Below are 72,089 nucleotides of genomic sequence, written 5' to 3' on the forward strand. Positions count from 1 at the left end.
AATTTGCCGTGATACCATTTTGGACTAATGCACCGAGTTTTTATGGATTTAATGCACCGAGTTTTTAAACCTTATTTAGATCAATTTGTGGTAGTGTTCATTGATGATACACTAGTGTACTCTAAGACTTTGGAAGATCATGAGAAACATTTGAAGATTGTTTTGCAAGCCTTGAGAGAACATCAACTGTATGCTAAATTCAACAAATGCGAATTCTCGTTGAAGGAAGTAACTTTTCTAGGTCACATAATCTCCAAAGAAGGAATTGAGGTGGATCCATCCAAAGTAGAAGCAGTTTCTAAGTGGAAGCAACCGAAAAACTCTACTGAAGTTCGAAATTTCTTAGAGTTAGCAGGGTATTACCGCAGGTTTATCAGGAATTTTTCTAAGATTATGGAACCCTTAATCGAGTTGACTAAGTGATACGAACGTCGCCAACCTTGTGACGAAACCCATAAGAGATTAGATTCAGAATCAACAAAAGGATACCAAGTTTGGAACTGATGACCTCAATCCGTTAATCACGTGGTTAACAAACTTTGGTATAAAGGTAGTAGACGCCACAATCTAGTGCGATTCTAGATTGATAAGTCACGAACACTTAGAAAAATTCTAAGTTGTTCAAGAAGCCTTGGAGAAACCAAGAAAACTCTAAAATTTGATTGTATTACCAAATGACTAAAACATGATCCTAGGTAGGCTATTTATAGCCATACAAATAGAAGACCTAAAGTGAACTGGAAAGGGCTAGACCTAAAGTACAATGAAAAGGCTAAACATGACAAGGTTCCTACATTTTAGGAACCTAGAGTCAGCTTCTCTAGTTAGCAAGCTGGCCGAATTATTCCTTGATTTAAAATGACTAAACAAGACTCAAAAAATGACTAAATAAACAGCTAAACAGATACTCGCACTAGGAAGAGGTCAATCGTGGTCCTCATGCTCAAGTCCCTCAATGATCTTGGGGATAATTTCTTGGTTTTGCACCTCACGAACAAGTCCTTGGTGTTCCTCTCGCATCTTCTGATACGTTCCTTGGTCAACTTGTTCCGATACCCGTAGCACGATTCGCCCAAGGATCTAGATGGATTATCAATCGTTGTATTGGTGGAACCAAGAATCAAGAAGGATGACTCAACTTGATAAAAGGTAGTAGAACAGCGACTCTAATTGAGGTAGTTACTCAAGTAGATAGGCTGGTTTGAACAATCAAGCACAATAAGCGATATTGATCAAGGAACCCTTGCCATGCAAGTAAGAAGAATTGCCCACGGCTTGGAGACAACGAAAGTAACTTTATTCTCAAAAATTCGTAACCCTTTACTCGTACATGAGGTGCCTTTTTATAGGTTAGAAAACTAAGGGCAAATCCGTTTGGAGTCAGGATTGACGGACTACTAACTCTACCTAATCTAAGACATGTATTCGGGCCACACTTGTGGGTTGACTTGCGAACATAAATGACTAAGAAATAACTACCAAACCAAATGACTAGAATAACTAATAATAAACGGCTAAATGACTAAGAACTTGTGTGGCCATAACATGAAGCTTCATTGGCTTGAATCAACGTGTAGACAACTTGATTAACACCTTCCAAACCATCAATGTTTCTATAGACCCCTTGTTGATCTTGAACACTTCGAACAAGTGTTTGAAATGACTCCTTGAGTCATTTTGCCCTTGCACGTGTAATCGGGCCAAGTGGAACTCTCACTGGATCATCCGTGCACACATCAGTCTCCTCCACTTGAGAAGGATTTGTCTTCAAATCTAGATCATCTTTGCCAAAAAAGGGACTCAAAGCAGAGACATTAAACATTGCACTTACATTATACTCTCCAGGCAGCTCCAATTTGTATGCGTTGTCATTGACATGTTGAACCACTTGAAAAGGTCCATTGCCCCGTGGAGACAATTTGCTTTGGTGTTGTTTAGGGAACCGCTCTTTCCTTAAGTGTAATCAAACCCAATCTCTAGGTTTAAAAACCATCTTGTGACGATGCTTGTTAATTTGCTGGAGATATTGCATGGTATCTTTTTTAATATTGGCTCACACAGCTTCATGTAACCTACGGACAAAATCAGCTTTCCTTTTCCCATCTAAATTTTTGTGCTCAAAAGAAAGTAAGGGTGCCAAATCTAGAGGGGTCAAAGGATTAAACCCATAAAGAACCTCAAATGGTAAGTGGTGTGTTATACTATGAATAGTTCTATTATAAACAAATTCAACATGCGGCAAATACTCTTCCCAAGACTTAAGGTTTTTCTTACTTAAGGCCCTTAACAAAGTCCCAAGAGTTCGATTGACAACCTCGATTTGTCCATCACTTTAGGGATGACTAGCGGTCGAAAATAACAATTTAGTACCAAGTTTAGACCACAAAGTCTTCCAAAAGTAACTCAAGAACTTAACATCTCTATCACTAACAATGGTTTGAGGCATACCATGCAAACACACAATTTCTTTGAAAAACAAGTTAGCAATATAAGATGCATCATCAGTTTTATGGCAAGGAACAAAATGAGCTATCTTTGAAAATCGATCAACTGCAACATAGATGGAATCATTATCCCTTTGAAATCTAGTGATGTGTGCACGATGGGTGATGGTGATGAACAAGTGCTAGTGCCATTGGGCCCAGTTACATGTGCACGGCCAAGCGTTTCAAAGTTTCTCTTCAAACCCTTGTTTGAAATGTTCAAGACCAACAAGGGGTCCATAGGAACATAGAAGGTTTGGATGTTGCTACACGAGTTGTCGACACATTGATCCAAACCAATGAAGTTTCGGCCATGCATGCCCTTAATGCGTCTTGGACCGAATGTTAGCTGATGAGTTGTTAGTTTGGTTTTTGAGTCTTTGTTAGCCATGGGTTAAGTAGTATGTTAGCTTATTACTTATTGAAGTCAAGGGCTCGGCCCATTTAAGTCTGAGGGTGGCCGAATTCCCCTTCCTAACTTAGGTAAGTTGTGATCCTCTTCCTTATAGAATTTCATTAGCCATTAGCCTATAAAAAGGCACAAGTTGTACGGTTGAAGGGTTACAAACGTTGACAATAAAATTTGCATTGTTTCTCTTGCACTTTCGAGAGTTGCTTCCATACTTGCTTGGCAAGAATTTTTTGAGCAATCTCGCATGACCTCCTTGATTGTTCATCTGACCTATCTACTTGAGTAATCACCTCAATTGGAGTCGCCGTTCTACCACCTTCCACCAAGTTGCATCATCCCTCTTGGTTCTAGGTTTCATAAATCCAAACGGTTGGTCGTACTTCTAGATCCTTGGGCAAACGTGCTACGTGTCTTGGAACAAGTTGACCGAGGAGCGTATCAGTTAGCTGCAGAGCTGGTTGAGGTATCAATTCATTATATCCGTTTTTCTTGTCCATCTAGTCATTCTAGGGTTTGTTATTTCCGCTGCATTGTTTAAAAAAAATATATGCTGTCTGCACTTTTGTTCGTTTGTACGTCTTGAATTTCTGTCCATAGTGTCAAATCTGGCCGCCATGTGTTTGCTCGTTGCTTTATCATTCAGTCGTGTGTTTGGTCAAAATTTCTAGCCGTAGTTGCTTACTTGTTCCGTCTTATAACCTGTCCGAAATTTTGTGTTTCTCGTGTCACAAATCTGTCCGGAGTTTGGTCCTTCATTGGCATCAATTTCTGTCCGTGTTTGCATTTTATTGTGAGCACTAAAATCTGACCGTACGTGTGTTTTGTAGCTTTGAATTCTGTCCATGCTTGTTTCTTGTCGTACGTCTTCAATTCTGCCGTAGTTGCCTTTGCAAACCTGTCCAAATTTCAGTCCCTAGGGTTCCATCATGTTTTGGTTTCCTTTGTGACGCCCCACATCTCCCTAAGGCGGACCAAAGGGTATCCGCGGACGCCTGCCCAGCTCACGCCAGGACTCAAGCAATTCCATTCAATTTCAAACCGAACTAATCTCTTCGATGAGAACAATATGAATACAATAATGCGGAAGCGTTCAAGCTTAAGAAGTCACTTAATGTATAACCAGTACATCGGTAAATCATGAAACGACCTAAATTCAAAGTACACATCAGGGCCCAAATCTTTCAAGTTTACAATTTCCAAAAGTACAACCCAAACCAGGGCCTAGTCAAAATATATAACAGGAGTCTTAACAAAATTACAACGGATGGTTTCTCCATATTTCTCCAAGAGTCGGTCCTGTTAAGGAAAACAAAACTATAGGGTGAGCTAACGCTCGTGAGGCCAAGAACACACATGCAAGCACGTAATCAAATAACAATCCCAACTTTAATAAATAAAATCACGTCTTTTCAATAATCAATTATTCAAACAGGAAAAGTAATCAGAAACAATTCAAGGATATAGTAGCTCTCAGGAGCTAAGTTCCACTTGTTCTGCCGTTGTCATTCGTATACCTTCCCGCATTGACCCTCCTGTCAACCGGGTCGGTATTTCCATTTCCGTAGATCACCACTTACTTCCCTCCGTCCACCGTACACCTCAAGGGCCCACAAGTCTATTATTGGGCGATACTCTACAAGTATGCCAAGCAAGACCTCTTATTAGGTCGAGCTTATAATCTCATGGCTCGCCCAAGTTCCCGACCAAGCCCATTGCCGGCTCGAGTTCAAGGTCGGCCTATGAGTTTGGGCGTCCCCCATATTTTTTGAAAGTCGAGGAGGTTCACTCCAACGACACAAGCATTCATGACATAACATTGCATTTCATTCATTCATTCAAGACATTCCATTCATTCATTTGAAATTAGAACGAGTGCGATAAAGTACACACCCGCCCTTATTTTTAAAACTTTCAACAAATACCACAATTAAACAAGTATCAAAATTCACACACTTGACACTCACCGAGCAATTCAACAAGAATTATTTTCCGGAAGTTCAAGTGTCCACGGTGAGATCCTCTTGAAGGTCTCCTTGTGTGCCTGGCAATTTAATAGTGGATAATCACACAATTAACCCACTTATCAAGAAAGATTGTACACTAGTACAATCTAAGAATTATTTTGCAAAAAGGAACCTCAATTACACGTAAATCGAGGTTCAACTTGCCTTTTATTAGGTATAATATTATTTGAGTTTTTATCATGAAAATCGTAAGCAAAACGTTTAAGAATATAAAAAGAATAAAGAGTTTTTTGAAAAACTCTATTTTCTTGGAATTGGAAAATTTTCCAGTTTTATGATAAATCTTTGAAAAATCGTAACTCGCTCGGTATAAGTCGAAAATTGGAAAACTTTATACCGTTAGAAACCTCTTAGAGAGTACTATAAGTTCCTAGAAGACACTTTTCCATGAATCGAGGCGGAAAGTGATCAAAAATGGGTTTGAAGACGCAGCTTCAGTTTACAAGGCAGAATTGAGTTGGATTTCGGCCAACTTTGAAAATTCGGCACGATTCGCACGTTGCAAACCGGCCTCTGAAATTTTCAGCTCAATTAGTGTTGCAAGTGAAGTGTATGAAAAAAACAAGCGGATCAAGAATCGGAGTTTCGAGCACCGAGATACGGTAGCCCGAAGTTGAGCAAATTCAAGACTGGAGAAGAATTTCCAGATTTGAACCCCCAACTTTAGAATTTTAATTAGGTATCGAAACGAACTTGAATTGGCACCAAAATTGGCAGTGTTTCAATACTATATGGAAGGTATCTCTCTATCGAATTTCGGGGAAAAATACCTTCGGCAAGGTAGTTAATTAGCCCACCAAAGTTCAAGAAAAATCCTAAGGCAAACTGCCTTTGACTTGCATTTCCCAATTTGCAATCGTCTAACCAAGAAAGTTATCCAACCATGGTTCATTTGTGAAATAAGGGTCTAAGATACACCCATAATATCTTTGGTAAGTGTTTAATATCAAAACATCAACTAACAAGTTCATTCCAAGATTTGGTTCCAAACCAGTCCCAACATTAGGGTTTTCCAAAACAGAGCAGTTCACTTGATTCAGTCACAACTCAGTCATTATAGCTCGAAATCGAGCATGGCTTACGCCGTTGGAAAATACATTCATAGAGTTAAAATATCACAGAAGAAATCGTTTCCAAATTCGGCACCCATCTGGTTCAAATTCGGGCATCAAGTTGCTGCCTGCACACTTCATTCCAGACGAACAGAGCAACAGGACAGCGAACTTAAAACATTTGGTTCGGCTTGGTCACAAGGAATCAGAACGTGCATCATATACCAAATTAAAGCTAGGAATGTCTAGTTTCAAACGCCACCGACGGCACATGATTTCGACCTCCGAGGACAGAGTTATAGCCAAAATACTACTGCTGCTCAGAGACATACGCGAGTCAGTTTCCAGGTTTGCTGGTTTCGAAAAAAAATTCATTTGCTCCATCAAACCCCAATATTTTCCAATGAAATTTTTCACACATCAAATACATCCTATAAACATCCAATCCAAGCCATTAAACCATTAAAATTTGGCCTGGAAATGGCCGAACATAGCAGGGGCAAAATCGGAAGTTTTAGTCTCTTACACCCAAAGGAGTTTCCACTAATTACCCATCACTAATGCATCATTATAATCACTAAACCAACAATATAATCACCATTAATCATCACATCAGCAACAACAACCCAAGTGTGGGAATTCCAAGAGCCCACAATCACATTTTTATACCATAATCAAGTAACTAAGTGCATGCATGAGCTTAATCTTGCTATATAACCTCCAAAAGACAAGAATTCATGGGTTGATCATTACCTCTTCCTTGGGTGTGCAAGACCAGAAAATTTTGGCCCTCTTGAAGCTCCAAGAAACCGTGAAGATGCAGCCTTTTGTTAGCTAAAACCAACCTCCAAAAGGTTTGCTAAGTGGTCTCCAAGTTTGGTGTGATTTGGAGGTGATTTGGGGTGGTTTTGAGTGAGGTTAGTGTGCAGAATTTTTTGTTGCAAATGAGTTAGAGAGAGGGAGGAGCTTGGCCGGCTGTGAGGAGAGAGAAGAGAGAGGGTAATTCTGATCTAAGTTAGCTTCTCCAAGAAGATAAAATGTGTGGTGAAAAATTGCTCCAAAGTCAACTCTTGTGAGGCTCGTTTGGCACGTTTTTAGGCTCGATTTTCTCGCGCGTTTGGTTCACTAGTGCACTAAACCTCTAATGCACTCATGTTAATATAAATATTATTCACTCTTAATTGTCTCGAAACAAGGGTCTAAAGTTCCTCAAATAAAGTCGCGCGTGTGAAAACGCGTACCGCCAATTTTACCGCTATAACGCGAAACTTTCGAAAAATTCTTAGAACGATTGCACTACTAACTATCACTTGAATATTTATACCTAAGATTACCTATTTTAGGTCCATAGTACAAGTCTCCAATATTCCAAGTTTATTGTGCTACTACGCGGATAAAATCTCCAAGTACTATTCACTATTTTTACGAAACGCGCTCTAGGAAATTAATTTTCGAAACGAATCATTTTAAAAATATAACGAAGTTATATTACCATGTATTTAGGTCTAATAAGACTAGAAAATATTCCTTGGAAATAAAATCCAATTAAATAATTTATTAAGCCATAAATTAGGCATAAAATAATAGTTTTTACGAGTCCTCACATCCTCTCCCCCTTAAGTAAATTTCGTCCTCGAAATTTACCTTGGTCGATGAATAAGTCTGGATACTTCTCCTTGATTGTCTCTTCAACTTCCCATGTTGCTTCCTCGACTCCATGGTTCTTCCATAGAACTTTCACTAGTGGTATCTGCTTGTTCCTCAATTCCTTCACCTTTCGATCCAGAAGTTTTACCGGTCTCTCCTCATAGGTCAGGGTTTCATCAATTTCAATATTCTCCGGTTGTAAAACGTGAGAGGGGTCTGGATGATACTTCTTAAGCATGGACACATGAAACACGTTATGAATACGAGATAAACTCGGTGGTAATTCCAGCTTATAGGCTACATTCCCAACTCGCTGAATAATCTTATAAGGCCCTACAAACCTTGGTTGTAGTTTCTTCCCTTTTCCGGACATCAAACTTGCTTTTAAAGGCGTAATCTTGAGAAATACCATATCTCCAACAGTGAACTCCAAATCCTTCCTCCGATTATCGGCATAACTCTTTTGTCTACTCTGAGCGGTTTGAATCCTTTGCCGTATCAATTTCACCTTCTCATTAGCCTCCTCAATCCAAGATACAATAGTCGTGTCTAAGATTTTCCGTTCACCTACTTCATCCCAACAAATTGGGGATCTACACTTCCGACCATAAAGTGCTTCGTATGGAGCCATTTGAATAGAAGAGTGGAAACTATTGTTATAGGCAAATTCCACTAAAGTTAAAAACTTACTCCAACTCTCTCCAAAGTCCAGTACACAAGTCCTCAACATGTCCTCAAGAGTTTGAATTGTTCTTTCAGATTGTCCATCAGTCTGGGGATGATAGGTGGTACTAAAGTTCAACTTAGTCCCCAACACTTCTTGCATCTTTTGCCAAAACCTCGAAGCAAATCTTGGATCCCTATCTGACACAATACTCACAGGTATACCATGTAGTCTGATGATCTCATCCAAGTACAATCTGGCCAACTTCTCCAATGGATATTTCATATTAATCGGCAGAAAATGAGCCGATTTAGTCAATCTATCTACTATCACCCAAATGGCATCATGGCCTCTCTGTGTCCTTGGTAAGCCTGATACAAAATCCATGGTAATATTTTCCCATTTCCACTCAGGTATTTCTAGAGGTTGCAAAAGCCCAGATGGTTTCTGATGTTCGGCTTTAACCTGTTGACAAACCAAGCATGTCTGGACAAATTGGGCAATTTCCTTCTTCATATTTTTCCACCAATATAGACCTTTCAAGTCTTGGTACATTTTGTTCCCTCCTGGATGTACTGTAAACTTTGATCGGTGCGCCTCTTCCAAAACTTCTTTTCTAAGTCCTTCATCCTTTGGCATAACCACCCGATTTCGAAATCTCAATATTCCATCTGATCCCAAAGTGAAATCGGTCTGGTCTCCCATCTTGACTTTCTCCACCAGCTTTTGCATTTCAGGGTCCTTTTCCTGAGATTCCTTAATACGTCCCAATAAAGTGGAGGTTATCACAATATTCCCCAAAATCACTTTCCTTGGTTCCAATCGAGGATTCCAATAACTAACTTCCTCCAACAATTGAAATTCCTTAACCATCAATCCAGCCATTTGTACCTGACGGCTCAAAGCATCGGCCACTACATTGGCCTTCCCAGGATGGTACTTAATAATGCAGTCATAATCTTCCAGAAATTCCATCCATCTACGTTGCCTCAAATTCAGTTCCTTCTGAGAAAATAAGTACTTAAGGCTTTTGTGATCTGTAAAAACCTCAAATGTCACTCCGTATAAATAGTGTCTCCATTTCTTCAAAGCAAAGACCACCGCCGCTAACTCCAAATCATGGGTCGGATAGTTCCCTTCATGCGGCTTCAATTTTCTAGAGGCATAAGCTATCACTTTATCATTTTGCATCAAAACACATCCCAAACCTTCCTTAGATGCATCTGTGTAAACCACAAAACTATCATGTCCATTTGGTAGAGCTAGAACAGGCGCTCTAGTCAACCGCCTTTTCAACTCCTGAAAACTTCCTTCACACTTAGAACTCCAAATAAACTTTCCATTTTTCTTGGTCAACTCAGTCATAGGTCCAGCAATTTTCGAAAAATCCTGGATGAATCTCCGGTAATATCCTGCCAATCCTATAAAACTCCGAACTTCCGTTGGGTTTTCCGGTCGTTTCCATTTCGAAACAGCTTCCACTTTAGCTGGATCCACTTTAATCCCATCCTTAGAAATTATATGCCCTAGGAAAGTCACTTCCTTCAGCCAGAATTCACACTTGCTAAACTTAGCATATAACTGATGTTCCCTCAAGATTTGTAAAACAATTCTCAAATGTTTCTCATGATCTTTCACATTCTTAGAATACACCAAAATGTCATCAATGAAGATCACCACGAATTGATCCAAGTAAGGCTTAAAAACCCTATGCATTAAATCCATGAAAGCGGCAGGTGCATTGGTTAACCCAAAAGGCATCACTGCAAACTCGAAGTGCCCATACCTCGAGTTGAAAGCAGTCTTAGGTATGTCCTTCTCCAAAATCCTCAATTGATAGTAACCTTGCCTTAGATCCAACTTTGAAAACACTACCGCCCCTTGCAGTTGGTCAAACAGTTCATCAATGTGGGGTAGTGGGTATTTATTCTTAATCGTAACATCATTTAAACCTCGATAATCTATACATAACCTCAAACTCCCATCTTTCTTCTTTACAAACAAAACTGGGGCTCCCCACGGAGAATCACTCTCTCGTATAAAACCTCGTTCCAACAAATCCTGTAATTGTAACTTCAACTCCTTCAACTCCGCTGGAGCCATCCTGTATGGTGTCCTTGATATAGGTGCTGTTCCCGGAGTTAAATCAATTTTAAAAGCTATTTCCCGTTCCGGAGGTAGAGACTCCAATTCTTCAGGAAAAACATCAGAAAATTCTTTTACTACCGGTGTGTCCTCCAGATTCACCTTATCGCTAGGAGTATTAATAAGAAAAGCCAAATACCCTTGAGCTCCTTTACTTAACAACTTTCTAGCCCGAATTCCCGAAATAAGTGCAGACGAGGCTAACTTACCCCTCACATCCAATTTCAAGGTTGTTTCCCCTGGAATACACAATTCTACCATTTTCGTCCTACAATTCAGTTGAGCATTATAACGGGCTAACCAATCCATCCCTAGGATCACATCATATCCTTTAATCGCTAAGCCTATCAAATCGGCCAGCAATTTTCTTTCCCTCACGCAAATTTCACTATTCTTATACACCATATTAGCAATTAGACTTTTGTCCCCAGTGGGTGTTTTAACCTCCAAGTCATATGGTAACTTAATTGGCTTCAAGTCTATTCCACTCATGAAATCAGGGTTTACAAAAGAGTGCGTTGCACCCGGATCAATTAAAACCCTAACTAGGCGGTGAAAGATTGGAATTGTACCTTCGACCACTTCGGTCGCATCTGGAGCTTGTGGATAGTCCAATGCGTAGACCCTAGCCGGTACTTTCGGTCGACTCCCTCCGGCACTGGTCTGCTTAGAGGTTGATTTTTCAGGTCTCTGCAGGCTTCCCCCTGTCTTTGACGATTTCGGACAACTTGCAATCTGATGCTCAGTGCTCCCACACAGTAAGCATTTTCCCAGCTTTCTCCAGCAGTCATTCTCAGAGTGGTTGGGTTTACCACAATACCCACAAGTAACTTGAGGGGTCACAGTCGATCCAACAGATGGTGCTCCCCTAGCTTGAGTCGTCCCGCTACGACCTCCCCTAGATAGAGCTCCCCTAGAAGCTCCAGCCGTTCTCGTTCCTCCTTCCCCTCGTCCCTTTTTAGAAGGGTGTACAAACTTACTGGTCTGCCCAGTAGTGCGGCTAGGGAAATTCCTTTTCCTATTGTGGAAATCCCTCACTTGAGACCTTGCATTCTCAACCCTTTGCGCTTTCTCTAAAGCCTCAGTAAAAGTAGAGATTTGGGCTGCAGCCAGGCCCTCCTGAAGTTCCACATTAAGTCCCTGTATGAACCTTCTAATCCTTCTCCGTTCATCGGCTACTAGCTCAGGAGCATATTTGGAAAGCTTAGTGAACTTCCCTTCATATTCTGCGACAGTAAGGGTTCCTTGTTTCAACTTAATAAATTCGTCCTCCCTTTTCTCTTGGATCAAGGGCGGAAGAAACTTTTCATTAAACTCCCTTGTGAAATTCTCCCAAGTCCAAGGGGTTTGAGCTCTTTCCCATTTTCCTTTTATCAAATCCCACCAAGCACGGGCTACTCCCTCAAATTGAAAGGCAGCAAAGTTCACTCGCCTATCCTCAGTATAGTCTAGAGCGGCGAATATGTTGGTCATCCTTTCTAACCAATTCTCCGCTACTTCGGGGTCAGGTTCACCTATAAACTTAGGCGGATTAAACTTTAGGAATCTTTCCAGGGCTCTATCCTCTCCTCTATCCTGGCCCCCAGGTTGGTTAAATGGTCCAGGACCCTGTCTCTCCGCTAGACGTTCTAGGATATCAGTCATCCTATTGATGGCAGTAGCCACTTGGTTACCCTCAACGTTTTCCTGTCCCTGGGTCGGTCCAGTTGCCGATCCCTGGTCATCCCCCTGAGGTTGGGCCTGTCTAGACGCTCGTCCACGGCCTCGACCACTCCTTAATCCTTCCATTAGTCTAAACGTGCCTAGTGCAAGAAATAAATTAATTTAAGCAGAAAACAAGAATTTTATCAAATTTAGAACTAACCAAGAAAGCATTGAAATCAACAATAATTTACATTTATAAGCAAGTCAAGTTCGTACAATTAGCAAGTTAGGGACAATTCACAAAATATAGCACACAGGTGCTCAAGAGTATACTTTTAGTCACAGAAGACTAAAGTAAGAACAAGTGCCCAAAAGTAGGCCACACAAGCATGCAAAATACAATGGCCTCGGCACTCGCGTCACCCTAACCAGTCCTAACTGTACCCATCAAAAGTCAAAAGAGGTCAACGACCAAGATCCTAGTCCATAGCAGGGCTATCAGGAGGAACCTCCTCCTCGGGATCCTCCTCCGGATCCTCCTCCTCATCCTCAGGAATCACTGCAGTAGCGTCCTCAACCAGACTAGTAGCATCAACCAGCATCTCGGAAGCCCGAGTACGGACATCTCGTGCTAACCTAGTGAGTCGAGCCCTAGTATCCCGAAGCTCCTGGTTAACCACTGCAGACGTGGCTACCTCACCCTCTAGCACCTCCTCAAGCTCAGCAATCCGCTCACCCTGAGCGCCAACCATCTGCCTAAGCTCATCTACCTCGGCCTGTAAATCACGGTTGGCATCCACCAACTGACGACGCTCGTCGTCCAAAGCAAGCACCACATAGTCCGGGTAGGCAAAAGTCAACCTACACGAACATCGAGGGTATCTATCATGCGGTGAGTAGCGTACACGAGCTCCTCCTGCTATAGGTCGGTAGTAGATAGTCCTAAGGGGCACGTAATGACCATTCGCATGGCCATTCCCATTAGCTGCCGGGGCTCCGTTTCCATCAGCCATCCCTGCAAAATAACAACAATAATAATACCTTTCGGGTTAGAAACTTAAATCACTACCTAATTCCAATATCCTGCAATGCATGCCTAACTTAATCGTTGGTTCATCCCAATCGTCACTTGAGGTAGGACTAACTTAGTTGCTAGCTCGCCTCAAGTATCACTTAGGGTAGGATTAAGTCATCCCATATCGAGTCTTAAAGGTAGAGTATCCAATATGTCTCCCATATAGACCTCTAACCTAGTGCTCTGATACCAACTGTGACGCCCCACATCTCCCTAAGGCGGACCAAAGGGTATCCGCGGACGCCTGCCCAGCTCACGCCAGGACTCAAGCAATTCCATTCAATTTCAAACCGAACTAATCTCTTCGATGAGAACAATATGAATACAATAATGCGGAAGCGTTCAAGCTTAAGAAGTCACTTAATGTATAACCAGTACATCGGTAAATCACGAAACGACCTAAATTCAAAGTACACATCAGGGCCCAAATCTTTCAAGTTTACAATTTCCAAAAGTACAACCCAAACCAGGGCCTAGTCAAAATATATAACAGGAGTCTTAACAAAATTACAACGGATGGTTTCTCCATATTTCTCCAAGAGTCGGTCCTGTTAAGGAAAACAAAACTATAGGGTGAGCTAACGCTCGTGAGGCCAAGAACACACATGCAAGCACGTAATCAAATAACAATCCCAACTTTAATAAATAAAATCACGTCTTTTCAATAATCAATTATTCAAACAGGAAAAGTAATCAGAAACAATTCAAGGATATAGTAGCTCTCAGGAGCTAAGTTCCACTTGTTCTGCCGTTGTCATTCGTATACCTTCCCGCATTGACCCTCCTGTCAACCGGGTCGGTATTTCCATTTCCGTAGATCACCACTTACTTCCCTCCGTCCACCGTACACCTCAAGGGCCCACAAGTCTATTATTGGGCGATACTCTACAAGTATGCCAAGCAAGACCTCTTATTAGGTCGAGCTTATAATCTCATGGCTCGCCCAAGTTCCCGACCAAGCCCATTGCCGGCTCGAGTTCAAGGTCGGCCTATGAGTTTGGGCGTCCCCCATATTTTTTGAAAGTCGAGGAGGTTCACTCCAACGACACAAGCATTCATGACATAACATTGCATTTCATTCATTCATTCAAGACATTCCATTCATTCATTTGAAATTAGAACGAGTGCGATAAAGTACACACCCGCCCTTATTTTTAAAACTTTCAACAAATACCACAATTAAACAAGTATCAAAATTCACACACTTGACACTCACCGAGCAATTCAACAAGAATTATTTTCCGGAAGTTCAAGTGTCCACGGTGAGATCCTCTTGAAGGTCTCCTTGTGTGCCTGGCAATTTAATAGTGGATAATCACACAATTAACCCACTTATCAAGAAAGATTGTACACTAGTACAATCTAAGAATTATTTTGCAAAAAGGAACCTCAATTACACGTAAATCGAGGTTCAACTTGCCTTTTATTAGGTATAATATTATTTGAGTTTTTATCATGAAAATCGTAAGCAAAACGTTTAAGAATATAAAAAGAATAAAGAGTTTTTTTGAAAAACTCTATTTTCTTGGAATTGGAAAATTTTCCAGTTTTATGATAAATCTTTGAAAAATCGTAACTCGCTCGGTATAAGTCGAAAATTGGAAAACTTTATACCGTTAGAAACCTCTTAGAGAGTACTATAAGTTCCTAGAAGACACTTTTCCATGAATCGAGGCGGAAAGTGATCAAAAATGGGTTTGAAGACGCAGCTTCAGTTTACAAGGCAGAATTGAGTTGGATTTCGGCCAACTTTGAAAATTCGGCACGATTCGCACGTTGCAAACCGGCCTCTGAAATTTTCAGCTCAATTAGTGTTGCAAGTGAAGTGTATGAAAAAAACAAGCGGATCAAGAATCGGAGTTTCGAGCACCGAGATACGGTAGCCCGAAGTTGAGCAAATTCAAGACTGGAGAAGAATTTCCAGATTTGAACCCCCAACTTTAGAATTTTAATTAGGTATCGAAACGAACTTGAATTGGCACCAAAATTGGCAGTGTTTCAATACTATATGGAAGGTATCTCTCTATCGAATTTCGGGGAAAAATACCTTCGGCAAGGTAGTTAATTAGCCCACCAAAGTTCAAGAAAAATCCTAAGGCAAACTGCCTTTGACTTGCATTTCCCAATTTGCAATCGTCTAACCAAGAAAGTTATCCAACCATGGTTCATTTGTGAAATAAGGGTCTAAGATACACCCATAATATCTTTGGTAAGTGTTTAATATCAAAACATCAACTAACAAGTTCATTCCAAGATTTGGTTCCAAACCAGTCCCAACATTAGGGTTTTCCAAAACAGAGCAGTTCACTTGATTCAGTCACAACTCAGTCATTATAGCTCGAAATCGAGCATGGCTTACGCCGTTGGAAAATACATTCATAGAGTTAAAATATCACAGAAGAAATCGTTTCCAAATTCGGCACCCATCTGGTTCAAATTCGGGCATCAAGTTGCTGCCTGCACACTTCATTCCAGACGAACAGAGCAACAGGACAGCGAACTTAAAACATTTGGTTCGGCTTGGTCACAAGGAATCAGAACGTGCATCATATACCAAATTAAAGCTAGGAATGTCTAGTTTCAAACGCCACCGACGGAACATGATTTCGACCTCCGAGGACAGAGTTATAGCCAAAATACTACTGCTGCTCAGAGACATACGCGAGTCAGTTTCCAGGTTTGCTGGTTTCGAAAAAAAATTCATTTGCTCCATCAAACCCCAATATTTTCCAATGAAATTTTTCACACATCAAATACATCCTATAAACATCCAATCCAAGCCATTAAACCATTAAAATTTGGCCTGGAAATGGCCGAACATAGCAGGGGCAAAATCGGAAGTTTTAGTCTCTTACACCCAAAGGAGTTTCCACTAATTACCCATCACTAATGCATCATTATAATCACTAAACCAACAATATAATCACCATTAATCATCACATCAGCAACAACAACCCAAGTGTGGGAATTCCAAGAGCCCACAATCACATTTTTATACCATAATCAAGTAACTAAGTGCATGCATGAGCTTAATCTTGCTATATAACCTCCAAAAGACAAGAATTCATGGGTTGATCATTACCTCTTCCTTGGGTGTGCAAGACCAGAAAATTTTGGCCCTCTTGAAGCTCCAAGAAACCGTGAAGATGCAGCCTTTTGTTAGCTAAAACCAACCTCCAAAAGGTTTGCTAAGTGGTCTCCAAGTTTGGTGTGATTTGGAGGTGATTTGGGGTGGTTTTGAGTGAGGTTAGTGTGCAGAATTTTTTGTTGCAAATGAGTTAGAGAGAGGGAGGAGCTTGGCCGGCTGTGAGGAGAGAGAAGAGAGAGGGTAATTCTGATCTAAGTTAGCTTCTCCAAGAAGATAAAATGTGTGGTGAAAAATTGCTCCAAAGTCAACTCTTGTGAGGCTCGTTTGGCACGTTTTTAGGCTCGATTTTCTCGCGCGTTTGGTTCACTAGTGCACTAAACCTCTAATGCACTCATGTTAATATAAATATTATTCACTCTTAATTGTCTCGAAACAAGGGTCTAAAGTTCCTCAAATAAAGTCGCGCGTGTGAAAACGCGTACCGCCAATTTTACCGCTATAACGCGAAACTTTCGAAAAATTCTTAGAACGATTGCACTACTAACTATCACTTGAATATTTATACCTAAGATTACCTATTTTAGGTCCATAGTACAAGTCTCCAATATTCCAAGTTTATTGTGCTACTACGCGGATAAAATCTCCAAGTACTATTCACTATTTTTACGAAACGCGCTCTAGGAAATTAATTTTCGAAACGAATCATTTTAAAAATATAACGAAGTTATATTACCATGTATTTAGGTCTAATAAGACTAGAAAATATTCCTTGGAAATAAAATCCAATTAAATAATTTATTAAGCCATAAATTAGGCATAAAATAATAGTTTTTACGAGTCCTCACATCCTTGCTATCCGAAGTTCCTTTGTTGTCATGGATTGCTGTCCAAGTCTGTCCAACCTTGTTCGTGAGTTGTCCGACTTGTTTACTTGGTTTTCAAATCTGAATTTTGGTAAAAACTTGTTGGTATTTGTGAATCTTGAAGGGAACCTACAAGAATCTTGCGTTTCTTGAATTTTTTGGCCACAATCTTGAAATTCTTGAAGTTCTTGATGACCTCCTTGGAAGTCTTGAAGGATCTTGGAGTTCTTGATAGTTGTTGTTTGTGAGACTTAACCGAATCCAAAAATTTGGAAAAAGAAAGAAAATCCCATTCGGCCAACCCTTGAGTTGTGTTGTGTTTGTCCGATTTAAGTCAAAAAAAAAGGGAAAGAAACGAAAGAAAACAAGAGGGAAACTTCGAAGTTTATTGCTTAAATCAGTCATGGATTACATCTTGTATCCAAGACTACAACAAAAGAAAAACACAGAAAAAAACAACAAAAACAATTCAAAAGTTTTGGTCCATTACTTCTTGAAGTTCTTGAACCTCTTGATTCTTGGAAATTTGTTTCATCCGCCTAGTGAACAACTTCTTGTACTCTTGAGCGTTGGTGAAAGGTGTTCTTGGAGTCCTTGCTTCTTTCTTGGGAATGTCTTGGGTAACCCATTGGGGGGGAGCCCGAGGAGGGTTGTTTGCGTCACTTTGTTGAGATTCCATCTAGTGATATTGTCTTGAGCAAAATCCGAAACTGCCTTGGGTCTTGAACAGAAAAGTCTAAGCTTGATCTTGTGGTTTCAAGTTAAGGCTTGCGTGGGAGGGGGTTTTAATAGCCTACTCTCCAACCGACTTGAGTGATTTGTTTGTTGGGACAAAATCTGGTTTGTGAAATCTTCCTTGGAGTAGAATTTGGAAGCTTCTAAAAGTTGTTTCAAGAAGAAAAGGTTTTCTAAAAGATTTCCAAAAACTAACTTGTTTCCAAATTCAATTAGGAAACTAAGTGGGCAGCTTGGATAACTCTCCTAACTCCACTTGCATAAGTCCATTTAATTTAGGAAACTAGAGTTTCGTTCACTTTCCAATTCTGTCCGCCCTTAGAAACACCAAAACCGTAACCCATTGGTGCATCCGAAGTGTGTCTTGACTGGGTTACTCTTGTGTGTGCAGACTCCAAATTTTTTATTTTAAACTTTACTTATTTAATTAATTTAATTTTAGCTTTATTCATTTCAATTTTAGGTTTTATTTTATTTTATTTAAGGTTAAAAGCACTTTTTTTTATCTACTAATTTTCAGAAAAAGAAAAAAAAGAAAAGGGAAAAAATGACAAGTGGGAGGCATGCAATGGGGACAAGTGTCCCTTTTTGTTTTTTAACAACACATCACCTAGGTGGCAAGGTGTCTAGACACTTGTAGGATAGGGATTTTGAAAAAAAAAAAGAAAAAAGAAAAAAGAAAAAGATGGAATGGTTTTGGGGGGGGCTAGGTTTTTTGGAAAAGGTAGAAAGAACTGAGAGGAGAGGCAAAGAGGGGGAGAGGCAAAAAAGAAGAGAGAAAAAGAAGACTCCAATGGCGGCTAGGGTTGAGGGAATCGACGGAAAAAGCTGAGATCAAGCGGAAAAAACAGAGGGAAGACATCGGTAGGAGGAACGAAGGAGAAGACTAAGAGCTTTGTGAAGCTGGAAAAAGCAAAAACTTTCAAAAGGGGAGGCTTCGGCCAAAAGAACAGAGCAGAAAAAAAATAGAGGAAAAGGCCGCGGGTGCAAACGGAAACAGAGGAAGAAAGTTTCGACAAAGTGAAGGATGAATTCGGAAAGCTGGAACCGTCGTCGCAGGAAGCCGCCACCACCTCACCGTCAATCCTCCACCACCATCAACAGATCTTCACCGAGGAAATGCGGTAAGCCAGCCTTCTACGTTCAATTTTTTTCCTTTAAGACCGATTCTTTAAGACTTTCAAAGCAGAGAGCTATTGTTGCAATTTTCTTGTTGATTATCTGCAATTTCGGGCATAAATGCTCTTTGGGTTCATTGGATTGTATTTCTTGAGTTGCTAATGAAATTTTGGGGTGGGTTCTAGAGTCAATTGAGCGAAATTTGCTGAAGTTTTTTCATGCCCATTCATTGTTTGTTAAAATGTCCGAGTAGAAGTTCTAATTGAAAGATGATTGGCCGGCATTTTTGCGTATGAAGAAGGCGGATAAGTCCGTGAGCTCATTCCTTGCACTTGAGAAGTTCTGATGAATTGGTGGTTTGCATTTTTTTGTTTTTCGTTTCACTCCGAATTAATGTTAGGAGATGAAGTCTTTGTTTGGGGGGAAATTTTGTTGTCTGTTGGGAATGATTGCAATTGAAACTAAAAATCTGGTATTGCCGATTGAAAAGAACGGAAATGGTAATGGATGTTAACTCGGTGAAGAAGATGATGACTTCTCCAAAATTACTAAATCAGACCCTTTGTTTTCTCCTTCTTCGTAATTTAGCCCCAAGGTTTTAAGACTTTACAATTTGACCCTAAATCTTTTATAACTCTTTCGATCAAGTCCCTGTTTTTATTGCATTGGAACCCCTCAAGTCCCCCCTTGTTCTGATATGACCCGAAAAATTGGAAAAAATAAACTTGTTTCTCCTTTTTACATTTTAATCATCTTTTAATGTGCATAAGTAGTCTTTTAGCTAGATTAATTCTTGTTTTTAGGACATAATTGTGGCTTAATAATTTTTGTTGATTTCATCATGTTGGGTGCTTGTGAAAAAGGTGATTTGGGTTGAGAGGTTATTTTACTTGGGTTTAAGGGTGTGGGTTTGAGCTTCTTATTTTGGGTTTTTGGTTTGGATTAAAGGATGGAAGCCCACTGGGTTTGTTGGATCATAAATAATAGGATGGCCCATTCCATTTGCCTTGGATTTTCAAATGGGCTTGGAAAGTTTCAGCCCAAGAAATAAATAAAAATGGCCCAGCGGCCTGATCCGTCAAGAAGCCTGATGATGAAATTCCATTCTAGTCCCCTAACTTTTGAGTGTTTTCACTATGGCCCTAACAACTTTTAACTTCTTTCAATTGGGTTCCAGGTTTAATTGCAAATAGGTCCCTAAACTTTATTTTCTTTAATTTTGACCCAGAACTTTGTTAATGTTTGCAATCAAGTCTTTTATTCTTTTGACTTCTTGAATGTGGGTTGTTTATATGGTTTAATTGATTCAATTTCACAATTCATTTTATCTTTTATGATTATTTGTTAATTAAAGTGATGCCTTGACCTTTTCTTTGTATTTTGAAGGGTAAATAAATGATTTCACTTCATTAAGGCTCCAACTTCAAGGGCGGTATACTCTATCTCTTACTTCTTACTTTATCTGACCCTATGTGTCATATGTGACTTTACGTGTTTGATTGCATGCCTCTTGAATATTTTTTTATTTTATTTATATTACTTATTTATTTGCTTTATTGGCTTTAATTTTGTATATTTATTTTAGTTCAATTTTGATCATTTGAAAGGCAATTTTGATCATTTTGATCATAGGTTATTATTTTATTTATTTATTTCTTTTCCTCTTAGATTGTAGTAGTGCCTCCCCTTTTGTAATAGATAGGGCTTATGTGCTATGTGTTTGTGTGTGCCTATATGCCTATGTGTTTAATTGCTTTCCCTAGGTTTTTGGTGTGAGAACCCGTATTTTTCATTTTCTAGGTTATATATTTTTCATGGCTTGTTTTCTGCATTTTCGTGATTAGAAAAATTTCTAGATGAATTTAAGGAGCAGATATAATTTTTAGATGTTTTTTTCTAGTATCGAATGGATTTTGAGAAATTAAGAGCATATACCGGACGTGGGACCCACTAGTGCGAAAAGTTCGGAAAAATTCGACCAATTAGGTTAAGTTTTGGATACTGGATATAATTTACCGGGTGTTAAGAGATAAGTAGAGGTTGCAATTTGGATTGGTGTGAGAGGAAACAATGTGATAGACTTGCATTAAATGAAGTGACACATGTCACCATTTGAGTGGTTGAACCTTAAGACCACTATTCATGGTCTTACCATTTGACTTAAATAAACCAAAAATGACCCAAAAATCATCAAAAAAATCCTCCATGGTAGCCGGCCCTCTCTTTCTCTCTTTCTCTCTCTCTTACTCTAAGCACAAGGAAGAAAACTCTTCAAGCTTGCTCCAAATCATCAAAACCAACCATCCAACCTTGATTTTGCTCCATAAAACCACTTAAGGAGGTGTTGGTGAGTTGTTGTGTGAAGTTATTTGGAAAGTTAAGGTGTCCAATAGCTCTCTCTCTCTTGTTTTAAGGTAAGTTATGAAGAACCACCCTCCTCCCTTAATTGATGCTTAAATCATGCTTAGTGGTAGTATGAGATGCAAGTTTATGGGTTATTTCTTGATTTGTGGTTGAAGTGATGAAGTTTTATTATTTTTGGGGATTTTTTCTATTTTAATATAAGCATGATTGTGTGGCTATCTATGATGATTAGAAATGGTATATAATGACTCTAGGAGGTGGAAAAAGTGATTAATTGCAACTAATTTCTGGTTTGGAAGAAATTTCAGAAAATTAGGGTTCTTGAGGGAGCATTCGGCCCGAATTTTTAGCTCCTAGTTAGAGGCCGAATTGGCCTTGGATTAAAACATGAAAGTTGTAGGGAATGACATTTTAGAGGTACCTACAAAGTTTCAGGTCAATCAGAGTAGTGTAGAATGAGAAAAGTCAAAATTACTATTGCTGTTCTGGTTTTACCCGAATGTAAGAATTGCGCCTCTAATTGGTTGTTTTGGCTGGAATTGCTTCCGAATTGGTTGTTGAGGCCTTCTGATGAAATTTAGCCCTATTTCTTAGCTTTCAGCTGGTTTTGGAATTTCTGGATTTGGACTTGGAGAGCCTGAGTTATGAGGTTTCCGCTAGAATGCGTTTTGGTGAATCTGTTTTACGTTTTTGATGTAGTATCTTGCATTTTTGACCTGTTTTCACTCAAAACTGGTTGAGTGACCTTCTGTGATGTTGTAGCCCTGTCTTTTAGCTTCGAAATGGTGGGTCTTTTACCCTCATCCGATAATCGTAGTGAAATTGGTGCCATTACCGCAAAATGAGGACTAAAACTGTTTTTTTTTTCAGGGCCAAAGCTAGTTACATTTCCGAAATTTCTGGTTTCCTTTAATGTTTGTATATGCTTATGGAACCCTATTGGGGTCATGTTTGGCCTTGGTTTATGACTCGTTATCGAGTCTCATTGTATTTGTTTGCATGTTTTAGGACGTGACCGTGGTGCACACGTTTTTTTGATGGAAGTGCATGAAACCACATTTGCGAACTTGGTGAGTGTACTACTCACTTGTGTGTTATTATATGACTTTGATACTCGAACTTGAGATGTTGAATGTTAATTGATTGAAGTGAGAGTGTACTTTATCACTCTCACTTATTGTTTCGCATGTTATTGGAAAGTTATTGGAATGTTATATGAAATGTTATATGAAATGAAATACATGACTTGGTGTCGTTTGGACGAGTCTCCAACGACTACAATTGTTATCTTTGAGCTGGTAATTGATTGAATCGAGTCGGCGAGGGCTTGGTCGTGCCAATTAATGTGCCTTGGGGCAATGTTATATGGAATCTTGTAGTATGAGAGACTCTCGATTCCGGTTTACTCGAGTAATACCACAATGCAAGTGTTTGGATTTCGAGCCCGATTGGGGAATGTTAGGTGGAAAGAATGGAAGTAAAGTGGAGTCTACAGTTGGTTATTGTTGAACATTGACGGAGAGTCAATGACGTTCGATCAAGAAATGCAAACGAGGAAAAGGGCTCTTGAGAGCCATCTGTATCCTTTTATCACCATATTTGACGTGTGCCTTTGCTTATTTTACTATATTGAGTGAAAACTTGATGCTTATATGCACTTGGTTGCGTAAGTGATAGTATCTCACTGGGCAATTAGCTCACACCGTTCCTTTTGTTTTCCTTACAGCCATATGACTACTTTTGGAATGATTCTTGCTAGTTGGTTGCTGAATGAACTAGATGAATATCTCTTTTGTATTGTATATGAAGTGGGACCCTAAATGTATCTTTAGGGCTGTTTTCACTTTAATTTGGCAAACCAAACATGTAGTAACTTTTGGATTACTTTTGTATGCCATTGTGGCTTGTAATTGCAAGATGTCAAGTGTATATGTGTTTTAATATTTGGTTGGGTTCTGACGAGTCGGTTACTATTCATGGCCGACTCCGGATTTCTTTTTTTTTATTTTGAGTTATTTTACCATTTTGACTGGTTTACGCGCGTTATAAGTTCCGGAACGCAATAGATCGTTCTAAACTGCACCGTTAGTCCTGGCGAGAGCTGGGCAGGCAGTCCGCTAACCTCTTTGGTTCGCCTTAGGGGAAGGTGGGGCTGTCACATTTGGCATCTAGATGAGCATGCTTATGTGTTACGTGCTAGGTGAAACTATGTGTTTTGCATGCCTATTTGCTTTTTAGTATTATATCTGATTATGTGGATGGAATGCACGTTACCGTGGCTAGTCCAATGCTAGTCATGGTCTTCCCCTTGAGCTCACAAGTCCAATGTGTACGCGACAAATTTTCAAGTCTGCAAAACGACAAGAAAAATACACGACAAATATATACTATATAAATTTAGAAAATATGTGAGTACAATCTCTGGGGTTTTCTCGACCTTGTGGAGAGTTTCCCTCCATTCTTCTCCTCGAACACCAATCCAAGGGCTTCGCAGCTTGTTCTTGGATCAACCACCGACTCCTTCAAATCTTGATATGGAAGATTGGAAGGATTTGAAAATACTTGAAGGCTCAAGCCTTGATATGCGGAAGACTTGAGGAGCTTTGAGACCCAGACCTTCGTAGCTTGAAGCTTCAATACTTGAGTGTATGAGATGCTTTCTTGATATCTCTCTGTGTCTGTGTGTCCTTTATTTGGTTAAGAGACCTCTATTTATAGTTGTAGCAAGAGGTAGAGGTTGAGAACCTGTGTACCACTCCACTTGTCTTGCAAGACGTGCAGTCATATTAGGACTGTACCAGTCAAATATTATCTCTTCATTTTATATTTATTAATAAAGAGATAAGAAATTTATCGATTGGCTGAACTCATGGGGACACGTGACATGGCGCCGTTTGACTGGCCAAGCTATTGCAGTATATAAGAGATATACTTGGATTAAATAACTCTAAATATTATCTCTTTAATAAGAAATAAATATTTAGATATTTATCCATGTGACATGATATGATCTGGTTGGTGGAGATATCCCAGCAATTTGAATTGATCTGGAACACCTCATCTTGACACGTGGCAAAATATAATTGGTCATTTAACAACCAACTTTTCCAAGTGTACGTGCCATATGGCAATATCCGATTGAACGAAAATATTTAATAGACCAATGGTAATTTTTAGAATTTAATAAAAATTCCATTGTCTACAAATGCCCCCTCGAAACTTGTTTGCGAAGGGTGCAACTCGAACGGACAAGTTTTGACTTTCTTTAATTCCCCTAAGTTCCTTTCTTGCCAAATTGTAATTCGAAACTTTGTGAATCAAGTCACCTAAGTAGGAAGCCAGCCGCACAAGTGATTAATCAATGACCAAATAGGCACAAAGACTTCAATGACCAAATAGGCACATAAGTGATTAATCAAACTTCATAGAATTCAATCTCGTGAGTGATTGATCAAGTACTAGTGCTCTCACTTTCCCGAGGCCGGATCACTTCATTTGGCATGCTAATTCAAGAGGTGCTCACAAACGTAATTTACTTGGAGCTTTGCAACGTTTGTGGCTTTGGATTGAATTCACTCCATTAGTGTTGTCTTGTCCTAGGAGCAAGACAATCATTAATCTCCAATTCAAATCCATAGGCGTATGGAGCTACTAGCCATGGCCCTTAACATAAAATGATGGTCGCATGCACTTAGTGCTTTCCATTTCCCGAAGCCGAACCATCTTATTTGTAAGCTTTAAATCCATAGCTCTCCTTTTGCCAGCCTGCCACACGCACAAGAAACATTGTCCTTTTGTGAATTCAATCTCTTAGGAACTTGGGAAATATTTCGGTGCCGACTGCTATGGATAAGAGATCGACTCTCAAAAAGAAAGCTATGTCCGGACAAACCAATCCCAAGCTTAGTAATTGAACTGTCGTTAGAAGCAAAAACCCATTCGAATTCAAACTAGAACTTTCTTCAACCTGAATTCTCCTTGAACGTGGTACAATTTGGATATAATTTGTGACAAACTCGTGTCTTGCAAGCCCATAATTGGACCGAACTCAAGGCTCTTATCATACAAGACAGCCATGCAAAATGCCACGATAGTCACCAGGTGCATGTAAAGCTTGGTGAATTAGTGATTTCGATTTCCAAAACCAAATCCTGCAATTTCCTCAAGCCCACGGCTTCGGCTACTTTCAGGAGTTCAAACACCATGTGTATAAGAATTCTTTCAAGTGCCAATTATATCCGAATTGTACGCAAAGAGAAATCCTTTATAATCTCCCAATTTGTTTAAGCGAAATATGTTGATTTTCTCCCTTCACTTGCCATTTAAGAAAACCGGTCCCTAAAATAAAAAATAAAATCGATGGCCATCAACTTCAATTATGACCATTTGTCCACTAAGAAGCCCAACACATGCATTTGTGGAATATTACATATTGCATGCTCAATCATTCACGTGGTGCAAGGTACTTTAAAATGCAATCATATGAATCCAATTGATCTCATATGCCTCTTGTTGATCAATTACACTGGGAACTCCGCCAATTCATGCTTCCGAGCCTAATCAACAGATGGAATAGCTTTATGTCTCCTACTTCAGACTACCTCCATTCCTTGTAGTATTCAATCTTTTGAAATTAGGATTTGCATCATTGATGAGCTAGACAATTAATTTCTTCACTTATCATATCCGGCACTTCAAGGAGTATTCTGACACATATGTTAGGAACCCAACTCGTAAAGGAAGCCAATCGCAAGAACAATTCTTTTCCAAAACCACCTTGAGTCAGAGCTCAGCATTTCTTTCTGCCTCTTCCCCCATTATACAAAGCAAGAAGAACCCGCTTCCTTTTGCAAGTAAACTTCCTCGGCTCGACAAATTAGCCTGCTACACCGCGAGTACTCCGAACAATGAATTCTTCGGTGTTTCAAATTGAACCACTTACGACTAGAATCCTTCTTGAACATAGGATGCATATTTTTTCTTATAAATACCCGATGGTTGAGGCATCAGTTTACCCACAAACCAAAGGCAAACCCTCCCTCGTTTCTTTTTCGCTCGTGCTATCGGATTGCTGCTACGCCTTTATTTGCCGTTTGCCGTCGCTACTTGCTATCTACTAATTTGCCCCAATTCGCTGTCTTCTCGTGGCAACTAGTCACCATTGTTGACTTGGAGGTACGCACTCTATGCTTTGTATGCTCCCCTTTTTTTTTTGTCTCTTTTTTTTTCTTTCTTCCGTTTTCGTACAAGACACTAAGCATCACATATACCTCTTTTTACTGGTTTCACATGAAGCTCCTTACCGTGATGAGGAATTGTCGGCAATAGACTTTGTTTATTTCGATTCATCCTTGGCACTTACGCATGTTGCATCTTGAACCCGTAGGATAACATGGTCCTCTAGTCATCTTGCGCACGGTTTCCACTTATTTTAAATCCGACGCTTAGCATAATATTTGATCTATTCCCATCGCATTCAAGAATTTGATCTCCGCGACTCGTAAATAGCCTCTCCTGCATTGACCAGAAGTTGCTGTGCCTAGTTTCACCAATTGCCGCATCATCAAATTGGTCGAAGTACAAATATTGCCGATTGACTTTGTCCTCTGCCAATTGCCTAGCTCCAATATCACTTTGCAAGATTTCCTCCAGCCGTATCATCAAATTGCCGCTGCGCCAGAGCTAGCCGTCAACAGGTACTCGCGGCTTCCCTTTTTTCCTTTCTTCTTTACTTGCAACATTTAATTATTACAAGAAGCTGGAGACACTTAGAGCCCTACGATTTTACTAAAAAATTTCTCAAAATATCATTTGAGAATGAAGCTCAAGTCAAAATATTTTTTTTTTGAGCTATTCCTCAGAGCTGAAAATTTAATTTTCGTACCATTTTTTTTGTTTCTTTTTTTTTTGTTTTTTTTTTTGCTCTTTTTGTTTTTTTTTTTGTTTTTTTGTTTTTTTTTGTTTTTTTTTTCATCTATTAAGAAAGTACCAAACATGATACTTGGGCAAAAATTTTCCCCTTCTTTTTGCTAAAACTTTGACCCTAATAAAAAATTTTTTGTTTTGTTTTGTTTTTTTTTTTGTTTTGTTTTGTTTTGTTTTGTTTTTTTTTGTGCTTGAGCAAATATAACACCAAATATAATACTTGAGCAAGCCCCTTCCCCTGTCAATATCTCAATTTTACTAACTTGTTCTCCTGTAGAGAGCCCACCTCGTGCCGGAAAAAGAGGTTGAAACAATTTCGGGGATTTGAAGAAAGCCGCTGATTAGGTAATTTAATTACCAAAATTTTGGAAGAAATTCCCTTCATCGTCTAATACTTTCCTTTTCAAAATTCCTGCAATCATGCAAATTAAGGACTACGCCGTGCCACTGCCGCATATTTCACTGATGGATGAACGGGGAGGAACTCAATCAAAGAGCTTGTCACTCCATGTTTACAAACCAGCAATCGGGCCGCTTGCTGAATCTTTCATACCCCTCGAAGGATGCTTTCATCTCGAAGATTGGACTAGCAAGTGGACTAAGGAAGTGGTGGCACCGTCGACTTTCTCCACTACGTCAAGGGAAGAAGAAGTGGTCGTGCTAAACTCGTCTCTTCACAATGGAGATCCAGAAATAGCCAAATTCACTCTTCCGTTCGTGGGATTCAATGTTGACAAAGCTACATGAAAAACCCCTTCGTCATTCTTCGGTGAGGCGTGCTTCACCTCCCATTATTGGGAGTGGGTTGAGGACATGCTTGGAAGGCATAAAGACATACTCACACGCGCTAGTATATTTGAAGCCGTCTACGCGTCGAGATACTCCTACGACCGCTGTGAAAATATCTTGCGTGCCTTCTTCAAATATTGGTGTCCCTCGACGAACACACTCCATACGCCCGTTGGGGAGTTGTCCATCACACTTTGGGACCTTTATCGACTTGGTGGCCTTTCGATCGATGGCACGTTTTTTGATGAAGTTGTTCCTTCGGCGCGGGAGCTCCTCACTCGTGACAAAGAAGGGAAGCCACTTCTCCCCGAGAGTTGCAAGCACCTCTTTTCTGCCTACTACCACCTTTGGACGAACGACCAAGGGGTATGGATGAAGGACTGGATTCGCTTCTAGTTCAAAGGAGAGACTAGGTATAGGGCTCCTCCGAGTAGAGCGAATAGAAGGAAGACCACGTCTAAACCAAAAATGACTTACAACCCTTCTGGAAGCGTGGAGCCTTACGACCTTGCTGATACGAAGGACTTCAACGTCCCTTTCGACACACTGGACATTCCAGGGTATTTAAGAAAGGAAACCTACATTGCGGCATTTATAGCGTGCTGGATTTGCAAGTTTCTTTTGCCAAGCAAAAAAGGTCGATCGTATTCGCCCAAGTGTCTTTAAGGTTGCATGCTTAATGGCTACAGGGAAAAGATTTTGTCTTGCAATTCCCGTCCTTGCGAGCATATATCATGGGTTGAGGGAGATCGTCCACGCCCCTAACCTTGGAGAATGCGGGGTAGCTTTTCCAATCCATTACGTCTATACTTGGATTGGCCAATACTTTGACGTATATCACGAGAATAATCAAGTGAGTAGCCACCACGCGCGCATGACAAGATTTAGCGGTGAGAAAATGGCAATATTTTATGGCCAATTGGAAGCTGAGGAAATTTTCAAAGAAGTGAATCCTTTGATGCTCCCTAAATTGTGCTGGACTGAGAATGAAGAAAAGGCGTTGATCGATGATGGATCCTTATCATCAAGACTCATGAGCTATTTCATTAGTCAACGCTCTTGCCATTTAACTCTACGTAAGGACAATACTTTCATTATTGAAAAATATAATTCTTGCAGGTTTAGCAGACAATTCGGCTTTTGTCAAAACATCCCCAACAACTTGAAAGAAATCACTCACACTTACACTTTGGGCGAGGCTATTCAACTATGGGATTCTTCAGTTCGCACGCAGACGCGATCTCGGATGACTATACCCACGCACAGGAAGCATCCATTGATCACAAAAGACTATGACGCCTGGTGGTCGACTCGGTCAAATAGTGTCTCTTCAACTTCCTTTAAATTCACCGTTAAGATCCCTCAACAATCATCAAAGAAGGGTAAGATTACCTCCGCTAACGAGTCAGGGCATCATAATGGAGCTATAGAGATTGTAACGGGCCTTGCCTCATCCACCTTTCAAAAGAAAAAAATTACTAGCAGTCCCTCGAAAAACATTGTCGCAAGGAATAAGTCTTCCAAGGACTCTCGACAGGCCATCAAAGAGGTGCAACCAGTGGTTCCAGCGAAGAAGACACCGCCCAAAGTTTCAAAACCCTTATCAGCAACTCGCACTGAAGAAGATGTCGAAATTGAAACGGTGGACAATCGTGATTCTATCGAGACTATAGAAAGGGAAGGGACTCAAGTTCAGGGCGTCGGATCTACCCAAGGAGGAACCCATTTGTTGGCGAGCGGTAGTAGTAGTCAAGACTGTCACTGGAACCGATCAAAGAAGAGGACATCTTCTGATTTAGAGGAGGTTTCCTTTACACCACCATCGGTTGGAGTGTCGCCACTTAAGGTAATCATCTTTCCATTCTTTTTTTCCTTTTTGTAATAATTTTTTTTTTGTAACCTCTTCCTTTTCAGCCCCCGTTTCTTGAATTTCGTCAAGAAGGTGTTGGTAACAATTCACCATCCGAACTCGAAACTGAGGATATAATCTCAAACAACAAAAGTGACGAAGTAGCATCAGTACTCCCAGACAATTTGCCCCCAGTGGAGGTACCTCGTCAATGCATAAGAAGGAACTGACTAGTTCACATGAAATTCAAAAAAGACCTAAGGTAGCACTGGTTTCAGAATTTCATGGCCAAAAGTTGATCCAGGCACATCGAAGAAAGTACTTGCAGAGTTTGTGGATGGATTTCCGCGGACAGATTCTTGACACTCCAATCGAGCAGATCTCTTCTTTAAAAGAGTGTGCAGAGGAAATCATTGCAGAAATCACAAGAACGGATCCCGCCAATGATCTCCCTTTAAAAGACCACTTGATGGAATTGTTTGCCAAGGCGGAGGCTTATGATGTTCTAGCATCTTCATCGTGGGAAAGGATGAACAAGGAAACACATGCAGAACTCCTTTCCAAAGCGACCGTCCAACTCGAGAAAGTTAAGGCAAAGGGAGAAGAACTGACTCGTCATTTGCAAAGTCTTGAAGAAGAGTTGCAATCCATTGAAGCCAGGAAGAAGGTTCTGCAACAGGAACTCATCAGTTTGGAGAAGCAAAGCCTGGAAATCACCTCAACTATCGATCAAAAGCATGAGACCTTCAAAGAGATCCAGGTCGAAATAACTCAAGCGCATGATGAGCTATCTTCCATTGAACAGACCAGCATCTTGACTGATGACGCTGTGAAGGAACTTGAGGACATGAAGTCTGCACTTGAATCATATAAAGTAGCTGTAGTTGTATACAAATTTGATGTTTAGACTTTCCACCATGTTCTTTTTTTTCCTGAATTCTTTTGCCATTCATCACTTTTTTTTCCATGTAATGAATTTCTTTCTTTTTTTTTCAATAATAAAACGCTTTTCATTTCTTATCTCTTGTTTTTTTTTTAAAAGAGAAAAGAACTCAAATGGAGCATTTTATTATGTTTTATTTTTTTTTTTGGAAAAAGGAAATTCCTTTTTTTTTTTTTTACAAGGGACAAGGATTTGATTTGGAGTGGTGTAACTGAACTTAGAAGTTGCCCTCCAAGCTGCCTACGTATCCTAACAAGGGAATCAAGTCACACGTAGTTCCTACCGTTCACATTTTAACCTCATGCGGGCCAGGAGTATCTATTTGTTTACCACCTTAGACTTGGTGGAGTGTTTCAGCAGTTTAACCACATACTACACTATTGGTGGTCGCCATCCACAGTTTTAGCTCATGCGGGCCAGGAGCCTTGCGCGGTTCCGATTACGCATAGTACCTTTTTAGGTACTTGCCATTGATGGGGCCAACCCTTAACCCATCTTCAGCAACCAACTTGTATGAGCCATTTGTATACACTTCTCGAACAACATAGGGCCCATCCCACTTAGAAATAAACTTTCTTTTACCGCCATGAGTGAGAATGATTGGTCTCCGAACGGCGAGTACTAAATCTCCAATCTGGAAAGAGCGTGGCCGGACATGTTTATTAAATGCTTTTGAAAGGCGGGCTTGATAACACTCAATCCGTTGCTGGGTTTCCAATCTCTTTTCGTCGAGTGCTTCTAACTCCTCAAGGCGAAGACGGACATTATCTTCTCCACTGAGCCCTTCTTGAATCGCAATTCTTAGCGAAGGTATTTGACACTTAAGTGGAAGAACAGCTTCAACACCATAAACAAGCGCGTATGGGGTCGCTTGCGTGGGAGTTCGAAAAGTAGTTTGGTATGCCCAAAGTGCTTCTCCAATTCGAAGATGCCAATCCCTTCTCGATTTATTCACGACTTTCTTCAACAGATTACATAAGGTCTTGTTGAATGCTTCAGCAAGTCCATTTGCAGCAGCGTAGTACATGGACGAATTGTATTGTTTGAAATGAAACTTCTCGCAAAGTTTGTTCATTGCTACATTGCAAAAAGGCTTACCATTATCGGTAATGATATAACGCGGGACTCCATACCGATAAATGATGTGTAAGCGAATGAAATCCACTACATTCTCCTTTTTGACCTCTCTTAGAGGAATCGCTTCAGCCCACTTTGAAAAGTAATCCGTCGCCGACAAAATAAAAACATGTCCGCCAGAAGACTTTGGAAGTGGTCCAACTATATCCAAACCCCAAGCATCGAACGGCCAAGAAGCCACAGTTGGGTGCAATGGTTCAGGGGGCTGATGGATGAAATTGCCATGAAATTGACATGCTTGACATCTTCTAGCAAAGTCAATGCAATCCTTTACCATTGTTGGCCAGTAGTATCCCATTCTTTTAATACGAAAGTGTAATTTCGGGCCAGACTGGTGAGCACCGCATATCCCAGAGTGAGCCTCCTCCATTGCTTGCATGGTCTCATCTTCTCCAAGACATCGTAGAAACACTCCATCGAATGACCTTCGGTAAAGCGTCCCTTTGTAGTAAATGAAACGTGGTGCTCGACGACGTATATCAACCCTTTTCTTAGGATCTTCTGGTAGCTTCCCATGAGTAAGGTAATCAATGATGAGGTGACGCCAATCTTCCTTTTCGATCTCATGGACAAAAATATGATAAGTATTTTCTTATTCACTATCATTACCTTCATCAAACATCGGAGGTATGACCCAATTTTGACATATTGAAATCTGATTTCGATGAGAAGGTAGAGTGATCATGGACGCCACCCTTGCCAAAGAATCAGCTTGTTGGTTGAAATTTCTAAGGATATGTTCTATAGTGACATTACCTAAATATCCCATGAGTTGGCTTGCATACTTGTAATATGGGATCAATTCAGGTTTCTTGACATCATAAACACCAAGGAGTTGATTTACCACAAATTTTGAATCACCGTAGACTCTAAGATGCAACTGCTTCATGTCTACAGCCGTTTCAAGACCGAGGATCAACGCCTGATATTCAGCCACATTGTTGGAACACCGGCGTGTTAAAGTGAAAGAGTATGGCAATATATCTGTTTCAGGAGTATAAAAGACAACTCCCGCACCAGCTCCATCACGGTGGGCAGCTCCATCGAAATACATTGACCACGGCAATTCGACCATAAACACTTCTTCATCGGGAAGTTCATCAGTCAACTCCCACTCGGCAGGTAGGGGATGATCGGCTAAAAAGTCTGCCAATATTTGTCCTTTGACAGCCTTCGCAGGTATGTAAATAATTTCGAATTGTTGAAACTGGAGGTACCATCTCGCGAGCCGATCAGACAGTACAGGTTTTGCCATCACATATTTAATGGGATTCGACTTAGATATGAGTCGAATAGTGTGTGCTTGAAAATAATGTTTTAGCTTCTGAATGACAAATATAAGTGCCAAGCACAACTTCTCGATGGGTGAGTAATTCAACTCATTAGGTGTCATCATCCGACTCAAGTAATACAGCGCATTCTCCTTACCTTCATCATTTTCTTGAGCGAGTAAGGCCCCAACCGATCGTTCTTGAGCAGAAATATAGAGGATCAATGGTTTTCCTGGGATGGGTGCAGCCAACACTGGGGGATTCATGAGATATATTTTGATGCTTGTAAAAGCATTCCTACACGATTCATCCCACTCGAAAGGCACCCCTTTCTTCATCAGTCGACTGAAGGGTTGGCATCGCTCGGCCAAATTAGAAATAAACCTGCGGATATAATCTAACTTCCCTTGAAGACTCTTCAATTCATGAATATTTCGCGGTTCAGGCATGTTCATAATGGCATCAATTTTGGATCGATCGACTTCTATTCCTCGCTGATGAACGATGAAACCGAGAAACTTGCCAGAAGTGACTCCAAACGCACACTTCAAAGGATTCATCTTCAGTTGGTATCTCCGAAGGCGTTGAAAAACTTTTCGAAGGTCTTGAATATGATCTTCCCGCTTCTTTGATTTTACCACAAGATCATCGACATAGCACTCCACATTTTTATGGAGCATATCGTCAAAAATTCTTTGCATTGCCCTTTGATATGTTGCTCCAGCATTTTTCAAGCCAAACGGCATTACTTTATAGCAATAAATTCCCTTGGGGGTATGGAAGGCAGTTAGCTCCTCATCCTCGGGCGCCATACGTATTTGATTGTAGCCAGACGATCCATCGAGAAAAGATAGTACTTCATGCCCGATTGTAGTATCTACCGTCAATTCTGTGATGGGGAGAGGAAAATCATCTTTGGGGCAAGCCTCGTTTAAGTCTCGAAAGTCAACACAAACTCGAATTTGCCCATTCTTCTTCCTTACAGGGACGATGCTTGAAATCCATGTTGGATATTTTACTTCTCGTATGAATCCGGCTTCAATCAATCGATTTATCTCATTTTCTATCAGAGGAATCAATTCGGGCCGAAAGCGCCTTTGCGTTTGCTTGACAGGTTTTGTTCCTCGCTTGACGGACAAATTATGAACGGCCACCCTTGGATCCAAACCAGGCATTTCTGAGTAATTCCAGGCAAAGACGTCCCTGAACTCGAGCAGCAAATCAACATACTCTTTTTCTTCTTCAAGAGTCATACAAGAGCTTATGTAAATTGGGCGAGGATCGTCGCTTGTGCCAAGGTTAATCTCTTTTAGCTCATCGACCGTATTTTTTACCCCTTGTTCAAGTTCAGCGGGAGCGTCATCTGCATCTTCTTCTTCTTCTTCAAGATCACTGATCGTAATATGGTGACAGGAAGCCGTACTTTCTTGACCCTGTTCTTCAAAAATGGTTTCAATTCTTACATTGAATAAGTCTCCATAGTGCATGAAGAAATTGGAGACTCGCTTTCTCGGTCTGTTCTTCTTTATTGGAGTAAGACTTTCTTCCCTGGTAACTTGGTACTCTTGTTTCTTACTGCCTAATCTCTCATAGACAGGCGACTTCAGATTTTTCGGCTGCGGGCCAAGTCTGTCAAACACAGAAGTACGTTTTGACTTATTTCCCAATCGGTCGAACACAGATCTCTTTCGGCTTGTGACCTCCATTTCTTCGTTCACATAGTTACAACTCGCTCTTTTGATCATTATACGAACAGGAGAGGGCGGTTGATAACCAAGACCCATCGATGAACTTTCAATATTATAGCCCCTTTCTTTCAATATTTTCTGCGTAGGTGTCAATCCGTGAGTCCTCCCGCCAGTCACTTCAGGAGGGAGTTTGCCCAATGTATTCTTCTCATTTGGGTTATAACCTGCCTTAGCAAGAAGTCTATAGGCGTTTGGATCAAAATCTTCTTGAGTCCGATTAGTTGGTAGCGAGTAATGTTCCACTGCCGGTTCTTCTTTGGGACGAACAAACCCTTGCAAGCTCACCTTCTCAATTTTAACAGGCTCTATCTTGGTGAGCGGAACATTTAATGTGTCATTTCTGATAAAAGAAGACTGACCTTCTTCTCTCTTTGATCTTGGAGTATACCGCAAAATGGGTACTTTGGAATCTTGACTTTCTTCCCTTACCGATTCCTTTCTTTTTGCTTCTTTGTGAAGATAAAATTTGGCATCGGCAAAGTGAGTTTCGGCTTCCGTGAAAGGTTTGTCATCGGCAGTAACTTTCTTAACAATACCGTCTCGACAATATTTGAAACATTGATGCAGAGTAGATGGTATAATTTCATTCTCGTGAATCCAGGGCCTTCCCAAAAGCATGTTATAAGAGGTTTTGGCTTCAATGATATGAAATAACGCACTTGAAGACAGCTCACCAATGAGCAATTCAAGCCTTATGAGGCCAATTGCTCTTTGCCCTCCTTGATTAAATCCTTGGATCATGAGGCGGCTCTGGGAGAGTTCATCACTTGAGATTCCTAACTCTTTCATAGCACGTACGGACATGATATTGACAGCAGATCCCCCATCAATAAGTACCCGACTCATCTTTTGTTCTCGAACATATGCACTAACAAACAAAGGTCGATTGTGGGTCTTGAATTCAACAGTTAAATCATCATCATAAAAAATGATGGTCGTTGCACAATCCACCGGTGGTTTATCATCGACTTTGAGTTTTTTCTCAAATTCAGTGCCAATTTGTGTGACTTGAGGATTTTCAGCTTTGACGACATTACAAGAAGTGAAATCATCGGTATCTTCACTTAAATACCCCTTGGGTATAAATTCTCTCAGTGTCACGGGCTGCCGAACCTGCTGAAAATCTGAAGGAATTGGTTTTATGGCCACTCTCTTTTGTTTCTCTGTTGCATTTTGTCGTTTCATCATTACTTTTGGCTTTGTCGAATGGATGCTTTTCGAAAAGATGTACTTCTTTATTCTTGGCTTGCAAGTTCTCTTTCGAGTGACTAAAGTCCATCCTTCATTATCATCTTCGACAACATCTTCAATTGACAATTTTTTAAACTCCGTTTGTACAGACAGAGCACTGCTTGATGTGGGTAGAACTTCTATCGGGCAACACACAGATCCAAACATTATTGTTGTTTGGTTTGCCGATGCTTTATCCTCCTCAAGAAGGATTTTTCCTTGACGGGCCAATTCCATAATTTTGTCTTTAAAGACAAAGCATTTAGTGAGAGGGTGGCCAATCAAGCGATGATAACAGCAATAATTTGGATCATTGACTTGACCAGCTTCCTCTGGGCGCTTCATGTCGGGAAGTTCAAGGAGTTTCTCCTTGAAAAGATCATCAAACATTCCTTGTAAATCGGATTCGAGGAAGGGGTACTCCTTCTCTTGCATTTCTTTTAGAGTAGGTCTTCTTACCGACCTATTTTGAGGAGAGTCTACTCTTTCGGTGACTTTTCGACTTACTTTGGTAGCAATCTTCATGGGAGCTGTATTTATTGCCATGGACTCCTTATTATTGAATCTTGAAGGAGGCTTGCCCCCTTTTCTATTTTCTTGTCTTTCATTGTTTTGCCGAGGTGGCTGTACTTGCGGAATTTGAATAGGAATCCCATCAGTTGCATTGGCCGTGATGCTTAACTCCATGTCATGAGCACGAGTAGCTAATTCTTCAAATGTGTTTGGGCGTATACCCTGCAAAATGTAACTTAGACTCCAATGCATTCCTCGAATGCACATTTCTATGGCAGAGGGTTCAGACAGCCTGTCCTTGCAGTTGAGACTCAGACTTCTCCACCTATCAATGTAGTTGACCACAGGTTCATCCTTCCATTGACGAGTGTTAGTCAACTCCAGCATACTGACGGTTCTTCTAGTGCTGTAGAAGCGATTTAAAAACTCTTGTTCCAGTTGTTCCCAACTGTCGATGGACCCCGGAGTGAGATCAGTGTACCAATCAAACGCGTTGCCCTTCAAGGATCGGACGAACTGTTTGACTAGCAGGTCACCATAGGTTCCAGCGTTATTGCAGGTTTCGACAAAATGGGCCACATGTTGTTTTGGACTGCCTTTCCCATCGAACTGTTGAAACTTAGGCGGTTGATATCCAGCAGGCATTGCTAGATTGTCAATTCTAGCAGTGTAAGGTTTGGAGTAGGTAAAACTTGATCTTGAACTACCCCTATTTTTGTCCTTGATCACGCCTTCAACAAGTTCCTTCAACTATTCTACGGGGATAGTTCCCTCGGCGGTCACGTGTACTTCCTTCACCTTGTCTTTACCTTTAGATGAGAGATTTTCACGCTCTTGGTTCTCCTTAGAATTCATATGGCTTCCCTCAGGAGCGTGGTCCTTTTGGGTGAGCAGTTGAGCAATAAGAGCATCTTGGTCCTTGATGTGTTTCATCATGGTTTCCATCATCTTGGACATGTTCGAAACTTGTTCTTCGAGACTCAAAGTATTCGTCATCATGGCAGGCATTGCAGCAGAAGAAGCAGCAGAATCTTCAATACAAAATCTTGAATGAAGAGTTTCATGTGAAGAGGCTGATCCAGTGCTTGATGAATCATCGTCATGCTTATAAAATTTGGGTTCGGATCCAATTTCGAGCATGGCAAGAGCCTTCTCAATCGAGGTGAAAACGTCTTGGACCCCCATCGTGGAGGAATAGCTCATTTGTGATGTTGGCTCGAAGATGGGAGTTGGCGCCGAGGGTTCCATGCTACTTTGGGTGGAGGCTCTCGTCATACTCCTTGTCACGGGGCCAATAACGCGGGTATTGGTGGCAATGTGTGCAGCTTCCTGAACAGGCTTAGCATCAGTAGCCTCGGAACATGCAATCACGATTTTGTTGCTCTTTGGTGCCATTGGTGATAATTAAATATTCGAGAAGAAGAGATGGAAGGCAGAGATGGTCCCACCGGGCGTGCCAAAAATTTGTACGCGACAAATTTTCAAGTCCGCAAAACGACAAGAAAAATACACGACAAATATATACTATATAAATTTAGAAAATATGTGAGTACAATCTCTGGGGTTTTCTCGACCTTGTGGAGAGTTTCCCTCGATTCTTCTCCTCGAACACCAATCCAAGGGCTTCGCAGCTTGTTCTTGGATCAACCACCGACTCCTTCAAATCTTGATATGGAAGATTGGAAGGATTTGAAAATACTTGAAGGCTCAAGCCTTGATATGCGGAAGACTTGAGGAGCTTTGAGATCCAGACCTTCGTAGCTTGAAGCTTCAATACTTGAGTGTATGAGATGCTTTCTTGATATCTCTCTGTGTCTGTGTGTCCTTTATTTGGTTAAGAGACCTCTATTTATAGTTGTAGCAAGAGGTAGAGGTTGAGAACCTGTGTACCACTCCACTTGTCTTGCAAGACGTGCAGTCATATTAGGACTGTACCAGTCAAATATTATCTCTTCATTTTATATTTATTAATAAAGAGATAAAAAATTTATCGATTGGCTGAACTCATGGGGACACGTGACATGGCGCCGTTTGACTGGCCAAGCTATTGCAGTATATAAGAGATATACTTGGATTAAATAACTCTAAATATTATCTCTTTAATAAGAAATAAATATTTAGATATTTATCCATGTGACATGATATGATCTGGTTGGTGGAGATATCCCTGTAATTTGAATTGATCTGGAACACCTCATCTTGACACGTGGCAAAATATAATTGGTCATTTAACAACCAACTTTTCCAAGTGTACGTGCCATATGGCAATATCCGATTGAACGAAAATATTTAATAGACCAATGGTAATTTTTAGAATTTAATAAAAATTCCATTGTCTACACAATGCTTGTGAGAGAGCATTAGTAAGGGCTAGTCCAATGCTAGACCCTTAGGGACCATCTGCACGTTAGATCATGATTGTGTGATAAAATCACTTCATCTCATGCATGTTTTTTTCACTTTTTAGGGCTGTACCATGTTGCATGACACTTTCCTTATATGTATAGCCTTTATCCCGTATTTTCCCTTATATGTATATTCCTTACCCATTTGTATGAAAACATGACATTAGACTTGTATTCCCATTTAAGTATTAGAACTAGGCTAGTACATTTGCATGGTTAGATTAGAGAAATTACCCCTTGGATATGGAATATGGACAAGTTTGGCTTCTCTAACCTTATCACGCTCGTATTCCCTCTATTAAAGGGAAAATTAAGTCACGAATATTAGTCCCTCGTACCCGACATGATGCATTCCTTTAGGCCACGTTTATTTGTATAATTATTTTTATTTTCTTTTCTTTTCTTAGAGTCTTACATTTTTGCATTATTCGTGATCTCTCCAAAGAGTCCACATTGGGCATCACAATTAATGTGATTGACACCAATTGAGTTTTGAAGAGAAATTTCGACCCCCCGATACCCTCTTAGATCTAGGGTTTGCATTCATATAGTACATCCAAATGTGATAAATTTTTAGGTTAAAATAAGAAAATCTTTGACTAAATCGCGCAACTAGCCTTGGCTAGGTTGAAAGGGTGCCTTGGATTCTTATCCTTGCTTTCCCTTTCTTCAAATGTGACTCTCGAATCTTTTTTCTCTGATTTTCGTAAACTTGGAGTCGTTTAAAAAGGGCTTTCTACTTTTTTTTTTAAAAAAATTCATTTTTAGGTGACTTAGTACACCTCAACTCAATACCAAGTGACGACTCCATTTTCCATTCAAAAAACCCTTTTTAAACTATATTTTGGGTCAAATCGTCGCATTTTTAAGTCCCATTTAGACCCATGTTCTTCATTTTCTTTTTAAATCAAAAATTCATTTTTTAATCAAAAATTAAATCAAAAACCATTTTTCTAAACTCGTCCTTTATTTTTCTTATTAAAAAATGGGGCGCGACAGTTGGCGACTCCATTGGGGACTTAGAGAGTCCGAGCAAATTTGATTTAGTCAATTTTTTTCTTCTTTTAACCTTTTCATATATCGCATTTGGATGTTTAGGGTTGCATTTTTCCTTTTTTAGGATTTTTGCATTTCGCGTGTATCAACTCACTCCCTCATCTATTGGCGTACGATTGTTTGGATGGATGGATGGTTTATTTATGTGATTCCGCATTTTGCATTGCATTTGGGTGGGGGGACATTACCCTAGGGTCTCGCATGGGTTCTCGATCCCTCCCCTCCAAACGAAGCACTAGCATACGTGCATACGCTTTAATTTTTTTATCCCTCATTTATTTTTCTTTTAATGGCTTATCACGCCTGTGAGGACTCGCAAATTTCTTGTATTTTTCTCAAAAATACCCTTTTATTTGAAAATTATTATTTATCAAAGCCCACTACCCAATTATTTCACAATAAGTGTAAGTAAACCTAGAAAATAGGGTTTTACGCTTCAGTTTCAAGTTTGGAGCAAAATTAGGGTTTTCGCGATTTTTCGCCGGATGAATTTTCGGTACAGAGTAAGGATTAAATTTGAGGATTAAAAGTGACTTTTAAGTGAGAAATAATATGTGATTGGTAGCAATGATATAAGGTTAGTGAATGGGAAGTAAAAACCCTAGTACGTGAGTTTTTAAGAAAAACGGCGCGAACCGGCGGGTCCCGCGCACTACCGTTTGAACGCACCACTGGACCATCACTTTTTTACCACATAAGCTCATTGATATTTGAGCAAAATATCTCCTTATTTCCAGCTAGTTTTGACCGAAATTTGTGGCAAAAAATGCAAGGGAGAGAGAGAAAAATTTACATGGCTTTGGTGGTGCCAAGTGTCACCACCTCATGGCTCCTTGATTAATTTTTTTTCTTGCCTTTTTATCCTTCATTCCAGCTATCTTTCCTTCATTTCTTTCTGGTCTGGTCGAGCTTGAGAGAGAGGGAAAGAGAGAGCAAGAAAAAACACCATCATTCTTCTTGATTTTGAGCTACAAAGTGAGAAAACAACGAAAGTAAACCGATTAAAGTTGCCTTTGAGTGTTGGTTTAGTGAAGTGTTGGTGAATTTTTGAAGGGAAAAGCTAGGGTTGCTCTTGGAAGACACTAAGAAAGGTAAGGATGATGATTTCCCCAATTTTTACTCCTAATCTTGTTCAAATTAGCTTAGCAACTCAAATTTGTGGTGAATAACGGTTGTTAGCATGTCTTGGGTGTTGTTTTCCTTGTGGTATTATGAACTAGGGTTTGCTGAATTGCTGCCCAACTTGGTGTATGGTTAATATATGTTGCAATTAAGGTTATATAAGGTTGTTTGGTGGTGATTAGAACCAGAAATTTGAGAAAATTCCACTAGAAACCGAAAATTCCAAATTTCTGGAAAATTGTTCTTCCTTTCTGTCCGGTTTTGTAGCTGTATGTTAAAGGCTGAATTGGCCTTAGGTCAAAGAATGAAAGTTGTAGAGAATGGTATTTTATAGGTGCCTACAAAATTTCAGCTCAATTGGAGCAACGTAGGACATGAAAAGTCCAAAATACCCTTACTGTTTTAAGTATTTCCCAAGCAGTCCGTGTGATCAGTTAAGTCCAGTTTATCACGTTTTCCGACTAGGATCCATTCTGATTTAGCTTTTTGCCAAAACATGAAAGTTGTAGTATTCTGAATTAGCTTTCAAATGCCTCTAAGAACACCTGATTCGGACTTGTGTACTCTGAGATATGTCCATTACAGTGTTCTGCATTTAAACAGCCGACGAATTGGTTTCTGGTTTAGTAATTTGAGAATTTGACTAAGTTACATTAGGAACTGGACTAAGTGACCTTCATGAATGTTGTATCTCTGTGTCTTAGCTTCGAAACGGCATAGGTTTCGTCTCAATCCGATATGCGTAGCTTCAGATATGTTATTTCCGCATTCGTACGTCAAATCTGTCTTGTGCTAAGTTGAATTTCTGCACTTGTGATTGTTGTAATTCTTATTCTTATGATATTGTGAGCCTATGGAACAGCTCTTGACTTGAATTGCTTATGTGTGATGTTGGGTTGTGGTTGAGGAAAAATAATGAAGCCAAAATGGCTGGAAAATTAGGTAAACACAAAGGGCGTGCTGCCCAAATTTTCGCTCGAGGGCTAGGTTTCTATTTGAACTTGTATACTTTTGTTTGGCCAATACCATGACCGGTTTTCCATTTTAAAACATGATTTTTCATCCTGGGGTTCAAACAACCCTCTTCTTACTTGAAAGTCATCTTTACACGTTTTACTCCTAATTAGTCGGGTTTCTTTGTTTCCCTTAAATGTTTTGCTCGATAAACTGTAATATGTTCTCTTGTTCAACCTTAGGTTTCATTGGTGACTAAGGGTAATATCCGGAAGGATATTTTGCACTTTATTTTGCATATCTAGGTGAGTGTTCCTTATTTGACTTTATGGCTTGTTGTTATCATTTGCTAATGTGTTAATTGCTTTTAATGATTTCCAAAACGAGCTTTCTAGGCGAGTGTGTACTTTATCGCACTCGACCTAAATAACTGTGCAATTTTCAAGGATTTAATGATTGAAATGTTACTTGCGCATGAATGTAAGCCTTTTGGGCTGAACTGGCCATTGCCCCTTGTTACCGGTCGTCTCGAGCCAGAAGCGGACTCGGTCGGGCGATTAGGGACTTGGGTGAACGTTTGGTATACTCGAGTATTACCCTGTAGGTTGGTGGAGACTGGCCAACGGCCAGGACGGGGGTGAATGAATGAATGAACGAACGAACGAACGAACGAGGATTTATTGATAAACGAAAAATGCATTTTCAAATGATTGGAGGAATAAGGGGAAATGTCAGGAGAACGAATGAATGAATGAACGAATTGCTCCTTGTGAGCCGTATCCTTTTAATGAATGTTACTATTGCTTTCCATTGTAAATGTTTCTTGAATTATTGATACCCCATGTTTAAAGTATTGAATTGATTGTTTGATTGTTTGATTATCTGTTTGGAACCTCACTGAGCTTTTAACTCACCCCTTTAGTTTTGTTTTCCTTAACAGGGGACGGCGAGCAGGATGAGAGCATAGACTAGCCTAGTCTAGGTCTTTTGTTTCTTTTGTAATGGTTCTCGCCCTAGTGCTTGGCACGGGCTAGTTGTATGGTGAAATGAGAACCTTTGTACATTGGATGGTTGTACTTTCTTTTGAGATAGCAATGTATATAAGTTCCACTTTAAGTTTGGATTGCTGCCCTATTTATTCTTGTGATTTGTTCTGGATTTGATTAAAGAACGACTGAGTCCCGGCGAGAGCTGGGCAGGCGGCCCGCCGAACCCTCTGGTACGCCTTAGGGGGAGGTGGAGTATATATGAATGTGATGTTGTGATCATCTATGATGGTTGATAATGAGGGGTAATGACTTATGTGGGTTCGGCGGTATAGTGGCCGAACAGATGTAATATTTGAGTGGTAATGACTCATGTGGGTTGGTACGCCTATGATAAAGTACAACCAAAGGGGTTGTACACTTGTACATTTGATGGTTGTACTTCCTTTTGAGATAGCAATGTATATAAGTTCCACTTTAAGTTTGGATTGCTGCCCTATTTATTCTTGTGATTTGTTCTGGATTTGATTAAAGAACGACTGAGTCCCGGCGAGAGTTGGGCAGGCGGCCCGCCGATACCCTTGGGTTCGCCCTTGGGAGAAATGGGTGAGCGGTTGCCCCTTTGTTTGTGTATAAAATTTCATGGATTTAGTGATTATTTTCCCAACGGTATATTACTGGTTCTATAGTGCTGACAAGGAAAAATAGTCCTGAGTCCACTTGTTGTTGTGTATAAGTGATACACCACCAAACAACCTTATATAACCTTATATAAGCTACGTGGGGGACAACTTGGAGCCTATTTCACAAGTTATAACCATGTGACAGAAATTATTGCTAAATCTAACCCTTTGGTATAAACCAATACAGGAATTTCATCTCAATCCGATAAGCGTAGCTTCGGATATGTTATTTCCGCATTCGTACGTCAAATCTGTCTTGTGCTAAGTTGAATTTCTGCACTTGTGATTGTTGTAATTCTTATTCTTATGATATTGTGAGCCTATGGAATGGCTCTTGACTTGAATTGCTTATGTGTGATGTTGGGTTGTGGTTGAGGAAAAATAATGAAGCCAAAATGGCTGGAAAATTAGGTAAAAACAAAGGGCGTGCTGCCCAAATTTTCGCTCGAGGGTTAGGTTTCTATTTGAACTTGTATACTTTTGTTTGGCCAATACCATGACCGATTTTCCATTTTAAAACATGATTTTTCAGATTTTTCAGAAATCTAACCTTCAGATTTAGCTTCCATTTGTTAAAGGAATGGCCAAAGGGTTACCGGTATCTAACCTAGGCCCTCACGGTTTACAAAGGGGCAATGTGTGTATAGCACAACCGAGGAAAATGCAGTACTTTAGTGACGCTGTGGAGAAAGCTCAACGGGTTGAAGATGCGAGGCTACAAGTTAGAAACTTCCAAACCAAGAAAAGGGGCTTTCCTGGGAGCAGCTCGGAACAGGAAGATAAGAGCACACCCCCTAAGAGTGGAAAAGGAAATGGGGGAGTACGACAACCGGGGGTGGCCAGTGGTGTCTCACCGGGAGGATCGGTCACTACTACTCGAGGTCCCTGTGGATATTGCGGAGGGCCAAAGCACACGGAGGCAAATTGTTGGAAGAAAGAAGGAAAATGCCTGCGCTGTGGTAGCGCCGAACATCGAATTGCTAATTGTCCAGCACGACTGCGCGAAGGGAGAGGGACTCCGCCACCAACCAAGACTAATTCTCAGCAACCAGCTAAGACCAACCCTGGACAGTCGAAAGGAGAAGGGACTGGAGCGAAAGTACCGGCTCGAGTATATTCCCTGGAGCATCATCAGGTCCCTGACTCGTTTGAGGACGTAGAAGGTACGATCCGTTGGGTACCTTAGATTTGATGGATTCCGCTGATAAGAAATTTCGAGGACGAAATTCTTTTAAGGGGGAGAGAGTTTGAGAACCCGTATTTCCCTAATATTTTTCCTAGGGTTTTTCCCCTTTAATTGCATGTTTTCTGCATTTTCTGGCTTAGAAAAATTTTTCTGGTGAATTTTATGAGTAATTATAGTTTTTAGATGATTTTTCTCGTATTGGAGAGTTTTTGAAAAATTACGGAGAGATTATGGACGTGGGACCCACTAGTGCTAAAAGTTCGGAAAAATTCGGCCAATAAGGTTAAGTTTCGGATACTGTATAAAATTTATCGGGCGTTAAGAGATAAGTAGAGAGTGAGATTTGATTGATGTGAGAGGAAAAGAAAAGATAGGATTGCATTTATGAGAGTGACAAGTGTCACTATATCATTGGTTTTGACTTAAGAACATTATTCACTTTTTTGACTTTTGACCAAACTTGATTAAATATCTTTAAAATTCACAAAAAATTACCATTTCTTACCTCTATAGTGGCCGGCCATCTTGAGCTAGGAAGGAAGAAGAAACTCTTCAACTTTTAGCTTCCATTTGGTTCAATCTTCCAAAACCAAGTGTTTGATCTTGATTCTACTCCATAAAATCCTACCACTTGGTGCTAGTGAGTGCTTTAATGAAGTTTTCTTGGAGAGCTAAGGTGGTCTACAACTTCCTCTCTCTTGTTTACTTGGTAAGTGATGCTAAACTTCCTCCTACACCTAATGATGCTTAAGTTATGCTTAGTAGTGGCTAAAGTGATGATATTTGGGATTTATTTCTTGATTTGAAATGATTTGGTGAAGTTTTTATTTTTTTGAAGAATTTTCTGGTTTAATATGAATGTGATGTTGTGGTCATCTATGATGGTTGATAATGAGGGGTAATGACTCATGTGGGTGTGAATTGGTGATAATAGCAACTAATTTTGGGTTTGGAGTGAATTGTGAAAAGTTAGGGTTTGATAACCCTTATTCTGTCCGGTTTTGGATCATAGGGTTAGAGGCCGAATTGGACTTTGCTCAAAACATGAAAGTTGTAGGTATTGATGTGTTTGAGGTGCCTGCAAAATTTAAATCATTTGGATTAGTGTAGAGTGAGATATGGTGTTTTTACTGTTGCTGTTCTGGGTTGATCAGAATGTGAAAACTGCACTTGTAATTGACTATTTTGGCTGGGATTGGTTTGGATTTTGTTGTTGGTGTCTTCTGATGAAATGTAGCCGGATGTCTTAGCTATCATATGCCTTTGGAATTTCGGCATTTGGACCTGTATAGACTTAGTTAGACCAATTACAGCATTGTGTGATTTGTGAACCTGCAATTACAGTTCTGGTTTGGTATTCTGCATTTTTGACCTAGTTGTGCTAGGATTTGGACTGAGTGGCCTTCTACATTGTTGTAGCCCTGTCTTTTAGCTTCGAGATGGTGGGTCTTACACCCTCATCCGATAAGCGTAGTGCAATTTGTGCCATTACCGCATAATGAAGGCAAAACTATTTTTGTTGTTATGGCCAAGATGGCTACATTTCCTGATTTTCTGGTTTGCTATAATGCTTATATATGCATATGAAACCTTATTGGGGTTGTGGTTGGCATTGGTTTATGACTCGTTATCGAGTCTCTTTTAGGGCTTGCTTTCATTTCGGTTGTTTCCTAGCTAACTTTTGTACTTGTACCACTTTGAGCCTAGCGAACGGCTTTTGGAAAATGAGATGAATTTTGTGTGAGATGTTGGGACTGATTTGAGGATATAATGAAGCCTTAATGGCTAGAAAAGTAAGAAATTTAGGGGAAGTGCTGCCCGATTTTCTAGGCCGTTTGGTTCCTTTAAGTTGGATTTGCCTTTTGGTAGAATGAAAGGCTTTTGGGTTGTTTGCGCCTAGGTCTTCATGCTACCTTTTCGTTTCCAAGGGAATCATGTTTTTGCATTCTTGCATTAGTATTTATTTGGCGAGGCATACGACTAGTAGTCGAGCCTCACATGTGCATTCTGTTTACTCGATTCTGGAAGTAAAACCTTCAATTGGTTTATTTTGATTATTTTAGGGTTTCTTGGCGATTAAGGCCAATCTGAAGTGAAAACTTTTGAAGTTGAGCCGGTGAGTGTTCCACTACCTACTACCCATTATGTGAAATATCTGAATATCTGAATACTTGATTTATGACTATTGAAGCCAAATACTGTTTTGATAAAATGGAGGCGAGGGTGTACTTTATCACACTCGTTCTTCTATCTGAGTGTGATAAAGAACGAGTGTGATAAAGTACACCATCGCCTCCATTTTATCAAAATAGTATTTGGCTTCAATAGTCATAAATCAAGTATTCAGATATTCAAATATTTCACATAATGGGTAGCAGGTAGTGGAACACTCACCGGCTCAACTTCAAAAGTTTTCACTTCAGATTGGCCTTAATCGCCAAGAAACCCTAAAATAATCAAAATAAACCAATTGAAGGTTTTACTTCCAGAATCGAGTAAACAGAATGCACATGTGAGGCTCGACTACTAGTCGTATGCCTCGCCAAATAAATACTAATGCAAGAATGCAAAAACATGATTCCCTTGGAAACGAAAAGGTAGCATGAAGAGCTAGGCGCAAACAACCCAAAAGCCTTTCATTCTACCAAAAGGCAAATCCAACTTAAAGGATCCAAACGGCCTAGAAAATCGGGCAGCACTTCCCCTAAATTTCTTACTTTTCCAGCCATTAAGGCTTCATTATATCCTCAAATCAGTCCCAACATCTCACACAAAATTCATCTCATTTTCCAAAAGCCGTTCGCTAGGCTCAAAGTGGTACAAGTACAAAAGTTAGCTAGGAAACAACCGAAATGAAAGCAAGCCCTAAAAGAGACTCGATAACGAGTCATAAACCAATGCCAACCACAACCCCAATAAGGTTTCATATGCATATATAAGCATTATAGCAAACCAGAAAATCAGGAAATGTAGCCATCTTGGCCATAACAACAAAAACAGTTTTACCTTCATTATGCGGTAATGGCACAAATTGCACTACGCTTATCGGATGAGGGTGTAAGACCCACCATCTCGAAGCTAAAAGACAGGGCTACAACAATGTAGAAGGCCACTCAGTCCAAATCCTAGCACAACTAGGTCAAAAATGCAGAATACCAAACCAGAACCGTAATTGCAGGTTCACAAATCACACAATGCTGTAATTGGTCTAACTCAGTCTATACAGGTCCAAATGCCGAAATTCCAAAGGCATATGATAGCTAAGACATCCGGATACATTTCATCAGAAGACACCAACAACAAAATCCAAACCAATCCCAGCCAAAATAGTCAATTACAAGTGCAGTTTTAACATTCTGATCAACCCAGAACAGCAACAGTAAAAACACCATATCTCACTCTACACTAATCCAAATGACTTAAATTTTGCAGGCACCTCAAACACATCAGTACCTACAACTTTCATGTTTTGAGCAAAGTCCAATTCGGCCTCTAACCCTATGATCCAAAACCGGACAGAATAAGGGTTATCAAACCCTAACTTTTCACAATTCACTCCAAACCCAAAATTAGTTGCTATTATCACCAATTCACACCCACATGAGTCATTACCCCTCATTATCAACCATCATAGATGACCACAACATCACATTCATATTAAACCAGAAAATTCTTCAAAAAAATAAAAACTTCACCAAATCACTTTAAATCAAGAAATAAATCCCAAATATCATCACTTTAGCCACTACTAAGCATAACTTAAGCATCATTAGGTGTAGGAGGAAGTTTAGCATCACTTACCAACTAAACAAGAGAGAGGAAGTTGTAGACCACCTTAGCTCTCCAAGAAAACTTCACTAAAGCACTCACTAGCACCAAGTGGTAGGATTTTATGGAGTAGAATCAAGATCAAACACTTGGTTTTGGAAGATTGAACCCAATGGAAGCTAAAAGTTGAAGAGTTTCTTCTTCCTTCCTTGCTCAAGATGGCCGGCCACTATAGATGTAAGAAATGGTAATTTTTTGTGAATTTTAAAGATATTTAATCAAGTTTGGTCAAAAGTCAAAAAAGTGAATAGTGTTCTTAAGTCAAAACCAATGATATAGTGACACTTGTCACTCTCATAAATGCAATCTTATCTTTTCTTTTCCTCTCACATCAATCAAATCTCACTCTCTACTTATCTCTTAACGCCCGATAAATTTTACACAGTATCCGAAACTTAACCTTATTGGCCGAATTTTTCCGAACTTTTCGCACTAGTGGGTCCCACGTCCATAATCTCTCCGTAATTTTTCAAAAACTCTCCAATACGAGAAAAATCATCTAAAAACTATAATTACTCATAAAATTCACCAGGAAAATTTATTAAGCCAGAAAATGCAGAAAACATGCAATTAAAGGGGAAAAACCCTAAGGCGACAACTTGTAGGAATTTTGTATTGAGTGATATTATTTTACAAGGTGTTAAGATATTTGTCTTGGAGAGACAAGAAGATAATCTCAAGCTTAAAGGGTGACAAGTGTCACCTTGTTATTGAAGGTTGGACTTTGACATTTGACCATCTTACTACCTTTACCAAATAAGTACCAAATTGATCCAAAATTACATTCATTCTTCATCATCTTGGCTGAGCTTCACAAGGAGAAAAGAAAGGAAAGCTTTCATCTTACTTCTTCATTTCTTGCTCCAATCAAACAATTTAACCGATTAAACTTGGTTTTGCTCCATAAAAACCTTTCTCTTGGTAGTATTAAGGTGTGTAGTGAAGTGGTTTGAGAAGCAAAGGTGCTAAGTTGGGTCTTTTCTTGGGTTTGTAAGGTAAGTGACTAAGGAACCTTTCCTTTGATCTTGATAATGTTCAATTAGTGATTGGTGGTGGTTGAATAAGTGATTTTAAGGTTGATTTCCTGATTTTGGTTGAAAATGATGAAGTTTTATTATTTTTGGGGATTTTTCTGTTTTCATATGGATATGATTATGGGGTCATGTATGATGATTGGAAATGATGTTTAATGACTCTAGGAGGTGGAAAAAGTGATTAATTGCAATCAATTTCTGTTTTGGAAGGAAAAGTGGAAAACTAGGTTTCAATGTTCTTCATTCTGTCTGAATTTATAGCTCATAGATAGAGGCCGAATTGGCCTTGGCTTAAAATATGAAAGTTGTAGGGAATGACATTTTAAAGATGCCTACAAAATTTCAGGTCAATCGGAGTAGTGTGGAATGAGAAAAGTCAAAATTACTATTGCTGTTCTGGTTTTACCCGAATGTAAGAATTGCGCCTGTAATTGGTTGTTTTGGTCAGGATTGCTTCCGAATTAGTTGTTGAGGCCTTCTGATGAAATTTATCCCTGTTTCTTAGCTTTCAGCTGGTTTTGGAATTTCTGGATTTGGACTTGGAGAGCCTGAGTTATGATGTTTCTACTAGAATGCGTTCTGTGAAACTGTTTTTGTGATTCTGGTGTAGTTTCTTGTGTTTTTGACCTGGTTACACTCGAAACTGGGTTGAGTGACCTTCTGCAATATTGTAGCCCTATCTCTTAGCTTCGAAACGCTAGGTCTTGCACCTTCATCCGACAATCGTAGTGCCTTTGGTACCATTACCGCAAAATGACGTCAAAACCTGTTTTTCTGGTGACAACTTGTAGGATAATTCAAGTGCTCTGATACCACTTGTGACAGCCCCACTTTCCCCTAAGGCGAACCAAAGGGGTGAGCGGACTGCCTGCCCAGCTCTCGCCAGGACTCGCGATGCAGACTAGAACTATCTATAGCGATCCGGAACTTACAAACGAGCGTAAACAAGTCAAAATGGTAAAATAACCCAAAATAAAAAAAAATGAAATCCGGAGTCGGCCATGAATAGTAACCGACCCGTCAGAACCCAACCGAAATAGCCAACAAACATTCACATCTGAACTTTAGCGTTTACAAATCAAAATGACATACAAAAGTTTTCAAAAGTTAATATATACACACGATTTGCCAAATCAAAAGAGAAAACGCCCCAAAAGTACACTTAGGGTTTTAATACATGAGCTATACAAAAGATATGTTCAACTAGCTCAATTTGGCAGCCATTTGTCAAATCCAGACCAAAAGGGTTTATTTTCCTGTAAGGAAAACAAAAGGAACAGAAAGGGGTGAGCTTGCGCTCAATGAGGTACCAAACAGATAGCATTAAAATCATGGCATTTCACATTTAACAAATCAGATACACATGTCAGATGTAAAGCAAAGGAACCAATGATTCAAATCAGAAGGATACGGGTGGCTCTCAGGAGCCAAATTTCCCAGCGCAGTACTTGATCCAAACCGGTTGACTCTCCGTCAACGCATATAGAACCAACGCGTCCGTAGACCCCTCTTTACACAGAATTCCGTCCACCAAACACCCCTTTACCGGGCCCGCTCACCGTAACCGAACAGAAATGGTAATACTCGAGTATACCCGGAATCAAGGGTCTCAATACCCAAAATCCCCGAACAGACTACCGTGGTTCGTTTTCTAATCGTCCAGGCCCTTGCCGGCCCGAGTCGAATAACTTAGCCACAGGATTGAGCTCATAGGTCATAGAAATCCGAACAGATGCAGACACAGATAACAGATTCAGATACAGATACAGGATAGCAGATTCAGATAGCAGATTCAGACGGCAGATTTAGATAGGCACTCAAAATTGGCATATGAACAGATAAAAGAACGAGTGTGATAAAGTACACCCTCGCCTCCATTTTATCAAAACAGTATTTGGCTTCAATAGTCATAAATCAAGTATTCAGATATTCAGATATTTCACATAATGGGATAGCAGGTAGTGGAACACTCACCGGCTCAACTTCAAAAGTTTTCACTTCAGATTGGCCTTAATCGCCAAGAAACCCTAAAATAATCAAAATAAACCAATTGAAGGTTTTACTTCCAGAATCGAGTAAACAGAATGCACATGTGAGGCTCGACTACTAGTCGTATGCCTCGCCAAATAAATACTAATGCAAGAATGCAAAAACATGATTCCCTTGGAAACGAAAAGGTAGCATGAAGACCTAGGCGCAAACAACCCAAAAGCCTTTCATTCTACCAAAAGGCAAATCCAACTTAAAGGAACCAAACGGCCTAGAAAATCGGGCAGCACTTCCCCTAAATTTCTTACTTTTCCAGCCATTAAGGCTTCATTATATCCTCAAATCAGTCCCAACATCTCACACAAAATTCATCTCATTTCCCAAAAGCCGTTCGCTAGACTCAAAGTGGTACAAGTACAAAAGTTAGCTAGGAAACAACCGAAATGAAAGCAAGCCCTAAAAGAGACTCGATAACGAGTCATAAACCAATGCCAACCACAACCCCAATAAGGTTTCATATGCATATATAAGCATTATAGCAAACCAGAAAATCAGGAAATGTAGCCATCTTGGCCATAACAACAAAAATAGTTTTGCCTTCATTATGCGGTAATGGCACAAATTGCACTACGCTTATCGGATGAGGGTGTAAGACCCACCATCTCGAAGCTAAAAGACAGGGCTACAACAATGTAGAAGGCCACTCAGTCCAAATCCTAGCACAACTAGGTCAAAAATGCAGAATACCAAACCAGAACCGTAATTGCAGGTTCACAAATCACACAATGCTGTAATTGGTCTAACTCAGTCTATACAGGTCCAAATGCCGAAATTCCAAAGGCATATGATAGCTAAGACATCCGGATACATTTCATCAGAAGACACCAACAACAAAATCCAAACCAATCCCAGCCAAAATAATCAATTACAAGTGCAATTTTCACATTCTGATCAACCCAGAATAGCAACAGTAAAAATGCCATATCTCACTCTACACTAATCCAAATGACCTGAAATTTTACAGGCACCTCAAACACATCAATACCTACAACTTTCATGTTTTGAACAAAGTCTAATTCGGCATCTAACCCTATGATCCAAAACCGGACAGAATAAGGGTTATCAAACCCTAACTTTTCACAATTCACTCCAAACCCAAAATTAGTTGCTATTATCACCAATTCACACCCACATGAGTCATTACCCCTCATTATCAACCATCATAGATGACCACAACATCACATTCATATTAAACCAGAAAATTCTTCAAAAAAATAAAAACTTCACCAAATCACTTCAAATCAAGAAATAAATCCCAAATATCATCACTTTAGCCACTACTAAGCATAACTTAAGCATCATTAGATGTAGGAGGAAGTTTAGCATCACTTACCAAGTAAACAAGAGAGAGGAAGTTGTAGACCACCTTAGCTCTCCAAGAAAACTTCACTAAAGCACTCACTAGCACCAAGTGGTAGGATTTTATGGAGTAGAATCAAGATCAAACACTTGGTTTTGGAAGATTAAACCAAATGGAAGCTAAAAGTTGAAGAGTTTCTTCTTCCTTCGTTGCTCAAGATGGCCGGCCACTATAGAGGTAAGAAATGATAATTTTTTGTGAATTTTAAAGATATTTAATCAAGTTTGGTCAAAAGTCAAAAAAGTGAATAGTATTCTTAAGTCAAAACCAATGATATAGTGACACTTGTCACTCTCATAAATGCAATCTTATCTTTTCTTTTCCTCTCACATCAATCAAATCTCACTCTCTACTTATCTCTTAACGCCCGATAAATTTTACACAGTATCCGAAACTTAACCTTATTGGCCGAATTTTTCTGAACTTTGCGCACTAGTGGGTCCCACGTCTATAATCTCTCCGTAATTTTTCAAAAACTCTCCAATACGAGAAAAATCATCTAAAAACTATAATTACTCATAAAATTCACCAGGAAAATTTTTCTAAGCCAGAAAATGCAGAAAACATGCAATTAAAGGGGAAAAACCCTAGGAAAAATATTAGGAAAATACGGGTTCTCACACTCTCTCCCCCTTAAAAGAATTTCGTCCTCAAAATTCCTTATCAGCGGAATCCATCAAATCTAAGGTACCCAACGGATCGTACCTTCTACGTCCTCAGACGAGTCAGGGACCTGATGATGCTCCAGGGAATATACTCGAGCCGGTACTTTCGCTCTAGTCCCTTCTCCTTTCGACTGTCCAGGGTTGGTCTTAGCTGGTTGCTGAGAATTAGTCTTGGTTGGTGGCGGAGTCCCTCTCCCTTTGCGCAGTCGTGCTGGACAATTAGCAATTCGATGTTCGGCGCTACCACAGCGCAGGCATTTTCCTTCTTTCTTCCAACAATTTGCCTTCGTGTGCTTTGGCCCTCCGCAATATCCACAGGGACCTCGAGTAGCAGTGACCGATCCTCCCGGTGAGACACCACTGGCCACCCTCGGTTGTCATACTCCCCCATTTCCTTTTCCACTCGTAGGGGGTGTGCTCTTATCTTCCTGTTCCGAGCTGCTCCCAGGAAAGCCCTTTTCTTGGTTTGGAAGTTTCTAACTTGTAGCCTCCTATCAGGTAGTCTGCTCACCCCTTGGATTTGGCAAAGATAGCACTTGTTTATACAATAAACCATTTCTGTTTCAAAACAGAACTTGTCAATGAAGGCAAAAGTTATCAACTTATCAGTTGATAAGCTCCTATCTGAAGTTCGCTCATTTCCCAAAACCCGAAAAGTTTGCATTTTGTTGTAAATCACACAAGATCAAATGCTGCAAGTAGGCTGCTCAACGGGGTTTGCCAAATCACTTGTAACAGCGCCACCTTCCCCTAAGGCGAACCAAAGGGGTTGGCGGACTGCCTGCCCAGCTCTCGCCAGGACTAACGGTTCAGATTAGCGCGATCTAATACTTTTCGGGTCATACAACCGCGTGTAAACAAGTCGAACCCACAAAAATAAATAAAAAAAAACAAAGTCGGAGTCGGCCATGAAGAGGAACCGACACGTCAAAACCCAACCAAACGTCAAGCAAATATTTACATCTCACAAGTTAGCATATACAACCCAAAAGGGGCATACCAAAGTGATTCAAAAGTGGATACATGTACTGTTTGCCAAATCCAAAAGAGAAACGGACCCAAACTATATTTAGGGTTTAAATCAATGAGCTATACAAAAGATATGTCCAACTAGCTCAAGTCGGCAACCGATTATCAAATCCAGTCCAAAAGTATTTATTTTTCCTGTAAGGAAAACAAAAGGAACAGAACGGGGTGAGCTTGCGCTCAATGAGGTACCAAACAGATAGCAATAAAATCATGGCATTTCACATTTAACAAATCAGATACACATGTCAGATGTAAAGCAAAGGAACTAATGATTCAAATCAGAAGGATACGGGTGGCTCTCAGGAGCCAAATTTCCAGCGCAGTACTTGATCCAAACCGGTTGACTCTCCGTCAACGCATATAGAACCAACGCGTCCGTAGACCCCTCTTTACACCGAATTCCGTCCACCAAACACCCCTTTACCGGACCCGCTCACCGTAACCGAACAGAAATGGTAATACTCGAGTATACCCGGAATCAAGGGTCTCAATACCCAAAATCCCCGAACAGACTACCGTGGTTCGTTATCTAATCGCCCAGGCCCTTGCCGGCCCGAGTCGAATAACTTAGCCACAGGATTGAGCTCATAGGTCATAGAAATCCGAACAGATGCAGACACAGATAACAGATTCAGATACAGATACAGGATAGCAGATTCAGATAGCAGATTCAGACGGCAGATTTAGATAGGCACTCAAAATTGGCATATGAACAGATAGAAGAACGAGTGTGATAAAGTACACCCTCGCCTCCATTTTATCAAAACAGTATTTGGCTTCAATAGTCATAAATCAAGTATTCAGATATTCAGATATTTCACATAATGGGTAGCAGGTAGTGGAACACTCACCGGCTCAACTTCAAAAGTTTTCACTTCAGATTGGCCTTAATCGCCAAGAAACCCTAAAATAATCAAAATAAACCAATTGAAGGTTTTACTTCCAGAATCGAGTAAACAGAATGCACATGTGAGGCTCGACTACTAGTCGTATGCCTCGCCAAATAAATACTAATGTAAGAATGCAAAAACATGATTCCCTTGGAAACAAAAAGGTAGCATGAAGACCTAGGCGCAAACAACCCAAAAGCCTTTCATTCTACCAAAAGGCAAATCCAACTTAAAGGAACCAAACGGCCTAGAAAATAGGGCAGCACTTTCCCTAAATTTCTTACTTTTCCAGCCATTAAGGCTTCATTATATCCTCAAATCAGTCCCAACATCTCACACAAAATTCATCTCATTTCCCAAAAGCCGTTCGCTAAGCTCAAAGTGGTACAAGTGCAAGTCAAGCTAGGGGGAAAAAAATCCGGAAATGAAACTTAAGCTCAAAACCAGAAAAACAGTTTTGACGTCATTTTGCGGTAATGGTACCAAAGGCTCTACGATTGTCGGATGAAAGTGCAAGACCCACCGTTTCGAAGATAAGAGATAGGGCTACAACAATGTAGAAGGCCACTCAGTCCAAATCCTAGGACAACTAGGTCAAAAATGCAGAATACCACAACCTGAACCGTAATTGCAGGTTTGCAAATCACTCAATGCTGTAATTGGTCTAACTCAGTCTATACAGGTCCAAATGCCGAAATTCCAAAGGCATTTGATAGCTAAGACATCCGGCTACATTTCATCAGAAGACACCAACAACAAAATCCAAACCAATCCCAGCCAAAACAATCAATTACAAGTGCAGTTTTCACATTCTGATCAACTCAGAATAGCAACAGTAAAAATACCATATCTCACTCTACACTAATCCAAATGACCTGAAATTTTTCAGGCACCTCAAACACATCAATAACTACAACTTTCATGTTTTGAGTAAATTCCAATTCGGCCTCTAACCCTATGATCCAAAATCGGACAGAATAAGGGTTATCAAACCCTAACTTTTCACAATTCACTCCAAACCCAAAATTAGTTGCTATTATCACCAATTCACACCCACATGAGTCATTACCCCTCATTATCAACCATCATAGATGACCACAACATCACATTCATATTAAACCAGAAAATTCGTCAAAAAAATAAAAACTTCACCAAATCACTTCAAATCAAGAAATAAATCCCAAATATCATCACTTTAGCCACTACTAAGCATAACTTAAGCATCATTCGGTGTAGGAGGAAGTTTAGCATCACTTACCAAGTAAACAAGAGAGAGGAAGTTGTAGACCACCTTAGCTCTCCAAGAAAACTTCACTAAAGCACTCACTAGCACCAAGTGGTAGGATTTTATGGAGTAGAATCAAGATCAAACACTTGGTTTTGGAAGATTGAACCAAATGGAAGCTAAAAGTTGAAGAGTTTCTTCTTCCTTCGTTGCTCAAGATGGCCGGCCACTATAGATGTAAGAAATGGTACTTTTTTGTGAATTTTAAAGATTTTAATCAAGTTTGGTCAAAAGTCAAAAAAGTGAATAGTGTTCTTAAGTCAAAACCAATGATATTGTGACACTTGTCACTCTCATAAATGCAATCTTATCTTTTCTTTTCCTCTCACATCAATCAAATCTCACTCTCTACTTATCTCTTAACGCCCGATAAATTTTACACAGTATCCGAAACTTAACCTTATTGGCCGAATTTTTCCGAACTTTTTGCACTAGTGGGTCCCACGTCCATAATCTCTCCGTAATTTTTCAAAAACTCTCCAATACGAGAAAAATCATCTAAAAACTATAATTACTCATAAAATTCACCAGAAAAATTTTTCTATGCCAGAAAATGCAGAAAACATGCAATTAAAGGGGAAAAAGTACACCATCGCCTCCATTTTATCAAAATAGTATTTGGCTTCAATAGTCATAAATCAAGTATTCAGATATTCAAATATTTCACATAATGGGTAGCAGGTAGTGGAACACTCACCGGCTCAACTTCAAAAGTTTTCACTTCAGATTGGCCTTAATCGCCAAGAAACCCTAAAATAATCAAAATAAACCAATTGAAGGTTTTACTTCCAGAATCGAGTAAACAGAATGCACATATGAGGCTCGACTACTAGTCGTATGCCTCGCCAAATAAATACTAATGCAAGAATGCAAAAACATGATTCCCTTGGAAACGAAAAGGTAGCATGAAGAGCTAGGCGCAAACAACCCAAAAGCCTTTCATTCTACCAAAAGGCAAATCCAACTTAAAGGATCCAAACGGCCTAGAAAATCGGGCAGCACTTCCCCTAAATTTCTTACTTTTCCAGCCATTAAGGCTTCATTATATCCTCAAATCAGTCCCAACATCTCACACAAAATTCATCTCATTTTCCAAAAGCCGTTCGCTAGGCTCAAAGTGGTACAAGTACAAAAGTTAGCTAGGAAACAACCGAAATGAAAGCAAGCCCTAAAAGAGACTCGATAACGAGTCATAAACCAATGCCAACCACAACCCCAATAAGGTTTCATATGCATATATAAGCATTATAGTAAACCAGAAAATCAGGAAATGTAGCCATCTTGGCCATAACAACAAAAACAGTTTTGCCTTCATTATGCGGTAATGGCACAAATTGCACTACGCTTATCGGATGAGGGTGTAAGACCCACCATCTCGAAGCTAAAAGACAGGGCTACAACAATGTAGAAGGCCACTCAGTCCAAATCCTAGCACAACTAGGTCAAAAATGCAGAATACCAAACCAGAACCGTAATTGCAGGTTCACAAATCACACAATGCTGTAATTGGTCTAACTCAGTCTATACAGGTCCAAATGCCGAAATTCCAAAGGCATATGATAGCTAAGACATCCGGATACATTTCATCAGAAGACACCAACAACAAAATCCAAACCAATCCCAGCCAAAATAGTCAATTACAAGTGCAGTTTTAACATTCTGATCAACCCAGAACAGCAACAGTAAAAACACCATATCTCACTCTACACTAATCCAAATGACTTAAATTTTGCAGGCACCTCAAACACATCAGTACCTACAACTTTCATGTTTTGAGCAAAGTCCAATTCGGCCTCTAACCCTATGATCCAAAACCGGACAGAATAAGGGTTTTCAAACCCTAACTTTTCACAATTCACTCCAAACCCAAAATTAGTTGCTATTATCACCAATTCACACCCACATGAGTCATTACCCCTCATTATCAACCATCATAGATGACCACAACATCACATTCATATTAAACCAGAAAATTCTTCAAAAAAATAAAAACTTCACCAAATCACTTTAAATCAAGAAATAAATCCCAAATATCATCACTTTAGCCACTACTAAGCATAACTTAAGCATCATTAGGTGTAGGAGGAAGTTTAGCATCACTTACCAACTAAACAAGAGAGAGGAAGTTGTAGACCACCTTAGCTCTCCAAGAAAACTTCACTAAAGCACTCACTAGCACCAAGTGGTAGGATTTTATGGAGTAGAATCAAGATCAAACACTTGGTTTTGGAAGATTGAACCCAATGGAAGCTAAAAGTTGAAGAGTTTCTTCTTCCTTCCTTGCTCAAGATGGCCGGCCACTATAGATGTAAGAAATGGTAATTTTTTGTGAATTTTAAAGATATTTAATCAAGTTTGGTCAAAAGTCAAAAAAGTGAATAGTGTTCTTAAGTCAAAACCAATGATATAGTGACACTTGTCACTCTCATAAATGCAATCTTATCTTTTCTTTTCCTCTCACATCAATCAAATCTCACTCTCTACTTATCTCTTAACGCCCGATAAATTTTACACAGTATCCGAAACTTAACCTTATTGGCCGAATTTTTCCGAACTTTTCGCACTAGTGGGTCCCACGTCCATAATCTCTCCGTAATTTTTCAAAAACTCTCCAATACGAGAAAAATCATCTAAAAACTATAATTACTCATAAAATTCACCAGGAAAATTTATTAAGCCAGAAAATGCAGAAAACATGCAATTAAAGGGGAAAAACCCTAAGGCGACAACTTGTAGGAATTTTGTATTGAGTGATATTATTTTACAAGGTGTTAAGATATTTGTCTTGGAGAGACAAGAAGATAATCTCAAGCTTAAAGGGTGACAAGTGTCACCTTGTTATTGAAGGTTGGACTTTGACATTTGACCATCTTACTACCTTTACCAAATAAGTACCAAATTGATCCAAAATTACATTCATTCTTCATCATCTTGGCTGAGCTTCACAAGGAGAAAAGAAAGGAAAGCTTTCATCTTACTTCTTCATTTCTTGCTCCAATCAAACAATTTAACCGATTAAACTTGGTTTTGCTCCATAAAAACCTTTCTCTTGGTAGTATTAAGGTGTGTAGTGAAGTGGTTTGAGAAGCAAAGGTGCTAAGTTGGGTCTTTTCTTGGGTTTGTAAGGTAAGTGACTAAGGAACCTTTCCTTTGATCTTGATAATGTTCAATTAGTGATTGGTGGTGGTTGAATAAGTGATTTTAAGGTTGATTTCCTGATTTTGGTTGAAAATGATGAAGTTTTATTATTTTTGGGGATTTTTCTGTTTTCATATGGATATGATTATGGGGTCATGTATGATGATTGGAAATGATGTTTAATGACTCTAGGAGGTGGAAAAAGTGATTAATTGCAATCAATTTCTGTTTTGGAAGGAAAAGTGGAAAACTAGGTTTCAATGTTCTTCATTCTGTCTGAATTTATAGCTCATAGATAGAGGCCGAATTGGCCTTGGCTTAAAATATGAAAGTTGTAGGGAATGACATTTTAAACATGCCTACAAAATTTCAGGTCAATCGGAGTAGTGTGGAATGAGAAAAGTCAAAATTACTATTGCTGTTCTGGTTTTACCCGAATGTAAGAATTGCGCCTGTAATTGGTTGTTTTGGTCAGGATTGCTTCCGAATTAGTTGTTGAGGCCTTCTGATGAAATTTATCCCTGTTTCTTAGCTTTCAGCTGGTTTTGGAATTTCTGGATTTGGACTTGGAGAGCCTGAGTTATGATGTTTCTGCTAGAATGCGTTCTGTGAAACTGTTTTTGTGATTCTGGTGTAGTTTCTTGTGTTTTTGACCTGGTTACACTCGAAACTGGGTTGAGTGACCTTCTGCAATATTGTAGCCCTATCTCTTAGCTTCGAAACGCTAGGTCTTGCACCTTCATCCGACAATCGTAGTGCCTTTGGTACCATTACCGCAAAATGACGTCAAAACCTGTTTTTCTGGTGACAACTTGTAGGATAATTCAAGTGCTCTGATACCACTTGTGACAGCCCCACTTTCCCCTAAGACGAACCAAAGGGGTGAGCGGACTGCCTGCCCAGCTCTCGCCAGGACTCGCGATGCAGACTAGAACTATCTATAGCGATCCGGAACTTACAAACGAGCGTAAACAAGTCAAAATGGTAAAATAACCCAAAATAAAAAAAATGAAATCCGGAGTCGGCCATGAATAGTAACCGACCCGTCAGAACCCAACCGAAATAGCCAACAAACATTCACATCTGAACTTTAGCGTTTACAAATCAAAATGACATACAAAAGTTTTCAAAAGTTAATATATACACACGATTTGCCAAATCAAAAGAGAAAACGCCCCAAAAGTACACTTAGGGTTTTAATACATGAGCTATACAAAAGATATGTTCAACTAGCTCAATTTGGCAGCCATTTGTCAAATCCAGACCAAAAGGGTTTATTTTCCTGTAAGGAAAACAAAAGGAACAGAAAGGGGTGAGCTTGCGCTCAATGAGGTACCAAACAGATAGCATTAAAATCATGGCATTTCACATTTAACAAATCAGATACACATGTCAGATGTAAAGCAAAGGAACCAATGATTCAAATCAGAAGGATACGGGTGGCTCTCAGGAGCCAAATTTCCCAGCGCAGTACTTGATCCAAACCGGTTGACTCTCCGTCAACGCATATAGAACCAACGCGTCCGTAGACCCCTCTTTACACAGAATTCCGTCCACCAAACACCCCTTTACCGGGCCCGCTCACCGTAACCGAACAGAAATGGTAATACTCGAGTATACCCGGAATCAAGGGTCTCAATACCCAAAATCCCCGAACAGACTACCGTGGTTCGTTTTCTAATCGTCCAGGCCCTTGCCGGCCCGAGTCGAATAACTTAGCCACAGGATTGAGCTCATAGGTCATAGAAATCCGAACAGATGCAGACACAGATAACAGATTCAGATACAGATACAGGATAGCAGATTCAGATAGCAGATTCAGACGGCAGATTTAGATAGGCACTCAAAATTGGCATATGAACAGATAAAAGAACGAGTGTGATAAAGTACACCCTCGCCTCCATTTTATCAAAACAGTATTTGGCTTCAATAGTCATAAATCAAGTATTCAGATATTCAGATATTTCACATAATGGGATAGCAGGTAGTGGAACACTCACCGGCTCAACTTCAAAAGTTTTCACTTCAGATTGGCCTTAATCGCCAAGAAACCCTAAAATAATCAAAATAAACCAATTGAAGGTTTTACTTCCAGAATCGAGTAAACAGAATGCACATGTGAGGCTCGACTACTAGTCGTATGCCTCGCCAAATAAATACTAATGCAAGAATGCAAAAACATGATTCCCTTGGAAACGAAAAGGTAGCATGAAGACCTAGGCGCAAACAACCCAAAAGCCTTTCATTCTACCAAAAGGCAAATCCAACTTAAAGGAACCAAACGGCCTAGAAAATCGGGCAGCACTTCCCCTAAATTTCTTACTTTTCCAGCCATTAAGGCTTCATTATATCCTCAAATCAGTCCCAACATCTCACACAAAATTCATCTCATTTCCCAAAAGCCGTTCGCTAGACTCAAAGTGGTACAAGTACAAAAGTTAGCTAGGAAACAACCGAAATGAAAGCAAGCCCTAAAAGAGACTCGATAACGAGTCATAAACCAATGCCAACCACAACCCCAATAAGGTTTCATATGCATATATAAGCATTATAGCAAACCAGAAAATCAGGAAATGTAGCCATCTTGGCCATAACAACAAAAATAGTTTTGCCTTCATTATGCGGTAATGGCACAAATTGCACTACGCTTATCGGATGAGGGTGTAAGACCCACCATCTCGAAGCTAAAAGACAGGGCTACAACAATGTAGAAGGCCACTCAGTCCAAATCCTAGCACAACTAGGTCAAAAATGCAGAATACCAAACCAGAACCGTAATTGCAGGTTCACAAATCACACAATGCTGTAATTGGTCTAACTCAGTCTATACAGGTCCAAATGCCGAAATTCCAAAGGCATATGATAGCTAAGACATCCGGATACATTTCATCAGAAGACACCAACAACAAAATCCAAACCAATCCCAGCCAAAACAATCAATTACAAGTGCAATTTTCACATTCTGATCAACCCAGAACAGCAACAGTAAAAACACCATATCTCACTCTACACTAATCCAAATGACTTAAATTTTGCAGGCACCTCAAACACATCAGTACCTACAACTTTCATGTTTTGAGCAAAGTCCAATTCGGCCTCTAACCCTATGATCCAAAACCGGACAGAATAAGGGTTATCAAACCCTAACTTTTCACAATTCACTCCAAACCCAAAATTAGTTGCTATTATCACCAATTCACACCCACATGAGTCATTACCCCTCATTATCAACCATCATAGATGACCACAACATCACATTCATATTAAACCAGAAAATTCTTCAAAAAAATAAAAACTTCACCAAATCACTTCAAATCAAGAAATAAATCCCAAATATCATCACTTTAGCCACTACTAAGCATAACTTAAGCATCATTAGATGTAGGAGGAAGTTTAGCATCACTTACCAAGTAAACAAGAGAGAGGAAGTTGTAGACCACCTTAGCTCTCCAAGAAAACTTCACTAAAGCACTCACTAGCACCAAGTGGTAGGATTTTATGGAGTAGAATCAAGATCAAACACTTGGTTTTGGAAGATTAAACCAAATGGAAGCTAAAAGTTGAAGAGTTTCTTCTTCCTTCGTTGCTCAAGATGGCCGGCCACTATAGAGGTAAGAAATGATAATTTTTTGTGAATTTTAAAGATATTTAATCAAGTTTGGTCAAAAGTCAAAAAAGTGAATAGTATTCTTAAGTCAAAACCAATGATATAGTGACACTTGTCACTCTCATAAATGCAATCTTATCTTTTCTTTTCCTCTCACATCAATCAAATCTCACTCTCTACTTATCTCTTAACGCCCGATAAATTTTACACAGTATCCGAAACTTAACCTTATTGGCCGAATTTTTCTGAACTTTGCGCACTAGTGGGTCCCACGTCTATAATCTCTCCGTAATTTTTCAAAAACTCTCCAATACGAGAAAAATCATCTAAAAACTATAATTACTCATAAAATTCACCAGGAAAATTTTTCTAAGCCAGAAAATGCAGAAAACATGCAATTAAAGGGGAAAAACCCTAGGAAAAATATTAGGAAAATACGGGTTCTCACACTCTCTCCCCCTTAAAAGAATTTCGTCCTCAAAATTCCTTATCAGCGGAATCCATCAAATCTAAGGTACCCAACGGATCGTACCTTCTACGTCCTCAGACGAGTCAGGGACCTGATGATGCTCCAGGGAATATACTCGAGCCGGTACTTTCGCTCTAGTCCCTTCTCCTTTCGACTGTCCAGGGTTGGTCTTAGCTGGTTGCTGAGAATTAGTCTTGGTTGGTGGCGGAGTCCCTCTCCCTTTGCGCAGTCGTGCTGGACAATTAGCAATTCGATGTTCGGCGCTACCACAGCGCAGGCATTTTCCTTCTTTCTTCCAACAATTTGCCTTCGTGTGCTTTGGCCCTCCGCAATATCCACAGGGACCTCGAGTAGCAGTGACCGATCCTCCCGGTGAGACACCACTGGCCACCCTCGGTTGTCATACTCCCCCATTTCCTTTTCCACTCGTAGGGGGTGTGCTCTTATCTTCCTGTTCCGAGCTGCTCCCAGGAAAGCCCTTTTCTTGGTTTGGAAGTTTCTAACTTGTAGCCTCCTATCAGGTAGTCTGCTCACCCCTTGGATTTGGCAAAGATAGCACTTGTTTATACAATAAACCATTTCTGTTTCAAAACAGAACTTGTCAATGAAGGCAAAAGTTATCAACTTATCAGTTGATAAGCTCCTATCTGAAGTTCGCTCATTTCCCAAAACCCGAAAAGTTTGCATTTTGTTGTAAATCACACAAGATCAAATGCTGCAAGTAGGCTGCTCAACGGGGTTTGCCAAATCACTTGTAACAGCGCCACCTTCCCCTAAGGCGAACCAAAGGGGTTGGCGGACTGCCTGCCCAGCTCTCGCCAGGACTAACGGTTCAGATTAGCGCGATCTAATACTTTTCGGGTCATACAACCGCGTGTAAACAAGTCGAACCCACAAAAATAAATAAAAAAAAACAAAGTCGGAGTCGGCCATGAAGAGGAACCGACACGTCAAAACCCAACCAAACGTCAAGCAAATATTTACATCTCACAAGTTAGCATATACAACCCAAAAGGGGCATACCAAAGTGATTCAAAAGTGGATACATGTACTATTTGCCAAATCCAAAAGAGAAACGGACCCAAACTATATTTAGGGTTTAAATCAATGAGCTATACAAAAGATATGTCCAACTAGCTCAAGTCGGCAACCGATTATCAAATCCAGTCCAAAAGTATTTATTTTTCCTGTAAGGAAAACAAAAGGAACAGAACGGGGTGAGCTTGCGCTCAATGAGGTACCAAACAGATAGCAATAAAATCATGGCATTTCACATTTAACAAATCAGATACACATGTCAGATGTAAAGCAAAGGAACTAATGATTCAAATCAGAAGGATACGGGTGGCTCTCAGGAGCCAAATTTCTAGCGCAGTACTTGATCCAAACCGGTTGACTCTCCGTCAACGCATATAGAACCAACGCGTCCGTAGACCCCTCTTTACACCGAATTCCGTCCACCAAACACCCCTTTACCGGACCCGCTCACCGTAACCGAACAGAAATGGTAATACTCGAGTATACCCGGAATCAAGGGTCTCAATACCCAAAATCCCCGAACAGACTACCGTGGTTCGTTATCTAATCGCCCAGGCCCTTGCCGGCCCGAGTCGAATAACTTAGCCACAGGATTGAGCTCATAGGTCATAGAAATCCGAACAGATGCAGACACAGATAACAGATTCAGATACAGATACAGGATAGCAGATTCAGATAGCAGATTCAGACGGCAGATTTAGATAGGCACTCAAAATTGGCATATGAACAGATAGAAGAACGAGTGTGATAAAGTACACCCTCGCCTCCATTTTATCAAAACAGTATTTGGCTTCAATAGTCATAAATCAAGTATTCAGATATTCAGATATTTCACATAATGGGTAGCAGGTAGTGGAACACTCACCGGCTCAACTTCAAAAGTTTTCACTTCAGATTGGCCTTAATCGCCAAGAAACCCTAAAATAATCAAAATAAACCAATTGAAGGTTTTACTTCCAGAATCGAGTAAACAGAATGCACATGTGAGGCTCGACTACTAGTCGTATGCCTCGCCAAATAAATACTAATGTAAGAATGCAAAAACATGATTCCCTTGGAAACAAAAAGGTAGCATGAAGACCTAGGCGCAAACAAGCCAAAAGCCTTTCATTCTACCAAAAGGCAAATCCAACTTAAAGGAACCAAACGGCCTAGAAAATAGGGCAGCACTTTCCCTAAATTTCTTACTTTTCCAGCCATTAAGGCTTCATTATATCCTCAAATCAGTCCCAACATCTCACACAAAATTCATCTCATTTCCCAAAAGCCGTTCGCTAAGCTCAAAGTGGTACAAGTGCAAGTCAAGCTAGGGGGAAAAAAATCCGGAAATGAAACTTAAGCTCAAAACCAGAAAAACAGTTTTGACGTCATTTTACGGTAATGGTACCAAAGGCTCTACGATTGTCGGATGAAAGTGCAAGACCCACCGTTTCGAAGATAAGAGATAGGGCTACAACAATGTAGAAGGCCACTCAGTCCAAATCCTAGGACAACTAGGTCAAAAATGCAGAATACCACAACCTGAACCGTAATTGCAGGTTTGCAAATCACTCAATGCTGTAATTGGTCTAACTCAGTCTATACAGGTCCAAATGCCGAAATTCCAAAGGCATTTGATAGCTAAGACATCCGGCTACATTTCATCAGAAGACACCAACAACAAAATCCAAACCAATCCCAGCCAAAACAATCAATTACAAGTGCAGTTTTCATATTCTGATCAACTCAGAATAGCAACAGTAAAAATGCCATATCTCACTCTACACTAATCCAAATGACCTGAAATTTTTCAGGCACCTCAAACACATCAATAACTACAACTTTCATGTTTTGAGTAAAGTCCAATTCGGCCTCTAACCCTATGATCCAAAATCGGACAGAATAAGGGTTATCAAACCCTAACTTTTCACAATTCACTCCAAACCCAAAATTAGTTGCTATTATCACCAATTCACACCCACATGAGTCATTACCCCTCATTATCAACCATCATAGATGACCACAACATCACATTCATATTAAACCAGAAAATTCGTCAAAAAAATAAAAACTTCACCAAATCACTTCAAATCAAGAAATAAATCCCAAATATCATCACTTTAGCCACTACTAAGCATAACTTAAGCATCATTCGGTGTAGGAGGAAGTTTAGCATCACTTACCAAGTAAACAAGAGAGAGGAAGTTGTAGACCACCTTAGCTCTCCAAGAAAACTTCACTAAAGCACTCACTAGCACCAAGTGGTAGGATTTTATGGAGTAGAATCAAGATCAAACACTTGGTTTTGGAAGATTGAACCAAATGGAAGCTAAAAGTTGAAGAGTTTCTTCTTCCTTCGTTGCTCAAGATGGCCGGCCACTATAGATGTAAGAAATGGTAATTTTTTGTGAATTTTAAAGATTTTAATCAAGTTTGGTCAAAAGTCAAAAAAGTGAATAGTGTTCTTAAGTCAAAACCAATGATATAGTGACACTTGTCACTCTCATAAATGCAATCTTATCTTTTCTTTTCCTCTCACATCAATCAAATCTCACTCTCTACTTATCTCTTAACGCCCGATAAATTTTACACAGTATCCGAAACTTAACCTTATTGGCCGAATTTTTCCGAACTTTTTGCACTAGTGGGTCCCACGTCCATAATCTCTCCGTAATTTTTCAAAAACTCTCCAATACGAGAAAAATCATCTAAAAACTATAATTACTCATAAAATTCACCAGAAAAATTTTTCTATGCCAGAAAATGCAGAAAACATGCAATTAAAGGGGAAAAACCCTAGGAAAAATATTAGGAAAATACGGGTTCTCACACTCTCTCCCCCTTAAAAGAATTTCGTCCTCAAAATTCCTTATCAGCGGAATCCATCAAATCTAAGGTACCCAACGGATCGTACCTTCTACGTCCTCAGACGAGTCAGGGACCTGATGATGCTCCAGGGAATATACTCGAGCCGGTACTTTCGCTCCAGTCCCTTCTCCTTTCGACTGTCCAGGGTTGGTCTTAGTTGGTTGCTGAGAATTAGTCTTGGTTGGTGGCGGAGTCCCTCTCCCTTCGCGCAGTCGTGCTGGACAATTAGCAATTCGATGTTCGGCGCTACCACAGCGCAGGCATTTTCCTTCTTTCTTCCAACAATTTGCCTCCGTGTGCTTTGGCCCTCCGCAATATCCACAGGGACCTCGAGTAGCAGTGACCGATCCTCCCGGTGAGACACCACTGGCCACCCCCGGTTGTCATACTCCCCCATTTCCTTTTCCACTCGTAGGGGGTGTGCTCTTATCTTCCTGTTCCGAGTTGCTCCCAGGAAAGCCCTTTTCTTGGTTTGGAAGTTTCTAACTTGTAGCCTCCTATCAGGTAGTCTGCTCACCCCTTGGATTTGGCAAAGATAGCATTTGTTTATACAATAAACCATTTCTGTTTCAAAACAGAACTTGTCAATGAAGGCAAAAGTTATCAACTTATCAGTTGATAAGCTCCTATCTGAAGTTCGCTCATTTCCCAAAACCCGAAAAGTTCGCATTTTGTTGTAAATCACACAAGATCAAATGCTGCAAGTAGGCTGCTCAACGGGGTTTGCCAAATCACTTGTAACAGCGCCACCTTCCCCTAAGGCGAACCAAAGGGGTTGGCGGACTGCCTGCCCAGCTCTCGCCAGGACTAACGGTTCAGATTAGCGCGATCTAATACTTTTCGGGTCATACAACCGCGTGTAAACAAGTCGAACCCACAAAAATAAATAAAAAAAAACAAAGTCGGAGTCGGCCATGAAGAGGAACCGACACGTCAAAACCCAACCAAACGTCAAGCAAATATTTACATCTCACAAGTTAGCATATACAACCCAAAAGGGGCATACCAAAGTGATTCAAAAGTGGATACATGTACTGTTTGCCAAATCCAAAAGAGAAACGGACCCAAACTATATTTAGGGTTTAAATCAATGAGCTATACAAAAGATATGTCCAACTAGCTCAAGTCGGCAACCGATTATCAAATCCAGTCCAAAAGTATTTATTTTTCCTGTAAGGAAAACAAAAGGAACAGAACGGGGTGAGCTTGCGCTCAATGAGGTACCAAACAGATAGCAATAAAATCATGGCATTTCACATTTAACAAATCAGATACACATGTCAGATGTAAAGCAAAGGAACTAATGATTCAAATCAGAAGGATACGGGTGGCTCTCAGGAGCCAAATTTCCAGCGCAGTACTTGATCCAAACCGGTTGACTCTCCGTCAACGCATATAGAACCAACGCGTCCGTAGACCCCTCTTTACACCGAATTCCGTCCACCAAACACCCCTTTACCGGGCCCGCTCACCGTAACCGAACAGAAATGGTAATACTCGAGTATACCCGGAATCAAGGGTCTCAATACCCAAAATCCCCGAACAGACTACCGTGGTTCGTTATCTAATCGTCAGGCCCTTGCCGGCCCGAGTCGAATAACTTAGCCACAGGATTGAGCTCATAGGTCATAGAAATCCGAACAGATGCAGACACAGATAACAGATTCAGATACAGATACAGGATAGCAGATTCAGATAGCAGATTCAGACGGCAGATTTAGATAGGCACTCAAAATTGGCATATGAACAGATAGAAGAACGAGTGTGATAAAGTACACCCTCGCCTCCATTTTATCAAAACAGTATTTGGCTTCAATAGTCATAAATCAAGTATTCAGATATTCAGATATTTCACATAATGGGTAGCAGGTAGTGGAACACTCACCGGCTCAACTTCAAAAGTTTTCACTTCAGATTGGCCTTAATCGCCAAGAAACCCTAAAATAATCAAAATAAACTAATTGAAGGTTTTACTTCCAGAATCGAGTAAACAGAATGCACATGTGAGGCTCGACTACTAGTCGTACGCCTTGCCAAATAAATACTAATGTAAGAAGGCAAAAACATGATTCCCTTGGAAACGAAAAGGTAGCATGAAGACCTAGGCGCAAACAACCCAAAAGCCTTTCATTCTACCAAAAGGCAAATCCAACTTAAAGGAACCAAACGGTCTAGAAAATCGGGCAGCACTTCCCCTAAATTTCTTACTTTTCCAGCCATTAAGGCTTCATTATATCCTCAAATCAGTCCCAACATCTCACACAAAATTCATCTCATTTCCCAAAAGCCGTTCGCTAGGCTCAAAGTGGTACAAGTACAAAAGTTAGCTAGGAAACAACCGAAATGAAAGCAAGCCTAAAAGAGACTCGATAACGAGTCATATAGCCATACCAATTATAACCCTAATAGGGTTTCATATGCATAAATAAGCATCATAGGTAACCAGAAATTAAGAAATGGCTTTAACTTAGGCCTTAACAAAAAAACGTATTTGACCTCATAATGCGGTAATGACACCACTTTCACTACGGTTATCGGATGGGGGTGCAAGACCCACCATTTCGAAGCTATGAAACAGGGCTACAACAATGTAGAAGGCCACTCAGTCCAAATCCTAGCACAACTTGGTCGAAAATGCAGAATACCACAACCTGAACCGTAATTGCAGGTTTACAAATCACACAAAACTGTAATCAGCACAACTCGGTCTATACAAGTCCAAATGCATTGATTCTAAAGGCATATGGTAGCTAAGACATTCAGTTACATTTCATCAGAAGACACCAACAATAAAATCCAAACCAATTCCAGTCAAAATGGCCAATTACTAGTGCAGTTTTCGCATTCTAATCAACCCAGAACAGCAACAGTAAAAACGCCATATCTCACTCTACACTAATCCAAATGACCTGAAATTTTACAGACACCTCAAACACATCAATACCTACAACTTTCATGTTTTAAGCAAAGGCCAATTCGGACTTGGGTGAACGTTTGGTATACTCGAGTATTACCCTGTAGGTTGGTGGAGACTGGCCAACGGCCAGGACGGGGGTGAATGAATGAATGAACGAACGAACGAATGAACGAGGGTTTATTGATAAACGAAAAATGCATTTTCAAATGATTGGAGGAATAAGGGGAAATGTCAGGAGAACGAATGAACGAATGAACGAATTGCTCCTTGTGAGCCGTATCCTTTTAATGAATGTTACTATTGCTTTCCATTGTAAATGTTTCTTGAATTATTGATACCCCATGTTTAATGTATTGAATTGATTGTTTGATTATCTGTTTGGAACCTCACTAAGCTTTTAGCTTACCCCTCTAGTTTGTTTTCCTTAACAGGGGACGGCGAGCAGGATGAGAGCATAGACTAGCTTAGTCTAGGTCTTTTGTTTCTTTTGTAATGGTTCTCGCCCTAGTGCTTGGCACGAGCTAGTTGTATGGTGAAGTGAGAACCTTTGTACATTTGATGGTTGTACTTCCTTTTGAGATAGCAATGTATATAAGTTCCACTTTAAGTTTGGATTGCTGCCCTATTTATTCTTGTGATTTGTTCTGGATTTGATTAAAGAACGACTGAGTCCCGGCGAGAGCTGGGCAGGCGGCCCGCCGAACCCTCTGGTACGGCTTAGGGGGAGGTGGGGTCGTTACAAGTGGTATCAGAGCTTAGGCTTCAGATCTCTGTAGTGTATCCTAGATTAAAGATTAGGATACCGGACTGTGGGATTTGAT

At 40.0% G+C, this 72,089-nt stretch overlaps 1 protein-coding gene and 1 long non-coding RNA gene across 4 annotated transcripts; both read left to right on the plus strand.

Annotated features, from left to right (window-relative positions):
* Window positions 1-18,539: 18,539 nt before the first annotated feature.
* On the plus strand, window positions 18,540-23,340 carry LOC140013230 (uncharacterized). Its single transcript, XR_011820300.1, has 2 exons — window positions 18,540-22,385; window positions 23,042-23,340. It is a non-coding gene; the product is annotated as an uncharacterized lncRNA (long non-coding RNA).
* Window positions 23,341-25,505: 2,165 nt separating this feature from the next.
* Window positions 25,506-30,909, plus strand: LOC140013206 (uncharacterized). 3 transcript variants are annotated; one of them, XM_072062347.1, is made up of 5 exons: window positions 25,506-26,490; window positions 26,843-27,011; window positions 27,518-27,585; window positions 27,673-29,875; window positions 29,944-30,909. In XM_072062347.1, exons 4-5 carry the CDS (start codon window positions 28,709-28,711, stop codon window positions 30,106-30,108), a joined length of 1,332 nt encoding a protein of 443 aa, XP_071918448.1. In that variant the 5' UTR covers window positions 25,506-26,490; window positions 26,843-27,011; window positions 27,518-27,585; window positions 27,673-28,708; the 3' UTR covers window positions 30,109-30,909. The 3 variants fall into 3 exon arrangements, with proteins under 3 accessions (XP_071918448.1, XP_071918449.1, XP_071918450.1); XM_072062348.1 differs by having other exon boundaries at window positions 26,846-27,011; XM_072062349.1 differs by lacking the exon at window positions 25,506-26,490 and having other exon boundaries at window positions 26,509-27,011.
* Window positions 30,910-72,089: the final 41,180 nt, after the last annotated feature.

Source organism: Coffea arabica, chromosome 8c (genome assembly GCF_036785885.1).
Source record: "Coffea arabica cultivar ET-39 chromosome 8c, Coffea Arabica ET-39 HiFi, whole genome shotgun sequence".
NCBI classification, from domain to species: domain Eukaryota; kingdom Viridiplantae; phylum Streptophyta; class Magnoliopsida; order Gentianales; family Rubiaceae; genus Coffea; species Coffea arabica.

Coding starts and splice junctions, on each gene's coding strand:
- LOC140013206 (XM_072062347.1), top strand. CDS start 28,709: ATGGCTACAGGGAAAAGATTTTGTCTTGCAATTCCCGTCCTTGCGAGC. Junction 29,876..29,943: donor TTGGAGTGTCGCCACTTAAG/GTAATCATCTTT, acceptor CTTCCTTTTCAG/CCCCCGTTTCTTGAATTTCG.